At 35.7% G+C, this 72,089-nt stretch overlaps 3 protein-coding genes and 1 long non-coding RNA gene across 5 annotated transcripts; 3 read left to right on the forward strand and 1 right to left on the reverse strand.

Annotated features, from left to right (window-relative positions):
• Positions 1–1,369: 1,369 nt before the first annotated feature.
• Positions 1,370–3,499, reverse strand: LOC115973109. Its single transcript, XM_031093347.1, has 5 exons — positions 2,891–3,499; positions 2,690–2,837; positions 2,400–2,485; positions 2,118–2,309; positions 1,370–1,561 (listed from the first exon to the last, which is right to left on the reverse strand). Exons 1-5 carry the CDS (start codon positions 3,497–3,499, stop codon positions 1,370–1,372), a joined length of 1,227 nt encoding a protein of 408 aa, XP_030949207.1.
• Positions 3,500–12,539: 9,040 nt separating this feature from the next.
• Positions 12,540–13,254, forward strand: LOC115978416. Its single transcript, XR_004088707.1, has 2 exons — positions 12,540–12,853; positions 12,966–13,254. It is a non-coding gene; the product is annotated as an uncharacterized LOC115978416 (long non-coding RNA).
• A 9,094-nt stretch (positions 13,255–22,348) lies between these two features.
• On the forward strand, positions 22,349–36,909 carry LOC115976954 (casein kinase 1-like protein HD16). Of its 2 annotated transcripts, none has more exons than XM_031098529.1 (19): positions 22,349–22,584; positions 25,136–25,315; positions 25,369–25,608; positions 26,621–26,746; positions 26,840–26,913; positions 26,998–27,067; positions 27,165–27,220; positions 27,324–27,395; positions 27,483–27,577; positions 27,686–27,752; positions 28,112–28,241; positions 30,161–30,379; positions 30,463–30,593; positions 31,150–31,324; positions 31,527–31,617; positions 32,575–32,732; positions 32,813–33,001; positions 34,950–35,057; positions 36,480–36,909. In XM_031098529.1, exons 3-18 carry the CDS (start codon positions 25,429–25,431, stop codon positions 35,007–35,009), a joined length of 1,893 nt encoding a protein of 630 aa, XP_030954389.1. In that variant the 5' UTR covers positions 22,349–22,584; positions 25,136–25,315; positions 25,369–25,428; the 3' UTR covers positions 35,010–35,057; positions 36,480–36,909. The 2 variants fall into 2 exon arrangements, with proteins under 2 accessions (XP_030954389.1, XP_030954388.1); XM_031098528.1 differs by having other exon boundaries at positions 25,391–25,608.
• A 27,012-nt stretch (positions 36,910–63,921) lies between these two features.
• On the forward strand, positions 63,922–67,865 carry LOC115976955 (FRIGIDA-like protein 4a). Its single transcript, XM_031098530.1, has 3 exons — positions 63,922–64,930; positions 66,686–66,861; positions 66,949–67,865. The coding sequence occupies exons 1-3, from the start codon at positions 64,093–64,095 to the stop codon at positions 67,522–67,524; spliced, it is 1,590 nt and encodes a 529-aa protein (XP_030954390.1). The 5' UTR covers positions 63,922–64,092; the 3' UTR covers positions 67,525–67,865.
• Positions 67,866–72,089: the final 4,224 nt, after the last annotated feature.

Below are 72,089 nucleotides of genomic sequence, written 5' to 3' on the forward strand. Positions count from 1 at the left end.
TGACTATCACAGAACAAGAGGGTTGCTTGAGGGTGCTTTATTTGAAAATCATGAAGGACATATAAGAGCTAAATGATCTCATAGACTGCTACTGCCATTGATCTGTACTCAGACTTTGCTGAAGACCTTAAGACTGTTTGTTGCTTCTTTGACTTCCATGAAATCAAAGATTCACCAAGGAATATGCAAAAACCAGTGATAGATCTCCTAATGTTAGGGCATGAAGCCCAGTCTACATCAGCAAAAGCCTTCAAGTGTAGTTCTGATTTGCTTGAGAAAAACAACCCTTGGCCTGGTGAATTTTTTAGATATTGCAAGACCTTATGAGCTGCTTACAAATGAGGCTCTCTAGGATGTGCCATAAACTAGCTTTAGTCTATTCATAGCAAAGGTTATGTCAGGCCTAGTTATTGTCAAGTATAGCAACCTTCCTATCAATCTTTTGTAGGAGCTTGGATCTTGCAACTCCTTCCCCTCATACTTACTAAGCTTGAGATTTTGATCCATAGGCACTTTGGCTAGTTTACAACCTAACATGCTAGCATCACCCAACACCTCAAGTGTGTACTTTCTTTGGCATAAATTGATACCATCAGTAGTCCTTGCAACTTCAAGGCCTAAGAAAAACTTCAAATCACCCAAATCTTTTAGCTTGAACTGTTGATCCAATAAAATCTTCAACTCATCAACTGCTTGCTTGTTATCACTAGCAATCAATATATCATCAACATAAACCAATAGAGCAATAAAGGAAGTAGAGGTCTTCTTAATGAAAAGAGAGTAATCAGCCTTGGACTGTGTAAATCTGAGAAGAACCAATATAGTGGAAAACTTGGCAAATCACTACCTTGAAGCTTGTTTTAGTCCATACAAGGATTTAGTAAGCTTGCATACCAGTGACTTCTTCCTTCAATTCACCATGAAGGAAGGCATTATTTACATCATGTTGACAAAGATACCAGCCTTGCACATCAGCCACTGCAAAAAGACATTTAACAGTAACAAGCTTTGCAACAGGTGAGAAAGTTTCAATGTAATCAAGGCCTTCTTTCTGTATGAAGCCTTTAGCCACCAACCTGGCTTTATATCTTTCCACAGTGCCATCAGATTTGTACTTCACCCTATATACCCACTTACAACCAATTGTCTTTTTATGAAATGGAAGAGCTGTGGGAGTCCAAGTGTGATTAGCTTCAAGGGCAAAAATCTTAGCTGCCATAGCCTCTTTCCACTTGGGATCTTAAACTACTTGGTGATAGAATTTAGGCTCCTCAATTGAAGAAATGGCATTATAGAAATGCCAATATCTAGGAGACAATTTGTGGGAAGACAGGTAAGAGGATAAAGGGTAAGCAATACTAGGTTGAACTTAAGACACCTGATTGCACTTATAAGCTTGCAAATAAGCAGGCCTATGTGAAATCCTAGTTGATTTTCTAAGAGGTGGAATGGAAGCAGGAGGTGCAGCAGGAGGTGTAGTATGGACAGAAGGTGAGGAATGATCAAGGAAAACATTAGATTGATTAGGATGGACATTAGATTGATTAGGGGGAATAGCAGACTGATTAGAAACATCAGAATGACCCAAGTGAATAGGTAAGGAACCAATAAGAATAGAAGAAGAAGAAGAAGAAGAAGAAGAAGAAGAAGAGGAAGAAGTGTCTGAACAAGTATGGGAATGAGGAACATGCTCAATAATAGAAGTGGAGTCTGCAAGTGGAAGTGGAATAGAAATTGGACAAGAGGAAGAGTCAAAATTAGGAGTAGATGAATTAGATAAAGGAAAAGAGGTGACACCAGATAAGGAAGAAGAAGAATTTGAAAAAGGGAAGATAGACTCATGAAAGACAACATCTCTAGAGATAGTAATCTTTCTAGTATGAAGGTTAAGGACTTTGTAACCTTTTATATTAAAAGGGTAGCCTAAAAAGACCCATGGGGAAACTCTAGAATCAAGCTTCAACCTGTGGACAGAAGGGTTGAAACAAAACACAAGCAACCAAACACTCTAAGATGAGTAAAAGAAGGCTGTTTATGAAACAAAAGCTCAAATGGGGATTTATGACCTAACAATGGCATAGGCAACCTGTTAAGCAGATAAGTAGCTATCAAAATACATTCTCCCAATATGCTGAGGGCAGATTGGATTGAAACTGAAGAGATCTAGCAACATTCAAAAGATGTTGGTGTTTTCTCTTAACCACAGAATTTTGCTGAGGTGTATAAATACAACTCTTTTGATGCACAATGTCATGATCACTATAAAAGTTGGACAAAGAGAATTCAGGAGCATTATTTGATCTGATTGCCTTAATGCCAATGTTAAATTGAGTCAAAATCATATTATAAAATGAAATCAAAAGCTATTTAACATCAGACTTAGCTTTCATGAGATATACCCAAGTAGACCTAGTGGCATCATCAACAATGGTAAGAAAGAACCTAAAACCATCATAAGTGCAAACATAATAGGGACCCCAAACATCTACATGAATCAAAGCAAATGGCTCAATACTCATATTATTGTTTGAAGGAAATGGCAGCCTCTTCTGCTTAGCCAAAGGATAGATGGTACAAATGTCATTACATTTGGAAGAAAAAGAAGGCAAAACATCTTGCAAAGATGACATTTTATTAAAAGAAGGGTGTCCTAATCTAAAATGCCACAAAATGGATATATCTTTATTACAGACAGATGCTAAAAAAGCTGACTTGGGAAGCATGTTGGTGGAGAGGTAGTCTGACAGAAAAGGTGGAGTCCTAGAAGTGTTGTTCTGCAGCAAGTACAGACCATGTTGGACTTCACCCACTCCAATCGTCCTCCAACAAGAAAGGTCCTGAATGAAGCAAAATTGAGACAAAAAGGCAATCCTTAAGTGAGTTGACTGACAGACACAAGATTAAATGAAAAAGAAGGAACACAAAGAACATGTTCAAGGGTAAGTGAATTGGACAGTTTGACAATACCAATGTGAGTAACATGAGCAGATTCACCATTAGGTAATTCAACAACACAATGGGAAACAGCAATATAAGAGTGAAAAAGTGAAAGAGAACAAGCAATATGATCACTTGCACCTATGTCAAGAACCCAAGTACTACCACCAAAAACAAATCTATTCACAAGCTTAGCAGAGAAAATGGAATGCTTAAGATTACCAGCCAAAATAGTTGATTGAGAAGTAGAAGCTTGGTTGGAAGAAACACTGTTAGCCATAGCAATTGAACTATTATGAGAATCAGATCCTCCAATCATGGCAAGCAATTTCTGACATTGCTCCATTGTAAAAGGAAATTGCTGTGGAGTTGGTGTTGCAACAAACTCTTGAACAAAATCAAGAGAAGAGACCGGATTTGCCCTTGCCTTAGTCTTATATCCAGGAGGATATCCATGAATTTTGTAGCATTTCTCCACAGTATGACCAAGCAATCCACAATGGCTGCAAGTAGGCCCCTCCTTTCCTTTCTTGAAAGTCTTGGAACCAGAACCAAGATTCATTGTTTTGGCTGCAAGGGCTGTGGATTTAACAAAAGGACCATTGTTGCTATATCCAACTGACCTCTACCTTTCATCTTGAACCAACAATGAATGTACCTTATCAATAGAAGGAATGGGATCTATTAACATAATTTGGCCTCGAATGTAAGAGAATGAATCATTGAGACCCATTAGAAGCTGCATAATTGCTTCTCTGTGCTGAAGATTGGAAATCTTTTCATTCACATGACACACACACTTCTCACAAGAACAAAGAGGAAGTTTTTTTTTTTTGAGAATCAAGAACAAAGAGGAAGTGGTTCATAGTTTTGTATTTCATCCCATAAGATTGAGAGATTGGTAAAATAATCACTCACAGTGAGTCCCCCCTAAGAAATTATAGCAAGATCTTTCTGCAATTGGTAAACCCTAGGTCCATTGCCTTGAAAGAACATATTCGGAAGCTTCTTCCAAACTTCCTTGGCAGTCCTCTGATACACCATACTAGTTGCAATTTTAGGGGAAACACAATTGATGATCCAAGAAACCACAATTGCATTGCTTCGTGACCAACTTTGAATAAGAAGAGGAACTTTCTCCATGGCAGAAGTTAGAGAAGTAGAGCCATCAATTAACCAAAATTTATTCTTGATCCTAAGAGCTCTCTCCATAGATCATGCCCATGTAGGGTAGTTTTCTCTTCCAATCAATGGCTAAGATACAAGAATTGCACCACAGCTCTTGACGTGGTGAAGGAAGAAGGATGTGATTCATCAATGGTCATGCTTGTAGAAGCTTGATCAAAAGATGCCATTGATGAAGCTTTGAAAGGAAAACCCTAGCTTTTGAAAAAGAAGAAATTGAAACGAAGAAATTAGGCGGAAGCAAGAAATGATTGCTCCAACACCATATTGGAAAAACAGAGGAGAGTTCTGGAGAATTGAAACTCTATTTCATTGAACAATCAAAATGAATTGAATACACTAATACAATCAGATGCGTATATATATACATTAAATCCCTCCACAAGTAACTAACTAGCAGCTAATAGAAATAACAAAACTAATAGACGTGCCTGTCACATGCTGAGTTAAATACATATACATAACTAAAATTACATGTCGTTTCTATCTATTATGTGAGATGACTATTGTCGTTTACTGAACAAATTGATTCTCTGGAACTTTGCTTCTTATCTGTGCTCTTGATTCTGCTCCTCTTAGCTCCATTACTTCCTTTAGCATCTTGACAAGTCTTGTGCAAATCCTTTAGAAATTACATGTAGGTTGTAGCACCTAACAACATATCTTTACAGGCAAAAACTACAAGATCACCCTTTTCATTCTGGGGTGACGAATGGATTATACCATTTGAACTTTTTTTTTTTTCATGCTATTCTAGGAGGTCTAGAGAAATATAAAATTACAATCAATAGGTTTTGAAAAAGACTGCAACATAAAATTGAATATCTATTTGAAATTTATCAAATATATGTAAATTAAATGAACTCATAACTAACTATAAATCCATTAATTTTTGCAGGGTGTATATTTTTTGGAACCATTCAATACATCCGATTCTAATTTCTATATTTTAATATGACAAAAACACTTTCCAGCCCTTTCTAAATTTTAATTTTAGGGTTTATTATTATTATTATAAAAAATAAAAAAAATCAAACATTAAAAGCCCCACCACTTTGTCCACCACCCAGAGAGAGATGCATATTTTCTTTAGATCTATTACATTATTTTATTCCCCTAAGCTACAGTGACTCTCCACACCAAGGAAAAAAAAAAAGTCATTGTAGCTCTTCAAAAAAGTTTCTCTAATGTAAAGAGATTGTTGACCTTGATATTAGGAGTTTCCTCTCTAAAATAGAGATTATTTTGGGGTTACTTAGTTTGTTGGAGATGCTTAAGAAACCAAAAAATAGGTCTCCAATGGTCTCTCTAAATCACCTTTTTTTTTTGCTCATGAATGGTACTCTCTCCGTCCTAATTTGTTTGTCTTGTTTGAAAAGTCAAATTTTTAAGGGAATATCAGTTATTGTCTTATCTGCTTTATAAAAATGTATAAGTTTACAAAACTACCCTTAAATAAATTTATCAGGCTTTTTTAAAAAAAGAGTTATTCTTAATGAGACAACTAAAAAGATACCCCAATTAGATTGATTTTTTTAAATATTTATTAGTTTTCTTTTCAAATAGTTTTGAAAATAAAGTATGGCTATAATAGGAACATTAGTAAATTAATGATTTTTATTTTTAAAAATAGGACAATATTTTGGGACATCCCAAAATGGATTAGAGGACAAATAAATTGAGATGGAGGGAGTAGTTCAATAAGTCTAATGGGCTACTATTCATTAGCAATTGAATTTTTTTGATTAAAAAATTCCAGTAGGTAGTATTATATCAATTCTTACTCTTTCTTGTTGATTAAAAAAAGATGAAGAAATAATAAAGAAATAATGAAGAAATAATATTTAAATGAGATAAAGACAGTAGCGTAACTATCAAAGGATCGAAGGGCGAAGAGGGCCTCCCCCCCCCCCCAAACTTTTGAAAAAATTAAAAAGAAAAAAATTTTGAAAATTTCTTAAATAATCTTATCATTTTGGCCCCCCATACCAGATAATAAACATATATATTTAAAAAGTCTAGGGCTTATTTGTACATAGCAGTAAAAATTGAAAAGTCATAAACTTTGTTGATGTGCCGCACCACCAAATCTCTCACACAGTTACAAAATATTTTGCCTCACACAGCTCTCTCTCTCTCTCTCTCTCTCTCTCTCTCTCTCTCTCTCTCTCTCTCTCTCTCTCTCTCTCTCTCTCTCTCTCTCTCTCTCTCTCTCTCGTGCGAGTTTGCCACTTTGCCTCACCTTTCTTTTTTACACAGGTCACTGCCGTGGGCTTCTCACTGTGCAGAGTGTAGTAGCTCTATCTAAGCCTTATAGCTGATTGGTTTTAATCTTTATCTATACCTGATACCCATTGCTTTTAACTCTTTGACTCTTTCCAAGTACTATTTATTTTGTTTTGATTTTTTTGCTTTACTTTTCATTGCTTCTTTTTTTATTCTTTATGATATATTATTTATTATTATAATGATCAATATATTATATACAATATATACTACTATATTAAATTAAATTTAGTTGTTGTTTATTATATATATATATATATATTTTTTTTTTTTTTATGCATTGACATTTGAATGATTGTTTGTCTTTTATTTAGCAATCTTTGAAATATTAGTATTTTTTTAGTATATTTTTTTTAAATCTTAGTCATTTTATTTTAATGAGTGATAATTTAATTTAATAAATCTATGTTCATTGGCAAGTTTAGTAATATTCTCTCATTCTTCAAAAAAAAAAAAAATGAAGACTGTAATTCAAAAAATAGTACACTTTAGGATTCTAATGTTGAAGGGTCAATTTCCAATGAGTGTCCTTCCAAATCTCCAAGGATTGATCCCGAAAAACATCTTTCTAGACTGTCAGTGGTGGAAGTGGAACTTGAAGAAATTCATTTAAAATTTTCACTACTTAATTCCAATGAAGTTGATGTTAGAATTTTAAAATGAGATCCAGGATAACACACTGAAATGTGTAACTATCCAGCCAATATATGCGATGAAGTTAGATGTGCTTATTTAAAAGCTAAACCATATGAAATCTATCTTTCAAACTATCCATTTTCTAGAGAAAATCATCCTCGTCGCTTTCAAGCTTCTTGATTCACTCAATTTTCTTCTTGGCTGGAGTATTCACTTGCTAAAGATGCTGCATACTGTCTGCCATGTTATCTCTTTACCATGGAAAGAAGTAGACGCCCTGGCTGTGATGCTTTTACTTTCATAGGATTTAGAAATTGGAAAAAAGTCAATAATGGAAAGAATTGTGTCTTTTTGAATCATGTTGGGGAGGATCCTTGCTCACCCCCACAACAATGCTGTGAAATATTGTAATGATCTATTGAATGAATAAGTGCATATAGATAAAATAATGAATGTGCAAAGTTCTGAACAAATTCTAAATAATGACTACGGGTGAAAACTTCTATTGATATTGTTCGGTGGCTCACCTTTCAACGGTGTCCTTTTAGAGGTCATGATGAAACCCCTAAATCAAAAAATTGGGGAAATTTCCTTGAGATGATTAGAATTTTGGCATCTTATAATGATAAGGTTGAACAAGTTGTTTTGGAAAATGCTCCTAAATCTGCTAAGTACACTTCGCCTACAATTCAGAAGGAGATTCTGCATGTTATTGCAAGTAAAGTGTGGAGTAAGATTTGTGAAGACATTGGGGATTCCAAATTTTGTATTATTGTTGATGAGTCACGTGATGAGTCAAAGAGAGAGCAAATGGCTCTTGTTTTGAGATTTGCTGACAATGAGAGCTTTATACAAGAACTTTTTTTTTTCTCTCATGTTAAAGACACTACTGCATTGACTCTAAAGAACAAAATATATACTATTCTTTCACGTCACTGTCTTGACATTCAAAATATTCGTGGACAAGGATATGACGGTGCTAGCAACATGTGTGCATACTATGTGCACATAGTATGCATACAATGGAAAGAATTGCAAGCCTTAGTTCTTAATGATTGTCCTCATGCATACTATGTGCATTACTTTGCTCATCGGTTACAATTAGCATTAGTTTCTGCATCAAGAGAGGTAATCCCTATCCATGAATTATTCTTGAATTTAAATTTCATTATCACTACAGTTGGTTCTTCATGTAAATGTAATGATGAACTAAGAGCTGCTTAAGCTATAGAAATTGCTAGAATGTTAGCTATTGATGAACTTGAAATGGGAACAGAAGCAAACCAAATTGGGACTCTAAAACAGGCTGGTGATTCTCGTTGGGGATCTCATTTTAATTCTATTTGTAGCTTAATGAGGATGTTTGGTCCAACTTGTTTGGTGCTTGAAAATATAAAGGAAGACGGGTCCACCTACTTGCAACATGGAGATGCAAATGTAGCTCATGAAATGATTGATTCATTTGAGTTTATATTTAGTTTACATCTAACGAAGGAAATCATGGGTATTACTGATATTCTTTGTCAAGCTTTGCAGCAGAAATCTCTAGACATCTCAAATGCCCAAAATTTAGTTTCAGCAATAAAGGCACTCATCCAAAATTTAAGAGTAGATGGCTGGGATAATTTTCTTGAGAATGTCATAGGATTCTCCAAAATATTAGAAATGATATTCTAGATCTAAGTGCTTCATTTGCTAAAGGTAGAGGTCATAAGAAAAGGGATCATGTTACAATGAGCATCATTATCATTTTGATATATTTAATGCTACAATAGATGTTCAATTGCAAGAGCTTGACAATAGGTTTGGTGAACAATCAATAGAACTCTTGACACTTTGCTTAGCTTTGGATCCAAAGGATGCTTACAAATCCTTTAATGTGGATGACATATGTCGTCTTGTTGAGAAATATTATCCTCTTGATTTTTCTGAGCATGATAGGACTGGTTTGAAAATTCAATTGAAGTTATTTGAGCATGATGTGCAAAATCATTCGAAGTTTCAGAATTTGTCATCTATAGCAAAATTATGTCGAAGGTTAGTAGAGACAGAAAAGTCACAGGTATATCCTCTTATTGATCGATTAATCCGCCTTATTTTGACTCCTCCAATGTCCACAGTAACTAGCGAGTGAGCCTTTCTAGCTATGAAAATTGTTAAAACAAGACTGCGCAACAAAATGGAGGATGAGTTTCTCTCAGATAACTTAGTTGTCTACATTGAAAGGGAAATTGCTGAGAACTTCACTACTGACTCAATACTTTATGACTTTAGATTTCTTAAAGAGCGTAGGTTACAATTTTGAAAAAAATGTTTAACTTTTATGTTATTGTATGTTTTGCGACTTTGCCCATTTCATAGTTGATTAAAGATATTTAATTGTTTTGTCAATCTTGTCTCATGATTGTTTAATTTTAATTAAATAAATTTTTGTTTATAGCATATATTGAGTTATGAAGTATTGCACATTACTATTTTACATTTCATACAAACAAACAAAAAAATTATATATGGGCTCCCCAAAGATAAATTCCTAACTCCGCCACTAGATAGAGAAAGGATAGAGAGAGACCATTGGAGAATCTACTGTTTGTACTCTCCAAATAGTACAAAAATTTAGAGAATCTGCTGGAGATATGCTCTAAAAGCATCTCTAACAGCATATGTAAAAGCAAAATAATCTCTACAATAGATAATGAAACCCAAAAAAATGGTCTCCAATGGTTTCTTTGAATCACAAATTTTTGTTAGCTCATGAATAGTAGCTCATCAAGTCTAATGGGCTACTATACATTAGGAATTGGATTTTTTTTTATTAAAAAAGAATTACAGCAACTACTATTATCTCAATTCTTTCTATTTTTTCTTGATTTTTTTTCTCTCTCATACTATTATATCAACTAATATTTAAATGAGATAGAGAAAGAACAAAGAATCTGTTGAAAAATGTATTTGAAAAAGTAGGTAGGTAAATGGTAATTGTAACTGTTCACTCTTATGCAACAATGTTGTAGACAGAACAACTTTTATAATTTTTTCCATAACATCATAGGTGATAGATTGTAATTAGTGTTGTAATATCACTTTTATATGGAACTATTATTGACATCACTTTTATTATATACTAATCATAATCTATTACTCAACAGTGTTAAAAAAAATTATGGAATTTGTTATGTAGGTAGACATTAATGTAAAATGTGTAAAGTAACTATGAAAAAATTAGTCAAAACCAACTAGTAAAATATTAGAGCCTCTACCGTGTCGCTTTCTAACTACAAACATATTAGGAATAAAACAAATTTTGTAATACTAGATTACTTGCCTAATGGGCCTATGCAAGTAACTGGTCAATGCCCATGCCCATGTCTACTAGGAGTGACAATTCGTGTTCACGTGCTGAATTCGTGTCATGTCAACTCATGAGTATTCGACTATATAGGTCAACATTAACCTGACATGTTTATTAAACGGGTCAAGATTCCTCAATCCTAACACGGCCTATTTATTAAACGGGTCAAGCGTCTCGATCTGTTTATCAGATTTTATCAAAATAAAATAAAAATTTATGAAAAAACAAACAAATAAATATTTTTAATATAAAATTCAGAACTAACGAATAACTGCATCACAGATAATCATTCAAAACTAAAGCATATCTCAATATTACAAATAATCAATCACAATATGTCAAAGAAAATAAACCATAACAACTAATAAATTTATATACCTAGAGTTTGAATGATATATTGGTAAAATGTCATTTATTGGTAAATGTGTCAGATGTGTCAAACAGATTTCATGTGTTCAACACTAACCTAACCCGTTTATTAAACGGGTCTGCAATGTCAATCCGAATATAACACGAACCCGTTAGGCCTCAATCCATAATTTATAAATTTCGTGTCGTGTCGTGTCATGTCGAGTTCGCAGGCCGTGTTCAATTTTGCCATCTCTAATTTCTACTCTTCTAATTCTTGTTCCCTATTCCTAAAATACAATGATTTGTTCGGTAAAAGAATAATAATAATATTGCATCAAAATAATAATAAGTGCATCAATCAAAATCTTGGGGAGATCATAAATGATAAATGTTCCCCCAATAAGTAGGAAAGGAAAAATCAAACCCTATTTTACGAAACAATTTAAAATTGGATAACGCCATCAAGTGAGTGAGGGAGGAATAGACAGTGTTGGCTAAAATTACTGTTGTTGATTTTTTTTGGTTTTGCTGGGTAACCTAAAACTACTTCGTTCTTTATTAGATGTGGAAGTGGAACCGTACATGTACTTTTCTAAGTATTCTTGATCTCCCAGCGAAATTTGGCACATGACACTTTAATTTTAGTTAGGGGCTCTCCACTTTAGACCATTCTCTTTCTTTCTTATTTATTTATTTATTTTTGAAGAATAGACTATTCTAAAACATTACATAATCAAATACCTCAGTCTTTTTGACCTTCCAATTTGACTTTTACAGGATACCTGCTTTGACAAGGACCAACATGTTCACATCTTGCATTGCTACCTGCACTTTCCCGGGGTGGTTATGTGTAATTGTCAATTTGGATTGATTTATTTGCTAAAATTGAATAAATATATAGTTATATTTTGGGGGGAAAAAAAAAAAGAAATCATATATAAACAAATAAGATAAAAAAATTCAGAAAAAAAAAAAAAACATAATACACATCCCACTTAAAAGGTCATCGTCACTAATTTCTTTGGTAGTCCTAGTCCTAGAAAAACCCCCTGCAAAGCAATATCAAAAAGAAAATTAAAATCGTTATGTTGAGGTGAGTTTGGACTTTTTTTTAATTTTTTATGTGTACGATTTTTTCTTTTTGAGAAGATTTTATGTGTACAATTTTAGAGCTTCATTTTTTTTTTTAAAAAAAAGCAAAAAATATAACCGTATTTTTACCAACTTTTAATAATTAATTAAATAGAATTTCAATTCAGAAATAAATATGATAAAAAAAAAAAAAAACTAATATAAATTCTAAAGGAACACTTGAAATCATTGTTTATCTGATACATGAACCCCTTCTACGTACTTATCCAAGTTGTGGCTGTTGTTGGAAGATTCACACGGGACTTTCATTGTAAATGCCTGAATTAATCACTTTCCCAAAAAAAAACAAAATCAAAATGAACTGAACCGAAGATTTCACGCCTTTCAAATGACTCCAACCCCACGTGTTTTCACAAGCAAAGAATCTGAAAATTATAATGCCGTTGCCAACCCATTAAAATTTTAATAATAATAAATATACGAGAAAGAAAATGAAAATCATGAGCTGTCAAAGTGGTTCTAGAGAAAAGGAAAAGAAAATTCCCATCAGAAACGAAACTTAAACGCCACGGGGCAACATCCTAGTCATCCAAATGGAAAGTCGTGTTCGAGTCCGAGTCCATGAGCCGCCAACCGAGTCAAATCTCTCGCGTTTATCACGCGTTCCTTCACCCAACACTCACTCACACTCAAAATTCACCTTCTTAGAAGATGCACATGCTCCTAGGCCCTAGCTCCTAACTCTTCTTCTATTTCACCCCAAACCCACCCTATAAATATCACCCTATTGCCCACTTTTCCTCTCAAAATAAAAAGTCTTTGAATTCCTCCCAATTACTCCAAAAAAGTCTTTATTCATCTCCCATTTATTCTTCTCCAATTCCCAATTGAAAATGAATTCCATGAGATTGTACGCCCTCCCAGTCATTGGCTTCATGTTCTTGGCACTTTTGCGACTCAGCCATGCGCAGTCCTTGGCTCCTTCTCCTGCACCCCAGGGCCCAACCAGCGATGGTAATTGCTAACTCTACAAATCTTTATTTTTGGGAAACAAATTTCTATGCTTGATTTTTGGGGTTTACCAGATTGGTGATAATTAATTCTTTTTTGTTCTTGTTTGATGCAGGCGCAGCAATAGATCAAGGGATTGCTTACTTCCTTCTACTCCTGGCCCTTGCAATCACATACCTCTTCCATTGATTTTATTTATTTATTTATTTAAATTTTGTGTCGTTAATTAGGATAATTAATAGAAATTCTTTATGTACTTTCTCCTAGTATTCAATATAGAGATCTTGTGTATCAAAAAAAAAAAAAAAAAGGAGATCTTGGAGCAATTTTACACTGCTTTGATTCTTGTGTAATATAAAGTAATAAAGAAATGAATTAATATTAATTATTTGTCCATTTTGCAATTTTCTAATTTGATAATGTCAAAATTTTAGTTGGGCTTAGACACCGACTAATCTAATATGTATTTTCATGTCTCGAGAGGAATGTAATATGTGGAACTTGTATAGCAATGTGCATCTGAAATTGTGATGCATTTCTAGTTGGTTCGAAAAATGTAATTTGACTAGTCCATTGAATTTTATTCCATTCGGAAAAGTCGTGCGAAAATTTTCTTTGACCTTTACGTTTTTTTTGGACCTTTACGTGTTTGATTTTCGTCTTATTCAAAAAGGTGCACCAGCATTTTTTTTTTTTTTTTTTGAGAAGAAAAAGAATGAAAATAATCATTATTCTATTTTCATTAACGATAATAACTCAATTCAAGATGCAATTTTTTTTCTTAAAAAAAAAATCAATTCAAGATGGATTTGAAGGGTGAATCAAGTAGTACGTTAGCACCATAAAAGAAGAGATTTAAGAGGCATTTTTTTTAGTAAAACCGTCAGACGTTTGCCAATTTCGCTAAGAAACTTTAAGATAGTCTTTGAAACTTGAAGTCCTAAAAACAGTTTAATAGTTAAAGTTGGAATTTGGAGTCATTAGGAAAAAAAAAACCTCTATAATTTATTGTTCATATTTTAGAAACCCATATTTTTAAAGCATTACTCACTGACATTCACTGTATTTGTCAATTACTCGTAATCTCAAAGAATTTTTCAATTAGAGTGTGTTTGGTAGAGTGGATTTTGAGAGGAAAAACTTTTTGAAGGATGTTTAGTTGGGAGGGGGGGAGAGGGAGAGGGGAAAATGATGGTGTAGTGCCCAAGTGTTTTCTCTCCATATGCTTCTTTTTTTGTTGGGATAGTGCATCTTTTTTTTCTTTTTCTTTTTTTCCTTTTTTCTTTTGATTTCCTGGGCTGTGGTGTGGTGCTTTGTTTTGTTTTTGTTTTTTTTTTTTTTTTTTAACTAGACATGATTTTTTTTTTTTAATAAATTTGGGTGATTGCTTTTTTTTTTTTTTGGGTTGCTTGTCACTTTTTTTGTTTTAATTGGGTATCATTTTTTAATACTGGTATATGAGTAAATTTATATAAAATCACTTTTTCCATTCCTCAACTTTTTCACTCCCAACCAAACAAAAATGAGGGAAATTAAAATATTTTTTATTCTCTCACTTTTCTATCTTCTCACCATTTTCTATTGTTCTACCATTTTATATCGTAAAAGCTTTAGAGATAATTACAGTAAACTCACCTGTAGTTTGGCCTATTTACACTTTGCTTACCCGTGGTTTAAAACTTAAAATTTTGTCCACCTGTACTTCATTCCGTTTGCTCTCTGTTACCCACCTCACCTTTTGACGTTAAAAAAACACATTTTTATTTGAAATTATAACATAAAACGAATCAAAACTTCTTCACAATTGTTAAGATCTCAATTTTTTATAGATCAAATAAAAAAAATGCTAAGTCTACAACATTTTAACATTAATTTCTACAGTGCCTAAAGTTTTTTTTTTTTTTTCCTTTTAAATATTTATGTAAGTTGACATATCTATTAACTATATAAAAGGAGCCAAAGGCTCATGAATAGTATTTTATTGGTTTATTCAATTAGTGAGGTGCACTTTTTGTTTTTCTTTTTTCCTTTTTTTTTCAAGTATGCCAATTGGTTTGAGCTTTGTTTTTATTTTTGTTTTTTGTTTTTTTAAGATCTTTATATGTTTACTTTGTACTTGCAATGCAAGTTTACATTGTAAATACACAAAAATGGTTAATATTATACACATTTGCACAAAAAATGGTAAATATTATACAAATTTTGTAAATGTGTACAAAATTTGACAATTTTTTTGTGTCTATAATATAAAATTACATTGTAATTAAGTACAATGTATACATAGAGATATTGTGAAAATGTTGTGACGCATGTATCAATTCCTTATGAGTCAAAATAAATTAAAATAAAATAATAAAATACCATACCGAGATCTAGCACAACTAAAAATGTTGTAACATATTGTTGTTATTACAATATATTCATAACTAATGAGGTGTAAGTTATAGGTAAAAATAAAATAATAAAATATTGAAATGGGATCCGTCACGGTCTAATTCGAATGAGATTAGCTTTTTATGACATAATTATCAAAATTCTTAAAATTAATGTCTCTTTTGATTAATGTAAATCTTTATGTATTTTAAAAATCAAATGATTTATATTTTTATTTTGTAATACAAATAAAATTTAGAATGGATCCTAATCACCACTTTTTTTTCTATGGTTAACACGTGTCTTGCACGTGCTGCCCTAACTATATATATATATATATATAAGCGCGAATGCACTAAATCACTGTAGCTACAGTGCTTTGGTTTCGTGAGCCACTTTTTTTTTTTTTTCCTTTTTCCAAGTTTTGAACAGTAACTACAGTGCCAAGTGACACTGTAGCTACAATAGCTACAGTTTTGTTTTTGTTTTTTGTTTTTTGTTTTTTTCAGTAATCGGTTTGTGTTTTTTTTTTCTTTTAAATATTTATGTAAGCTGATATATATATATATATATTGTTATACTAACACAATAATTTTCACAATATTTTCACAATTATTGACTTGCGCGAATACGCTAAAGCACTTTAGCTACAGTGATTTGGTTCCGTGAGCCACTTTTTTTTTTTTTTTTTTTTCAAGTTTTGAACAATAACTACAATGCCAAGTGGCACTGTAGCTACAAGTTTTTTTTTTTTCTTTTAAATATTTATGTAAGCTGATATATATATTGTTATACTGACACAACAAATTTCACAATATTTCACAATTATTGACATGTCAATTTCTTACAAATTGAAATAAAATAATAAAATATGAGACTGTGACCAACTACAACTAAAAATAAATGTTTTGAGAAAATGTTACAACACTTATTGTGCAGTGCTTTTGATTTATTCAATTGGCACGGTAGCTACAGTGCCTAAAGTTTATTTATTTATTAATTTCTTTTTCAGTAATCGGTTTGTGTTTTTTTTTCTTTTAAATATTTATGTAAGTTGGTATATATATTGTTATACTGACATAACAAATTTCACAATCATTAACGTGTCAATTTCTTACAAACCAAAATAAAATAATAAAATATGAGACTGGGACCAACCACAACTAAAAATAAATATTTTGAAAAAATGTTACAACACTTATTGTTGTCACAATATTTTCACAATTGTTGAGATCTCAATTTCTTATAGATCAAATAAAAAATGCTAAGTCCACAACATTTTAACATTAAATTCTATAGTGCCTAAAGTTTTTTTTCCCCCTCTAGTTATCTATTTGTGTGTGTGTGTGTGTGTGTGTGTTTTTTTTAATATTTATGTAAGCTGGCATATCTATTAACTATATAAAAAGAGCCAAAGGCTCATGAATAGTGTTTTTTTGGTTTATTCAATTAGTGAGGTGCATTTTTTATTTTCTTTTATTTTCTTTTTTTCCCCTTCAAGTATGCCAATTGGTTTGAGTTTTGTTTTTGTTTTGTTTTTTTTTATTTTTTTTTATTTTTAAGATCTTTATATGTTTACTTTGTACTTGCAATGCAAGTTTACATTGTAAATACACAAAAGTGGTTAATATTATACACATTTGCACAAAAAATGGTAAATATTGTACAAATTTTGTAAATATGTACAAAATTTGCCAATTTTTTTGTGTCTACAATATAAATTTACATTGTAATTAAGTACAATGTATACATAGAGATATTATGAAAATGTTGTGACGCATGTGTCAAATCCTTATGGGTCGAAATAAAATAATAAAATATTATACCAAGATCTAGCACAACTAAAAAATGTCGTGACATTTTGTTGTTATTATAATATATTCACAACTATTGAGGTGTAAGTTATAGGTCAAAATAAAATAATAAAATATTGGACTGGGATTTGTCACGATCTTATACGAATGAGATTAACTTTTTATGATACAATTATCAAAATTCTTAAAATTAATGTCTCTTTTGATTAATGTAAATCTCTATGTATTTTAAAAATCAAATGATTTATATCTTTATTTTATGATACAAATAAAATCTAAAATTGATCCTGTAGGGTTAAGGGCCTAGAATCATGCATTGGGCCTTGGGCTTTGTCCAAGGATGTTGGATGATCCGAGGAGGAACAAATAGTTATTAGAAATTCCAATTTAAAGTCTCATGCGTAAGAAACGAATAGAAGGTGGTCCGAGGAGGAACTCCTCCTCGGATATGATGAATGTAGTTCAAGTATGTACCCCAGCAATTAGAGTGACCCTATAAGAAGCTCCAACGATAGGGACATGCCTCATGAACATACGAGAATGAAAGAAACTCAAAAATATTTAAGGGAAAGCTGCCACCACCGTATTAAATGCACTGCAGCTACTTTTTTTATCGCATTTATGTGGAGAAGACCTCTGAAGAGCACTGCCTTGGCTACCACAACTCACAGAAAACCAAAGAGGGTGTCTGATGGGACAAGTACTTAAAGGCTTAGATGATCAACAAGTGTAGGATGAAGATGGTCAAAAGGGAGATATATAATGTGAAAGACCCTCTATGAGGAAAGGATTGGAAAAGAAAGAGAGAGAACACTGTATCCATCTAAATTGTTCTTGTATTCAATTGTAACCAATTTATATAAGTTTGATCTCCTCGAACGGTGAAGTCGTTCAACTTTACCTTCTTTGTTCTTGCTTAATCATCTTCCAAATTCATACTAGCCATTGTCAAATTTATTAGGGTCTAGTTCTTCGACCCACTCTCTCCAAATTTATTGCATTAGGCTCATTGGGACAAGATCCCACACATTTTGGGCTTGGGCTGTAAACCGTGTTCCTACAATTGGCGCTGTCTGTGGGAAGAACTTGTGTAATAGTGAAAACAATGGTCAACTATGGTAGGTTCAGGTTCACACCAAGCAGAATCCATAACATCTCAATGTGAAAATCCTTTCGCTAACTTTAAGCATAGGAGAGATCAAGAGGACATCGTGCATACTACGCATACAAGCAAAAGCCACTTTCGAGTTGGGAGTCACGTCTCTCAAGAGCAGCATAATAAAGCCATGCAAAGGGAAATCGACCATCTAAAGAAGAAGTTATGCCATGCACAATGAAAATGAACTCCCACACCGTCTGATTCCTCTTCCAACGATGAGAAGGATAGCGGTTATCGACGTAGATCAATGACTCCTCTTAGTGAATCATTCCCATATGAAGAGGAGCACCACTGTGAACACAGATGCAAGAGCCCAACTCACAGAGGGCTGGGAAATGATGCGATGAGCAAAGCCTTGAACCATATTTCTAAGTCGCCCTTCACGCATAAGATTGAAAGGGCAACTATTCCTCGACGTTTCCATCAGCCAACATTCACCATCTACAATGGGCGAACGGACCCAGTAGAATATGTGAGCCATTTCAGTCAGAGAATGGCTGTCTATTCTAAGGACGAAACCTTGATGTGCAAGGTGTTCCCATCCAGTTTGGGACCCGTGGCGATGAGATGATTCGACAACCTGAGGACAGATTCCATAGGTTCCTTGAAGGAGCTTACTCGGGCATTTGACTCTCGTTTTATTACATGTACCAGGGTCTTTCGGCTCTTGGACTCCTTACTATCTTTGTCCATGCAAGAAGGGGAGATCCTGAAAGCATATTTGGACAGGTATTGGGAGACATATAATGAGATAGATGGTGAATTTGATGACGTCGCCATCAGTACTTTCAAGAGTGGCCTCCCAACCGAGCATGGTTTAAGGAAGTCCTTAATAGGAAAGCCTGTCACCAGCCTGCGTCAACTCATGGACCAGATTGACAAGTATAAAAGGGTTAAGGAAGACTAACAACTAGGTAAAGGAAAGGCTAAGGTTATCTCTCAAGAGAAGAGGGATTTCAGGTCGGACCAATTCAATAACAACCGACCTTGGAGAGATTTTGCTGGATAATCGGGGTCTACCAACACCCAGACCGTTAATGCAGTATTCTGAGAACTGACGCATTAGGTTCTAGCGAAGATTAAGAATGAGTCGTTCTTCAAATGGCCGAACAAGATGGCTTGAAACCTCATGAGACGCAACTAGAGCCTTTATTGCCAATATCATCAGGACTAGAGGCACACTACAAAAAACTGCAGGAATTTGTGGGACCATCTGGACCAGTTGGTCCTAGAAGGGAAGTTGAAGCAGCTACTGCACCATTCTAGTGGCCAAGTGGGGTAGACAGGTTCGGATCCCTGGAGAGATACTTCTTCAAGACCTCTTCTAGGAATGATCAATGTCATCTTCGCTGCCCTTGGTAGGATCGGTTCTTGTCTCTCCAGAGTAATGTCTGTGGCTTGGCTATCCACCGAAGACAGCAATTCAGAGCCAAAAAGAGTCAGAATAGAGGCCCCGCTGGTTCTGGGCTTCCCGACCGACGATAAGATCGGAACTATCTAACCCCATAATGATACTTTGGTGGTCACACTCAGGATAGGGAGGTATGATGTTAAGAGAGTGTTGGTAGACCAGGGAAGTGCTGTGGAGATAATGTACCCCGACTTATACAAGGGGCTGAATTTGAAACCCAAGAACCTAACGGCATATGATTCTCTTCTAGTAAGTTTCAAGGGGAAGGCTGTTACTTTAAGAGGTCAGATTAGACTGTCCATACAGACCGGTTCGGACGTGGTGGAAGTGGACTTCATTGTGGTGGATGCTTATTCACCTTACTCGGCTATTGTGGCTAGACCTTGGCTTTATGCCTTAGAAGCCGTCTTTTCTACCCTGCACCAGAAGGTGAAGTATCTGTCTGATGGCCAGGTTAAAGAGATTGTGGGGAATCAGTCCATGGCTAGGCAGTGCATGGTGGCTGCCATCTTACATAGGCCTAATGCTGAGTCCTCGGCCTCTACTGAAAGGGACTTATAGCAATCAAAAACTTCGGTATTGTCCAATAATGGATTAACCAAGGAAGTGAAGTGCGAAGATTTAGAAAATGTCATTGTTGGCGATGATCTGGAGAAGTTCTTCCAGGTCAACTCCCAGCTACCTCCCCAAGATAGAGAAGAGCTAATTGAATTCCTTAGAAAAAATGTGGATGTATTCACGAGGAGTGCTTATGAAGCTCCGGGGGTGGACCCAAACTTCATTTGCCACCATTTGAATGTCAATCCATCTATTACCCCCAAAAAACAACCTCCTCGGCGCTCATCTAGAGATCATTTTGATGCTGTCAAAGATGAGGTGACAAAGCTTAAGCATACAGAGGCTATTAATGAAGTTTTCTATCCTGAATAGTTGGCCAATATTGTGGTAGTGAAGAAAAAGAATGAGAAATGACGAGTATGTGTGGATTTTATGGATTTAAACAAGGCTTGCCCAAAAGATCTCTTCCCTATGCCTCGAATAGACCAGCTGGTGGATGCCATTGTTGGTCATCCTCGAATGAGTTTCTTAGATGCCTTTCAAGGATACCATCAAATACCACTAGTCTTGGATGATCAGAAGAAGACAACCTTTGTCACTCCCACTAGAAACTACTATTACAAAGTAATGCCTTTTGGCTTGAAAAATGCGGGATCTACCTATCAAAGGATGATGACTAAGATGTTTGAGCCGCAGTTGGGCAAAAGTATTGAGGTCTATATAGACGACATGGTGGTGAAGAGCAAGGCGGTGTCTGAGCATGTGGGAGACCTCGGAAACATTTTTGAAATTTTGAGGAAACACAAGCTACGCCTTAACGCTTCCAAGTGCTCTTTTGGTGTGGGATTAGACAAGTTTCTAGGCTATATGGTGACTCACTGGGGGATCGAGGTTAATCCCGACCAGATTAAGGCAATAAACAATCTATAACCACCTCGGAATCTAAAGGAAGTTCAGAAACTAATCGAAATGACTGCTGCCTTGAACCGGTTTATCTCCTGGTCTGCGGATAGATGCAGACCCTTCTTCCTGTTGATGAATAAATGGAAGAGATTTGAGTAGACCGAGGAATGCGCTTTAGCCTTCGAACAACTTAAGGAATATCTTTCTCATCCACCTATCATGTCCAACCCTGAGGTTGATAAAATTCTATTTGCTTACATTGCTATGGCCCCTCATGCCGTGAGTTTAGTGTTAATACGAGTTGACAGTGGCATACAACGGCCAGTTTACTATGTGAGCAAGTCACTACATGAGGCCGAGGTTCGTTACCTACCACTAGAGAAAGCCATCCTGGCAATAGTGCATGGTACGCGAAAGTTTCCTCATTACTTCCAAGCACATACAATTGTCATCCTAACTCAGCTTTCACTCAAGGCCATACTTAGAAGTGCTGATTACACGGGGAGGATTGCTAAATAGAGCACAATTCTGGGGGCTTTTGACATCAAATACATGACCTCGTACATTTGTCAAGGGCCAGGTCCTTGCGGACTTGGTGGCCGATTTCGTTGAACCCCCATCAGAAGTAGCAGAAGCGACATAGAACATGGATGAAAAATCAGTTGGCACAATCTCCCTACAAGAACCTTTGTGAGACCCATGATTTTTTGGATTTGAAAACAAAAAATTGTTTTCAAATCAAGGAACCAAACAAATTCTTAATCTTCCATTGGCCACATTTGAAATTCTGTCCATGTTTTGTTTTTGTTGATAATTTGATGGTTGAGATAGGAGAATTTGAATTCTGGATGTCTCTGTTGGAAATACTAAAAGGTGCTAATTGAGTTATAAAACATTTTGTTCCGTACTTGCTTTAAAGGCAAAGAAAACGTTGGATTCTAACAATAAGAGGAGTATTAAATTAACACAGCTATGTAGAACCACCAAATTGAAGCCAACCCTAATATGGGAACACAATTTATTTTAGCAAATAAAAAAAGAAAATCCAAAGGACCAGAACAGTGCTGGGTGTTTATGAGTTGGGATATTTTTTAAGGGTAAAGTTGGGTATTAGGACCCACTCCGACCGTAGGAACTCCGAACTTGTCATAACATTTCTCGGACTCATTGACACCAATTCCTAAATAATTAAGGCTAGATTGTTCTACACCAATGCTCATTAAAATAACCTACACCTCCTCTACACACACTACACGTAACCCACATCGCTATCGTGTGTATCAGGTTTCACGTGCACCGCCTTTCCCATCGTTGCTTCTCTTTCTCTCTCTAACACAAACCCACACACGCACACCCACCCCACCCAAGTCACGACCATCAATTCTTTTATAGCCATCGTCTTCCTTCCATTCACAGCCTCCATACGTTCAAAGTTTCAATCTTGTTCAACTTTTGTGCACGGCCTTTGTGATCATTCGTCTCCTAACACAAATTTAAGTTCATCTAACAAGCCAAGGTACGTGTTTTGTAAAGTTTTTTTAGTTTCTCAATCATCAAAATTTTTTTTTTTTTTTTTGGGTGATTTAGCAGTTGTAGCAAATTACAACCTACCCATTATTTCATATTTTGTCAATGATGATAAATAATAATAATATAAAATTTTGTATATTTTTGTACTGAAGGTGCATTGGTATGTGTGAATCTGTATGTGGGTGTTGATGTTTTTGGGGCTTTTGTGGGTGTATGAGTGTGTGTGTGATGTGTTTGTTTCGATTTTTTGGATGATCGGCTGATTGGTGGGTGATCAAATTGAGGTGGGCTTCGATTATATTGGTATCATTTTGGATTTTTTTATTTTATTTTTTTATGGTTTATGGATTAGGCTTCTAGACTTTAGAGCTTAATTCCTTTTTGTATGATTGAGATTTTTGCATTAGAAACTGATGAGTTAATCTTTTGCATTTGAGTTTTTGGCTAACTGATGAAGATCAAAGAAGTTATAGCTTATAAAAAATAAAGGGTCTTCTGGATAGAATTTATAGTTTTAACTTGAATCTAGCTATGTTTGATGTATATTTGCTATGTGGATATAGCTTGCAAATTGCAATATAGCGCCAGTGAACCGGATTCTGTCTTAACTGTTTTTGTTAAGAGAAAAAGAATGAAATGACGAAATAGGAAACAACTGCAAATGCAAAAAGCGACAAAATTGAAAAAGGAAAGATGAGGAGGAGCACTCAGCCGAAGTCAACCATCAATCCATGTGAATGTGTTGTGTAAAATGAGCAGTGCTTCATCCCTACCTGCTATTGTTGCTTCCAAATCTATCATGTCGGCCACAAGCAACTTGATGACAGAGTTTGGCCTGACTATGAATTTATGAAAGTAATAGAAATTTTCAGGTTGAAGAAATTACTGAGATTTCCTTTGAAGAGGCATGGGGGAGGATAGGAAAATACATTTGGTGGATTGGAAGCTGTTGTATTCTCTGCTGTGTGATGGGCCTTGGGTATTGGAAGTTGAGTTCTTTCAAATATGTTTTGTTAGGAAATGGTTATGGTGGTTTAGTCTTGAGACCGATAATCTGTGGAAATGGTTGGTGGAGGTGAAATATGGGGAGAAGGAAGGAGAAAACGGGCTCTAAACTATGTTTGTTACTTACATAGGGTTGGAATTTGGAAGGGGATTAGGGAAATTTGGGAAAATTTTTCTAGATACATTACGTTCATAACTGGGGATGGAAGAAAAGTGCAGTTCTGGTTTGATGGGTTGTGCATGGACAAGGCATTAATAGATATATTTAAAGAGTTGTTTCAAATAGCAGTACACACAATGTCAATGGTATATGATTATATGGAGATTAGCTGCCCCTGTGGAGGGGAGGGAATGCTAAAAATTGGAATTCCACTTTTGTGAGACCAGTGTGGGATTGGATTTGTAATCTGTCAATTCTCTTTTCAACTTGCTATATTTTGTTAAGATAAGAGTGGTGTGGAGGATAGGGTATGTTGGAAGCTGAGCAGGCAGGTAGGTAATTTTACAACCAGATCTTATCATGAGGTTTTGAGAGGGAATAATGGTTCAGCTATTTGGAGACTAGAGACACTACCACGGGTGGCTTTGTTAGCATGGACAACAGCTTTGGGGAAAATTCTCACAGTTGACAATCATGTTAAATGTGGGATGACAGTGCAGTGCTGGTGTATTATGTGCAAATGAAGTAAGACTATAGATCATTAGTTTTACCATGTTAAATGTGGGATGACTGTGCAGTGCTGGTGTATTATGTGCAAATGAAGTAAGACTATAGATCATTAGTTTTACCTTTCTCATTTGCTAGGGAGCTTTGTACCTTCATATTTGTGCTGTTTGGAGTTGATTGGGTGATGCCTAGTTTAAGGATCTGCTGCATTGCTGGAGAAGGATGCTTAAGTTTTTTACAGAAAAAGTTAAGACTAAATATTTAAAGTGCATGCCATTTTATCTTATGTGGGCATCATATTTTCAGTTTGAAGTCTTAATTTCAAAGATTATGCTTCTATGCAATCAAATTTAAGTTCACATCTCCTCTGAAAACTAGTAGCCCATTTGACTTTTTTGAATAAAATAGAGCTCCTGGGCTGTTCACCATGATTTTAAACAATACTATGGGACTGCTTTCTCAAACTAGCTCTTAAGTTTGGCTGAATATGAGTTATCTTTTTTGGTCATTTATGTACTTTGTTTACCTTTATGGATGAAAAAATTGTGTTACAATGGATATTTACAATGGATTTAGCAATGTGTTATAATATTTAGATTATATTAAGGACATTGAATATTGAGAGGGAAAATCAAAGGTTTAAGTAAAAACAGATTGTTTTGGTTAAATATCTGAGTAATCACTGAAAGTGTAAAAGTGACCATTTTCTAAATTAAATGGTTACAAGTTACCGCAAGATAGTTTGTTCATTTTTATTTTTGCTTTTATCATATGATATATTATTAACTGTCCCAAAAGCTTAAGCTATTACGAAAGGGTGAATTTAATCACTTAACCATCTTTTTACTTCATATTTATTTTTCAGGTTAAATTTCAATTGTATTAAGTTCTTTGGGGTTGGGGAGGAAGGTAGAAAAAAATTTCCCTTTGCATGGGAAAAGAATGCCGGATTTGAGAAGTGGAGTTCGGCGATCAAAGAGGGTCAATAATGTCCAAGAGAATGCTGACGTTGTAGTTCCAGCTGTTTGTCCTGGTGCTGGAAAAGGTAAAACGAAGCTTCAGTTCTGAACTCAACTTTGTGATATCCAATTACCCCAGCGTTTCTTTTATTCCAATCCAGGTCCAGCTGGTAGAGGCAGAGGTAGAGGGTTTAGAACTATGAATCAAGGTAAGAATGCCAAGCCTCTTGGTACTGGAGCTGGTGGCCGGGGACGTGGGGCTTTGGATTTACCAGGGAGAGAGGTGGTTGCTATTCAGGATGAGCCGGTGGTTCAGAAAAGTGCGGAAAAATTAGCTGCTGCTGGAAAGGAGGGAAGCACAAGTCCACTTCCTGAAAGAGTACTATTTTTAAAGCCCTTCTGCTTTCGTATACATAAAATTGTGTTTGCTATTTTTCTCTAGCTTCTCCAGTTCATCCTTTCATTAAATTTGTACTTATCAATGATTGTATGTACATGTCAACTTACTTATATCCCCCATAGTTGTTTTTACTTTTTAATATCTGCATTGTGTATTATTTTTAAGTTTACCCAGATTAGCATTAGCACCTTCAAAATGAATTGCAAAATAATCTAGGTAACTTTATTAAGTGTCCTGGCCTAGCAACAAATTTTGCCCCATTTACCTAGTTTTTTTAAGCTCACCAACTTTGAGGGAAGACTCTTGGAGGTGCTAAGTGGGGTATCTTTGCTTCAAAGAGGCCTTCTTGCTTTGAGACACTGGTAAATTGACTTCTACAAAATTATGCTGCTGAATTTTTTTATGCTTTCTTTAAAGGATAAAGTTTTCCTTTAAACCAGGACCAGGTTGAAGGAATCTCTTCGAACCTATTATGCAGTGGTTCATAAGACCATCTTTGTGTATTTTAATCACATGATTCATTAAATCATTTAAACAAGCCATATGATTATTAAATAGATAATGTGATTAACAATACATGTGGATGCTCATTTGAGGTGCTATTTAGTGGGTGGAGGAACTTTCCTCCAAACTACTTTGAAGGAAAATGTTGTTAGACCTTTTTAACTTTCATTTCAAAGATGGTGTAACAGTTATTGTGGAAAAAATTAAAATGTCTTTCTTGAAAATTTTCAAGCAATTGAAGTGTACATGTTTTTCACTTATCATATCATATATTTTAAAATACATTCAATATGTACTTATTAATGGTATGCATCGTTTTACATAAAATGTACATTTTCTGATGCATGCTTGTACTTATTACATTAAGATATTAACAACTTTGTGTTACTTGTGTACATTGTCTCCGTGCCTTTCATGTTTTAAAACATGTCTTTTGAAGAAATAAACGATTTTTTTTTTCTTTTCTTTTTCGATTTGTCATTTTCAGGTTCAGGTTGGTAAGTCCCCTGTGTACAAGTTAGATAGAAAGCTAGGCAAAGGGGGTTTTGGGCAAGTATATGTTGGAAGAAGAGTGACCGGTGGCGCAGGGCGCTCTGGGTCTGATGCCTCTGAGGTTTATTCTCTCGTGCATCCTTAGTATACCTGTGTAAATTTCTGAAGGTAGTTGGTTCTTCTGCTAATGGCTATTTCCTGTACCTTTTTGTAGGTTGCTTTGAAATTTGAGCATCGAAAAAGTAAAGGATGCAATTGTGCCCCTCCTTATGAGTGGCAAGTATATAGGTAAGTTAAATTCTTACTATGATACTATTTTTTGAACTCTGACATGTATGATGTGACTAATCTTTCTTTTCAATTACCATAAAGCACTCTTAATGGGTGCTATGGACTACCCTTGGTCTATTACAAAGGTCAACAAGGAGACTACTATATCCTAGTGAGTACTTTGCTAGCACCATTTATTTTTGAATGTCTATGTATGTTGAACCTGCTAACTGTCATTGATACATGATCATTCCTGATTGCAAATGTAGGTGATGGACATGCTAGGCCCTAGTTTATGGGATGTCTGGAACTCTAGCAACCAGTCGTAAGTAAAGTTTAATGCTTCTTGAAATTGTTTTCTTCCCAATTATGAAGTTCTACTGTTCAATACTTTGTTTTATCTCTTATCATCCTTACTCCCCACACAGGTTGTCCGTAGAGATGGTTGCTTGTATAGCAGTGGAGGCAATATCAATTCTAGAGCAGCTTCATTATAAAGGGTACCTTGCAACTTTTTTGTCTTTTCTTTTCTCTGTATCTTCTTTGGGGCTAATAATATATTCATAATTATTGGGTTTCTACTCCAGTTTTGTACATGGAGATGTTAAGCCAGAGAACTTTTTGCTTGGTCAGCCTGGAACACCTAATGAAAAGAAGTTGTATCTTGTTGATCTTGGTTTGGGTATGTCTTTTCTGTTAGAAAATGTAACAACCCTTAATAGACATCTGGATATGCATCTATACTTTTGGTATTCTGGTTGTAATTGTAATTGGTCTATTTCTTGTTCAGCTTCAAGATGGAAGGATGCTTCTTCTGGTCGTCATGTTGATTATGACCAGAAGCCTGATGTTTTCAGGTGACTACATGCCTCCCTAAGGGTGTCTTTCTTTCAGTGGAGGATCAGATTGTGAATATGGTTCTAGAAACTCCTTAATCTTGCTTTCAAATACCCAAGGAAACAAACCTTGCTTGAGAACAATTCTGTAATATTTCAAAACAAAGGAAAAAAGCCTTCTTATTTTTCTAGAAATCCTTATTTCAGTGATAAGCTGGCTTAAGTGGTTCAAAATCTTATTTTTCTTATGTTAAGCCTTTTATTCTATTTTATTTATATTATATTTGTGCCTCTTCTAACTCAAAATATATATTTTTCAGATCAAGTGCACATATAAGCTTTATATTAACACAACTCGATTTGTCTTATGTTTTTGACAGGGGAACTGTTCGTTATGCAAGTGTACATGCTCATTTGGGTAGGACAGGGAGCCGAAGGGATGACCTTGAGTCATTAGCATACACCCTAATATTTCTCCTTAGAGGGAAACTTCCCTGGCAAGGTTATATTGTAAGTTCACTCCACCCTTCCACCTTGTATTAATTGGCATTGGAAAAATTGGGGAATTTGTCTACATGTGCTTGTGGTGGGTTTAGGGGTAGGAAAATTTGTGGATCTAGGGTTTAGAATTATTGAAGAAAGGGTTATGAGGTTGTGTTAGGAATTAAAAGATAGTTTGATGAGTTATTTGATTACTATTTGGTAGAAGAAAGAATGTGGAGTCTTAGGGTTTTAATTTAATAGGTAAAAGGGCTTGAATTGGGGTAGTAAGGAAGAAGAAAAATTGAGAATTTCATGGTGTTTTAGGGGCTATGTGAAGAGTACCTGTGAGTAAAACCCCAAGAAAGAGAAGAAGAAAAGGGAGAAGAGAAAGAGAGAAAAGAACACTCAAAGGCTAACATGCCTCAATGCTCAAAACACAATATTTTTATTATCATTTTTTGACAAGTAAAATATTGCATTAATTAAATGAAAAAAGGGTGTCGGTCACATACACAGTATGTATACACCAGGTACACCAACATCAAACACTAAAAGTACAACTGTCAAGCATCTTAAGTAAAATAGTAAAAGAAAACAAACTTGAGGCATTTATCCAAATCACAAAACTAGTACATCAGGTCAGAGTCAGATTTTTTTCATCCTTCAAAAGTCCTAGCGTTCTTCTCCCACTAAGTGGCCCACATGAGACAATGGGGGACCACTCTCCAAATCACAAAACTAGTACATCTGCCAAATTTTCCTTTCCAATGTGCTAAAAGCTCCACATCACCCTTTGGCATAACACAATGAACCTCAAAAAGAGAAAATACCATGATCCAAAGCTCTTACACAATAAAACAATGGAGGAGAAGATGATTGATGGTCTCCCCATCCCTCTTATTCAGGCAACACCATTCTATAATAATTAGTCATTGCTTTCTGAAGTTATCAGCAGTTAGGATTTTTCCCCTAATTGATGTCCAAAGGAAAAGACTGTCCGTTGTTGGAACTATAGGCTTCCACAGACTCCTCTTAAGGAAAAGATGAATGGGCTGTGAAATGTAACATTTTAGAATAGGATTCAACTTAAAAGACAGTCCATGAAGAAGGATTCAGCAAAGAGTATCCACTCCACCTTGCCTTATCACCCCAGAATAAATTGTGTCCATAAAAGAGGCAACAGACTCCAGCCCCCAATCTTGGACTGGTCGAATAAAGCTGACATCCTAGTGGTTATTATCCCCAAAAAAAGTCCAAAGATCTGCCACCAAAGCATCCTTATCTTGTGTGATACTAAATAGTTCCTAGAACCTCTATTGCAACGGTAGCCTGCCACACCAGGAGTCAGGCTAAAACTTTATAGAAGAGCCATCGCCTACCTTGAAGCTGATGAACCAGTTAAAACCCTCCCAGTCATCTCCCTTTGAACACATTGAGCACATATTTATAGGATTCTTTCTTGTACTAGGAATCTTAGGCCTCCTAGTTTGACTGGTAAACTAAAAACCTAATAAAATGCTTACTTGGACCCTAATAAAATGCTTACTTGGACCCAAATAAAATAAAACCTAAAACACTTAGTATCTTCTAGAAAATTCTGGACTCAACTGAAGTACCCAAAATACCCTTAATTTGCTTCATTTGCAGTATATACAGATTTGCTGAATGCAAAATTGACCATAACTCCGGCTGGTGCATGGTTGTTTTATTACCAAAAAACTTATCAAAAAAAGAATTGACCATAACTCATAAAATAAAAACCCAATTAAAAAACTGTTTTAACCCTAAAATAGACATATCTATAACTTTAAAGCCATACAATAGTCACTTCATCGCTATATCATTAACAATTGCAATTTCTTAGCTTAGATTACCTAGCATTTTGTTCCCATTCTATTTTCCCTGTCCCTATGTTTCTACAATGTTTAATAGTCTCTTGGCTGTAGGGAGAAAACAAAGGATTTCTTGTTTGTAAGAAGAAGATGGCAACTTCTCCTGAGATACTATGTTGCTTGTGTCCTCCTCCTTTTCAACAATTTTTTGAGATGGTGACCAATATGAAGTTTGATGAAGAACCAAATTACTCAAAGCTAGTTTCCCTTTTTGACAACAATATGTGTTCCAATGCAACATTGCGACCTATCAGAACTGATGGAGCTATAAAGGTGGTTTGGTGTTTTAAACTTATTGATCTTCTTTCATGGATTATCTCTTAAATATTTGTTGTTGACTCTTGCATGCATTATAGGTGGGTCAAAAAAGGGCGAGATCACTTGTTGAGTTAGAAGATGGTGGGCAGCTTAATAAGAAAGTTCGACTAGGAACTCCTGCCACCCAATGGATCTCAGTCTATAATTCCCGATCAGCAATGAAGCAGAGGTGAATGACGCTCAAATATTGTTGGACTTAGAGGCCACTCCCCCTTCTTCTATATTAGTAATAGTACCTAGAGATTTCTATAAAAATATATATTGTTTCTGTCTGATAATTTTTTGGTTGATGTGTAGCTTTGATAATAACTCAAAGTCATGTTCTTTGTTTTGTATGGTTAAAAAAATTAACATTGGAGTCTTATCATTAAATCATTTGAAGCACAATTTAAGGTCACTGTGGGAATTAGTTATAGATATTTACATCATATCTTGGTGTTTAGCTAGGCTACTTGATCTCTTTCTGAAAGGAGAATGCATATTAAAGTTATAGATATTATACTGGAATCAGCTGTTATACCTGCTTTTCGTTGGTAGTCTTATTCGAATCTTTACAGAGGGAAAGAGCCTTTTGAGATTGAATCCATGATCACCTTTGATTGCGTTGGCTAAAACTTTTACTTAATGACGGCCAATTATAATTGTTAATGTAAAATTATCTGTTTTCACTTGTTGGTTTTAGATTCTTTATCTTATTTACAAGTAATGGCATGCCTTAACTGCAGGTATCACTACAATGTTATGGATTCAAGACTAAACCAGCATGCAGATAAAGGAAGAGAAGATGGTTTGTACATTAGCTGTGTATCTTCATCATTGAATTTGTGGGCCATCGTTATGGATGCAGGGACAGGTTTCACATCCCAGGTTTATGAACTATCACCCATGTTCTTGCATAAGGTGGGTATTACCATAACTTGTCATCATCACTGACAGCATGTCAAAATCATGCTCTGAAAACTTATCCAAATTTCTACCTAATTCATGCCTTTCTCTTTACCTGTATAAAAAAGGAAAACTATAACTTGACATCTTTTTTTGAACTTCATATTCAATAACATGGTGGTTTAGCTACTTCATTTCTTCTAATTTTATTTGTCAGGAGTGGATAATGGAACAGTGGGACAAGAATTACTACATCACTTCAGTGGCTGGTGCATGCAATGGCAGTGCCTTGGTGGTAATGTCCCAAGGTAAGTGACAGCGATTTAATCTTTCCTTTATTTCTGCAACCTTCACTCTGTTTATCTAATTCTTAAGAGTGGCATTTGAGATGCTTAGGTTTGGTGACCACAATTTGTTTCTCAAAAAGAAAAAGAAAAAAAGAGTACATTTTGACATCCTTGTACGACTGGATGCGTGCTCATGGTGTCATTCTATGTCTTTTGTTGGTTTCTCAATTTCCCTCTCTTTATGGTTTGTAATCTTTGCTCTTGGGATTGTTCACACCCTTTGTGACAGTTTCATTTCTTTTTCAAATGAAACTTTTACTTATATATAAAAAAAAACCACAACTTGTTTCATGAGTTAGCAAACATTAGCTTAATTATGGGAAACCAGCTTCTGAAAGCTGGTATTATTTGGGCATGATAACTGAATTTCCTGGGTTAATGCTTCTGTTACTTTTATTTTTATCTGATTGACATATCTCTTCCTTGATGTATTCTGGAAAGAGTATATACTATGATATTATAGGATTCTTTGAAGTAGTGATTATTAAATTTGAACATAATTTTCTTCACTAGATCCTACATTCCTTTTCTTGTCACTTTTCACCTTTATTTGGGTGGATTTAATTTATTTCTAGAGTATGTTGTCTTACTTGTCAAAAAAGAAATCTGTTTAGCAATTATTTCTTTTATGGCACTTGGACAGTTTTGGTTGGGAGTTTCTTCCAAAAGCTGGAAAGTCCCTTTGAAACCAACTGAGCCAAACTTTGCACAGCCCTAGTTCTGATGAAAGTTATTGATTCTAAATTTGTTGGTTATCAGATTGCATCAGAAATTGCAAGTTTTTTTTTTTTTTTGAAAAATAGTTCTAAAGTAGGCTTCATAGTAATGATCAGGTCTTCATTATCTTTCCCCTGCAAGTTTTCTGGAGCTATTTTTTTGGGTAATATAATGCCAATATTGCTTTTCTTGCTATTGAAGGGGTGCCTTACACTCAGCAGTCCTACAAAGTCAGTGATGTTTTTCCTTTCAAATGGATCAATAAGAAGTGGAAAGAAGGCTTTTCAGTCACCTCCATGACCACTGCAGGTAGCAAATGGGGTATTGTCATGTCCCGAAATGCAGGTTATTCTAATCAGGTAGTTCAATTTCTTATTGCAATATTCCTTTCAAGATGAAATACTGGAAAAAGCACTTACGCCATGTACTGTATTCTTAGGTTGTTGAACTTGATTTCCTCTATCCAAGTGAAGGGATTCATAGAAGATGGGAGGGTGGATATAGGATCACCTCTACTGCTGCTACTGCAGATCAAGCTGCATTTATACTTAGTGCACCCAAGAGGAAATCACTAGATGTGGCACAAGAAACTCTGAGGACATCAGCTTTTCCTTCTAACCATGTTAAGGTACTTTTCCCGATTTATTAGCGAGTGTTTACATAATGCTATAGAATGATTATTTATATCTACGTTAAATCTTGTTTTGTGGAATATAGAAAGTTATTGTTGTTATTTTTGAAAGAAGTTTTTTTTTGACTCCTCCCCTCCCTTCCCCCTCAAAAAAAAACTGGGTTTAGTGATTCCATTCTAATAGATTGCATTACAAATGCTATATATGTGTGTACCTATTTGCTTTATAAAAAAAAAAAATACAAACCTATTTGCTGGACCGTCCCAAATATCAGCAGAAGTGGAAAGTCTTGAAGCTCCCCTGCCCCACCCTTCATTTTATAGTTGAAATTTTGGAATTGAACTTAATTACTAAAGAGTGACAGCTTTCGATAATTTGGATCAATAATTCATAAAGATGGAGAAATTGAAGGGATCATAGGATAAGAGTAGGGTTGATGAAGTGGAGAAGCGCATTAAGAGTGTTTTACGATCGTAGAATACCCATTAAGCTAAAGAGAAAATTTTATAAGACTGCTATGTGACCAGTTATGCTTTATGACACCAAATGTGGGGTTGTTAAGAAGTATCATATTCATAAAATGAGAGTAGCTGAAATGAGAATTTTAAGATATGGATAAGTGGAAATACATAGAAAGATAGGAATTGAAATGAAGAAATTCGCCTAAAGATAGGGGTAGTCCCTATTGATGAAAAGATGAGGGAGAGTCGTATTGTTCATAGGAAGGCGACTGATGCACCAGTAAGAAAGAGTGAGTTTATCCAAGTTGAAGGAACGAAAAAAAGGTAGAGGAAGACCTAAAATCATATTAGTAGAAGTAATTAAAAATGACATGTCAATAAGGGAGTAACAAAAAGTATGACTTTAGATAGAGTAGAATGGAGGAAAATAATACATATGGTTGACCCTAACTAATTCGTCAAGGATCTATAGCTGAACCCAAAATTTTAGGATTAAGGCTTTGTTGTTGTACTTTTAACTACCAAGTATTTTACAGAAAACTGATATGTTTTTGCCTTCAGCTGAAGTTTGAACTAGAGTAAATTATATTCCTCCCCAGGGTGTCACTCTTAATTTAGAGTTGTCTTATTTATACATAAACCATCATTTTATGTGATTAATTGGGATAAAGGATGTTAAATGGTCCAACTTTACATAATATACTTCCAAAAATAAATTTTTTTTGGGCTGTACTGAAACTATGGAATTAGGTGTATTTTATTGGATCCCAAGTTCCAACTAAGTAAACTGGAGGCTAAGTTTTATCATTGGGAGGCACTGTAAAGAAGTCTATGGTGTCAGCCATACCTTATGGAAAACATACCTAATGTGTAATTTACAGAAAGCAGAGCACAACTAGGCCTATGCAAATGTGTTCATTTATGCTAAAAGACATGTTCTACTCTTCTCACGAGGAAATAAAATTTCAGGATTTTATGAATGTGTGACATATTTGGGGGAGATAAGATTATGGAAATAGTTTTAGCTCTCAATGACCTAATGGAAGATTGTCTGCAAAATCCTTCTAGTGAAACAAACTTGCTTGGAATGTAGTGCTATAGAATTGGAATCATATGTTATTTTGATTACTTTTACATGTGTATATTTGTTTCAACAATTACTTAATGGTTTGATGGATTTCTCACTCAAGTACTTGCATTTTGTTATATAAATGGATGGGCCAATGAGCTCTTGCTCAAATGGCACCTCCTCCTTTTGTAAGAGCAAGTTAGAGGGTGAGGTCATGGTTCGAGACCCATTTTGATCTATTAGAAATATTTGCTATATAAAATATTTGATCTTTAAATGTTTGCCATATAAATGGATGATTTTGATCTAGTGGAAATATTTGCTATATAAAATATTTGATCTTTAAATATTTGCTATATAAATGGATGATTTTGATCTAGTAGAAATTGATCTTTGTTTTTGGCTATATGGCAGGAGAAATGGTCAAAGAATTTATATATCTCATCTATCTGTTATGGGAGAACAGTGTCTTGAAGTTTCAGACTTGGATAGAAGAAGAAATTGCACTTGCATTGTTAGCAGGTACAATATTTATACATCTCATTTTCATCTTCAATGTTGGATTCCCTTGTTAAAAAAAGGCCTTCAATGTTGGATTCAATGATGAGTTTCTATTGTTTCAGATCTCAACAATTACTGCCTTTTCTTCTAGCTTTATGCTTGACAGTAATTGGTCTCATTGTTATTTTTCCTTATTGGCCTGTATTCAAATGAGGAGCATATACCCTGCAAATTTATTGCTGCACTCCCTGGATACTAAGGACTGAAGAAACATTTCTTTTTAATATTGCGCTCACTCAAACTTGTAGTTCTATTACAATTAAAGACACAAGTCCTAGAATTTACCTACCAGTACAAAAAAGGGTGTTTAATGTCAGAAAAGCAATTACTTGATTACAAGGATTTTATATTTTCATTCCTTCTTATAGCTAGAGTCGCACTATCAAGAATTTGATGCCAGATTGGATATGTATATATTTTTATGCTGGCAGAAAACTTTCGTAAGATCACATCTTCTTGTCATTCTGGATTTTCTAATCCTATATGGACATTGCCCCTTGCATCTATTTGAGTAACATTACCCCCCACAAACTTTTGGAAGGCAAAATAGATTTCTTGTGAATCTTATGAGCTTAGACTGTTTTGTTTCTAAATGAGGACCTCCAAAAATTTTGGAATATGCACAAGTTGTGGAGTGCACATATATAAAAGCTGACATTATTTCTGCAAAGCTTGTCTCCCATTAGAACAGAATATTAAAAAAGGTTTGGCTTTATTTCTGTAGATGCAATCGTTCAAAAGATTAGGTTGTGCCCTAGAAGTGCCTTACACAATTAAAACCTTTGGTCCACCGTCTGCCTCTCTCTCTCTCTCTCTCATATCCTAGAGAGACGCTAAGAGTCTCCCATACTAGGGAATCACCAGTCCCCAAACCAGACCTTGCGAAATTGTGTGGTCCCTATGGTAGTAGGGTTAGTAGTTCAATCAAAATATTACTTGTTCATCCTAAAAAAGGGTATGACTTGAACCTGCCTAATGAGCCCTAGTTCACATGGCATTTTCTCCCTCAATAAAGAATGGTGTAGAGGGTGAGGTTAATTCAAGATCCATTGAATAAGTTGTGGAGTGAGAACTAACAACTAAGTGACCTTAGTTGTGTGGAGGTTATCATTTCAAACTCCTTGAGCATTACTCCAGTTGGGTTGGCACATTGCATGGGTTATGGGGGGTGATTGGTTCCATCCCTTGTAAAAATTAAAAAGACAGTAGTGTAAGCATATGGTCTTTATAGGCTTGCGTTTTACTCCTGGGACTCATTGACCTCAATCCTTTTGATTATTGTTTATAAAATTAAGTCCTGTACTTTTGTACTAATAACTCTTAATTAATTTATATATATCTACTTGAATAGGTCTTAACTTTCATATTATCACTTCTATACAGGCTGGCGATTGCATGGCACCACCTGTTATTGGTCCTATTGCTGGGGCTTTTGAGTGGCTCGGAATGTTTTGGAGTAAGCATAAAGTTGCTTTCATTCATGTAGTCTTGCCTGCGAAGAAAAGCGTACAGAAAGAAGCTTGAATTATGCCGGCATCATTCTTTTTGGTCATGTCTGGCAGAGGCTGTTCAATTCTGTACAGTTCCCTGTGGATGGGGTTTATCCTATGTTTTCTGTAATAGTTTGATACGAATAGGATCAGCAATTTGAAAACCTTTAATAGGCCGTTAAAGTTTGAAAAAGGATCAGAGATGTTCGACAGCTCTGTTGGTGCTGCAACAGTGGTTTACCTCAAAATATGTCATGTCATTGTTATGATCATAAAGGCTTGTATCATTATCAATGGATGTATGTTGTAACAATATTACATAATTTTTTTTTTTTTTTATGAATTATAATGAGTTTCATTAGAAAAAGCGTAAAGAGTTCAACTCTAGTAAGTACAGATGGCCATGGGTAGGGTATGGATCGGGTATATCCATACCCGATCCGAAAAATTTACCCATGGATACCCGATTATCAATACTCGATAATATTCATACCCGAATCTTACCCAAACATATTATTCATGGATATCCATACCCTACCCGAAACTCATTCAAATTTTTTTTTTTTATTCAAAACATTATAACATAAAAACTAACCAAATTAGAAGTTTGTAAAAATTATTGTAATATAGTTTGTAACTCTAGCATTTTTCTTATAATTATACAGGGAATATGCAAAAAAATGAGTAAGATACGCATATGACAAGGACTTTATACCTTCGGCTATACATAGAAATTCAAACACACAGACCCCACACACATACTGACATGATTATAAGCTAGAATATGTAAGAAAGTCCGGCAATAAAAAGGAACTTGGGCACAATGTACACCAATTTATAAATATTAATAGATTCCGGTCAATATAATATGTTCTCCCTCCAATACACAGAAACAAACTCAGGCTTACAACAGTTGAAAGAAACACTTTATCTACCTTAAATGGCTATAAAAACTCACAACCACTTAAGCTGAGGCCAACTGATGAGCCTTCATGGTAGAAATCTAGATATTAGCATGTATGTACACATTAATTTAAGCTCCCATTAAAGCCCTGTAGTATCTCAGAAAATCCTGCCGAACACATCTTATTCATGATCTTAAAACTTTGATTCAACCTACTGATACAACCCCAGGTACCACCAGTTCACAAAAGTGGAAGAAAAACAAAAGCTTCAGCCCAATGTAGATAAACAAGAGAAGCCATCTCCATTTTGTACAATCTTCATCAGTCCATCCAAAAGTGGACTAGTCACTGACGGTGAGAGGTTTTTTTTTTTTTTTTTTTTTTTTTTTTTTTTTTTTTTTTTTTTTTTTTTTTTAGGGCCGGGTATGGATATTATCTATACCCTACCTGAAAAATTCGGGTAATATCCATACCCTACCCGGTTGAGCTCTACCCATTAAGAACCAGGTATTACCCGAAACATTTGGATCGGGTAAGATTGGATATCCATTACCCAATGGGTATGACCATCCCTACTAGTACGACGGGAAGGTATTTATTGCTGTATATAATTGTAGAAGACAATTCCATAATTCCCTCAGAATAAGACACGCACGCATACCATTAAACACATGGTTTAAACACCATTTAAACAAAATGGTGTGCCATTTGATTTTAAACTGTTTTACTATAAAGAAAACACAAACAAAACAACAATAGGAAAAACTATGTCAGATTGAAGGGCAGAAGAAAAAAGAAAAAGAAAAAGAAGAAGACAGATTCCATATTACTTGAGACCCCAGAGAGATACCATATCACCACTGGCCTACCGCCACCGTCGAATGACTGAAACCACTAGACAGAGGGCCACTATTGGCAAAGTTTTCTCTTTTTTCTTTCGCTATAGGTTTGGGTATTTTGGTTGATTATTTTTATTTTTATTTTTATTTTTTTTTATTTTTTTATTTTTTTATTTTTTTTTCAGGTTGGATTGTTTTTAATTTAGGATTCATGTTAGATTTTGGATTATATTATGGTATTTGGGTTAGAATTGGTTTCGTTTTGGTTTTTCCGGTTTCTAAATATAATTTACAATAGGTCTTCTCAATTTGTTATATTTTTATGGATTAGAGAAATTACAAAATGTATTTGATTATTCACCGCAAAGAAACGGAGTTCAAAACAGTTGTATGTAACTAATCTTTTGGATTAAATTAGTCTTCTTTCTAATTTTCTCATGCTTTTTTTTGGTTTTGTAATGGACTCTGTGTCGAGGCTTCTATAACAAGTGGCATTGGCAAGTGTTGTATTTAAAAAAAACATGTTTTCTTAAATAATTTAGAATGTTTAATTTGTTCATTAAAATTTGTTGAAGATAATTTATTTTCCCTAAAAATTAAACAATTTTTAAAATTACTTTTCATATTTCTATCTCTATCAATATTTCATTTTATTATTTTATAGTGTGTTATGTTTGATTGAAATTATTTTATAGTGTGCTATGTTTTTCCAATTTTTTTTTCTCTACAGCTAAACTTTTTAAGTTTCAAATAAATTATTCAAATTCTTCATTCTTTTAAATGAGATTATTATGATAATAAAAAATCATAACAAAATTACTTTTTAATATTACTCAAATAATTGATAGACACATTTAAATGCATAGCCAATGTTGTGTTTTGATAAATTCAAATTCTCACTTCCAAAATAGCTAAGTATGAACTCAAACAAAAATCAAACCAAAGTTGAGAGAGAGAGAGAGAGAGAGAACTTGAGTTGGGGAACTCAAAAATACAACACCAAAATGCATTAACCTAAAATAGAGTTATAAAAAAACACAATGTTTCATCATCCTAAAGCTGAGTTGCAAGAAATAATAAAAAAATCTATAGAGAGAGAGAATAATAATAATTTTTTCAAGAGAGAATGTGAGAGACAATAACAAATTTATAGAAAATTGGATGAGAAGAAAAAGAGTTAAAAGATATAGTAATAAATACAAAATTATCATAGTCATGCTATGTAATAGAATATCACTATATTCTTATATACTATCTTTTTAATGCAATAGGATAGCATCTATGAAATTAAATAAAAGAAAAAGATAACAACTTAAAAACATAAAACTAAATCACATCAACTCAAACTAGAGTTCTAAAGAACACAAAAGTTAGTCAACCTAAAATGGAGATGCAAGATAAAAAAATCCACCAAAAAATGAAAAAAAAAAAAATTGAGAGAGAGAGAGAGAGATAACCTTTTTGTGTGGGAAATGGGAAAGTTATGCATAAAATGTGAGAGAATTGCAAATTTATAGTAAAATAATGAAAATAAGAAGAGGTAAAAATAAATGAAGATAAAAAGATAGATGAAGAATAATATTAAGGTAGATAATAATAGGGAGATAAAAATGTAAAATGGAGGGAAAATGTTGGAAAAAGTGTAACAATAATTTGGGGATTAATAAGAAGAAAAAGAGTTAAAAATAAGAGAGAGAGAGAGAGAGAGAGTGAGAGAGATAGAAATAGGTGGATAATGGAACTGCTGATGTGGCTCAATAGAAACATATATAGATGGTATATCTCTCACAAAAGGCACTGTTTTCAGTGACATCTAGGTTCCATAAAGAGAATGGAGGTAGAATTGTAAAAGTGGTGAAAGCAGAGTTAGTGTTCCCAACCCGCCTTTGTTTCAACTTTCAAGCAAATCCAAAGGCAGGCATTAGAAACATTCATTCAGGCCAAGAATTAGAAGAATTACCCTCCTGAAGAACCCACCTGTAAGTTCTGGGAATTAAAAAAAAAAAAAGGGAAAACTTTTCTTTTATTGACTTTCTTTCATTTTCGGAAAAGCATATATATATATATATATATATAAATATATATATTAATTACTAGAAGGAATGACGAACAGTAAAACAGTGGCTTTAATGCTTTATATTATATTAAATAACTCAGGAGTTATATTAAATGCTTTTATTTGATTGTGGAATTTGTCTACGGTTTCAAGGGATTAAATTTTCTATTTCTGCCGATGTAGTTTAGGCTGTGTTTGGTTGCTGTAAAACGTTAAGGAAAATGTTTCCATATGTTTGGTTGCATTTCAAAAAATTTTCCGGAAAATATTTTCTGGTGTTTGAAAAAGAAGAAGGAAAACACAAATCCAGAAAACACAAGCCACAACCCAGGAAAAAATCATCAACGATCGCGATCCAAGATCGCGATCTCGCTGGCGCGATCTCGCGAAGGTGAGATCGCGATCAATGTCGCGATCTCGCAACGGTGTGATCTCACGTTCGCGAGATCGCAATCGACGCTTCGCGAGATCGCGCCGTCGATCGCGATCTCGATCTGGCGCGATCTTGCAAATGCGAGATCGCAATCAACGGCGCGATCTCGCGTTCGCGAGATCGCGCCGTTGATCGTGATCTTGATCCGGCGCGATCTCGCGAAGGCAAGATCGCGATCTCGCGAAGCGTCGATCGCGGTAGTCGGATTGGAGCTCATGAGATCGGCGCGGACTGGAGCTCGGAGTATGCCGGCGATCGTTGGACTGACGCTCGGTCTTCTCCTCTCTCGCGCGCACGCTCTCTCTCTTTCTCTCTCTCTCTCTTTTTCCGGAAATACTTTGAAGTGAAAATGAGGGGAGAAAATCATTTCCGGGTCAAAGGTGAAAATATTGGTCAACCGGAAGTCATTTTCCGGAAAATATCATTTTCCGTGACAGCCAAACAAGTGGTTTTTACGGAAAATGATTTCTGGAAACGGTTTTCACCCAATTCAAACACAACCTTAGAAGAAAAAAAAGAAAAAAGAAAAAAGAATGGATGGAAATAGAAATAGTCCACTACTTTTACTTCAAGTAAGCAAACGGGATTTCTAACTCTTGCTACAATGTTGTTTTGATTTTTTTAATATATTTTTAGTATGTAATGAACAGTAGAAGTTTTAATATCGTGGCTTTTATCTATGTGTTGATGCTAAGAATCTTGATTAAAATGTTGATTTAAAAAAAAGAAAAGAAATTACCTGACCTATACGTCACATTTTTTTTGATGATTTTTATTTTTTGATGAATGACCTATATGTCACACCACTCATATCATTTTTTTACTTACTAGTAACCACTTATTACATAAGTAATTTATAAAAAACTTGCAGTTCTAGCATTTTCCTCATTTTAGTGACCATAAAAAAAAAATATAAATCTAAAATCTAAAACAGAATATACAAACCCAAAAAAAATAAAAAACTCAACAACAAAAATTACAGTAAAACTAAAAACAAAATTAAGTTCAATTAATTAATTTTATCCAAAATAAATAACCCTGCCATTAAAAAATTCTAAACAAAAATAATTTTGTTCTTACCTACACAAAAAAAAAAAAAAAAATTTCGACTACTAAGTAGCAGAATTAAAGATATAAATCACTGCACACAACTAACAGTTAAACCACCCTTTTAACTCAAAGTTCTGACTGCGTCCGTGCATGGGGTCTTGCATTTAAGACCATTTATGAAAGAGTAAGACAGTTTGCCAAATAATTTTTCGGTTAATTTGTGACTATAGCATTTAAAAAAGAAAAGAAAAAGGTGAGTAGAACAGTGAAAAGTGAAAACATCATCAGCAGCGTGAATTGCGGTTGCACCACAAATCTGATGGACCCAATCACTATAGTTGCAGAGTCCTTGATTACAGTAACTCAAACGTGTTGGCCCTATCATTGCTTGTTGAGTAATGCCGTGGTTTGTTCAATTTTATAATTAATGCATGAAAATCTCAATTTAAAGCGAAGGGGTTGATTCTGAATCCTGATCAACCCTACATCATGGGATTATTTTTATTGATTCAGTATTGAAATCTTGATTGGCTGGCTTACGTCAATAATAGAATTTTTTTGTCCTGCAAAAACTGAAAGTAGCCGAAAGGCTTTTTTTGAGCCCTCCACAGTCACATGGGAGTGTGACTCAGTGACATGCAGCCTGCAGGGAAGTGATCACGTGCTCACGTTCTTGTATCAGAACTGTCAATTGGATCCACATTACCCGGATATAATGTTTATAAATCAAGATTTCGTTGGTATTTAAAAAAATTTGGCACACTTTTTTTTTTTTTTAAGTAAAATTTTTAATATTTAATAAAGGAATGCCACATAAACAAAACTTTTTAAAATCTTTTTCACAATTAGAGTCGTGATAAGTTATCACCGCACATCCTTGGTGCAATGGTCACTCCATAAGTATTAATACTTGTAAGGTGTGAGGGGCAAGAGACATGATTCAAGTTTCCAGTAGGGAGCTTCACGTGCTCACGTTCTTATATCAAAACTGTCAATTGGATCCACATTACCCGGATATAATGTTTATAAATCAAGATTTCGTTGGTATTTAAAAAAATTTGGCACACTTTTTTTTTTTTTAAAAGTAAAATTTTTAATATTTAATAAAGGAATGCCACATAAACAAAACTTTTTAAAATCTTTTTCACAATTAGAGTCGTGATAAGTTATCACCGCACATCCTTGGTGCAATGGTCACTCCATAAGTATTAATGCTTGTAAGGTGTGAGGAGCAAGAGACAGGATTCAAGTTTCCAGTAGGGAGCTTCACACACATATACACTTAGATTAGGTTAGAGTAAACTTCTATCTTGTATATAGAAAAAAAAAAGAGTCGTGACAAGTTGTAATTGAAACATTGCTTTTACATGACTCCTAGCCTCCTAGTTGAACTACAATATTGGGGGTGAATGAATTTTTCATTATGGACGTCTCGGTTGGAAACATAAAAAAATGTTGATTTAACTATAAAGCTCCTTTCTAAAATAAAAAAAAAAAAAGAAAAAGAAAAAAAAAAAAGCTCTTGATCCCCGTACTTATTGTATTTAATATGACACTTGGTCTTGCACTTTTCAACAACATGTTGCGTATTTATTATTTATGGGTCGTGTTAACGGATACCGCATGGCGTCCGTTAAGCATATCTTTTTCTGAAAAAAATTGTGTTTTCTTTTTCAATTTATGTTACTTTTTCAATTTACAGATACTATTTTAAAATATTTTTTACTTTTTTCTGACAAATATTTTTTGTTTTTTTTCTGTCCTTAACCAGTACCAAGCGGTGCTGGTTAACATTCTCCATTATTAATTACCTTATCAAACTGAGCTGAGCCGATTGGAAACTCTCAGCATTTCTATAAGCTAGCCAACTTGGACCATTCTATAGATAGCCAAACCAACTACTCTCAGACAGGACCTTACTATACCACATTACCATGTGCTGCTATCCACTTATACTATTCTTAACTTGAAATTTTAGCTCTCTGGGAACTGGGAAGCAAGCACTGGGCTTCCAAGTTTCACTGGTAGAAACCTTACTTTTGTGCTGAAATGGACCTCAAAAACTTGTGCTGTTCTGGCAGCAAAACTATCCAATTGGGTGAGTGTTACCAAGAGGTTGAGTCTGCAAACCTACCATCTACCAGATCAAACAATAAGTTGAAGTGGAGAGTGTTGTGGTTGAAATTGAAGAAAGAAAGGAGGAAGATTTTTGAGTCTCCAGCTCCAACTCATATCCCCTATGATGCATACACTTACTCTCAGAATTTTGACCAAGGACCTGCATTGGATGAGCCTGATAGTCTCTCTCGATCTTTCTCCATTCGGTTTGCTGATCCTTCCAGGATCTTTCGAGAGGAAGAGGTTGTGTAAGCTAAGTTAAAAGCTATTTGGTATAGTATTTATGCATCAATATTTAATCATTGAATGCTATGTACTAGTATGAAGCTCTCTATGTGTGTGCGCGAGCGTGCCAATATGTATATATGTGTGTGCCTGGTGGGATATTCTTAGCAAACATACCAGTCTTTGCCTTGTATCATCTTCTTCCTTGGTATGGTCTTTTTAATTAGGAACCAGAAAGAGAAGTGGCAAAAAAAAAAAAAAAAAAAAAATCATTTTTCTTAAGTTTATAAGGGTCTAATTATTGTTATTGTCCTGCAATTTTATTTGTTTTGTTAAAAGTATAGAAAGTAATGGGTGACAACTGAAAAGAATGAAAGTTTTGGTTAGTAACTATATATTCAAATACAGCACATCGCAAGATAGAAACCAAGTTGAAGATTTTGGTTTAGCAAGTACTAAAAGGGAATATAAGAGAGAATTGATCAATTGTTCTTGGTTCCTTGAACTTTATTCAGCACCAAGCTGAGATGCTTTATTTTAGAAGAACTTTGTGCTTTCAGCATCTTAACTTTATATATTCTTGTTTGAGGCAATCCATTAATATCAAAAGGAATCTTGCAACAATATTTCTTCATGACTGAAAGTTCGGTTATAATTTCTAAAAAGAAAATGAAAAGAAAAAAAATATCCACCTTGTATTAAATGGATCACGGACAAAGGAAACATTGGGGAAATTATTATATATTTTTAGAGAAACATAAATGTATATTTTTTCATCTCACATGAATAATAGGTCTCACTAATTATATTTATTGTGGAACCTATCATTTATATAAAATGAAAAATTATGCATTTATGATTACCCCAGTGTAACTAATAATTTTTGGAAACAGAGAATCGACAAACAAACTTTTCTGAAATTGTAGGGCAGATGAGCATCTGGAAATTACTGTTGTGTTGGTTGAATTTGTTGTTGAAAATTCCCAATTAATGATTACATTTAGTTTGACCAGAAGTATAGCCGAATTGGTTTATGGCTGGCTACACAAGCTAAAGTGATGGAAAATGTTAGAATTGAAGTCATTTTCATTGAAATGTTCCAATCTTTGAAAAAGCTACACAAATCTCAATGCAATTGTAGCAAGTAGCTTCCGTGTGTAACAAAAAGTGGAAGATCGCTTCTTAACTTTTTAAGATCAATAAATTCATCATTACTCAATGTATCATAAGACAAGGCTAATTTAAGGAGAATTTTTAAAGATTTAGTTCACATCTGTGACAATGCTCAAAAAGAATATGCTGAATGGTTCTGCATCAGTAATCAAATGCTAAGCAATACAGCTGGGAGGATTTTTCAAGAAACAACTCTACATTTACATGTACGCTATTTGCTTCCTTGGTAAGCATGACAAAAAGTCGATGATGACCCTCAAGAAAGGAATTCATGTCAGGTCGACTTCTAGTCTTCCTCTTACATAAATGCAATACGATTTTTCCTTCTTCTTTTTTTTGCTGAATAAATAATCTACCAAACAAATGCAATTCAAACTGATTGAATAATTGAGCTGCATGGATGAAGACCAATGGTTTGAGCACTATCGGGCGTACGAAAAATAACAAGCTCGAATAGCTAATTCTATGGTAAGACTATAAAATCAGTTCAACGCTGATGTTATCAGCTTGAAACAAGCAAGCCTCATTTTTCTTTAATCTGATTATCAAAGCCCAAGCAAGCGTAATGATCCAGGACTCCCAAGTCTTTTTATTATTTTGCTGCGTCTTATCTTAGGCAGGTACATGGAATTGAAAGAGTTTTAGAGAAACTTCTATCCTATTCAGCTTCTTGTCATATGCCAAACCATTGCAAAGGGCAATAAGGGCCAAAATTTTAGCAATTTTTTGGCTGGCTGGCTGGCTGGCTGGAAGCTTTATATGCAATTTATGCGTGAGCTTAGTGAGGACTTTATGGTTTGCTTGTCATATAAGCTAAAACTTCAAAATGCATTTAAAAGGCCCCCTAAGCACATGCACCCGGTCCCAGTGACACAAAAATACAAGCAAAAACATGCATTGAAAATTAAGACGTAGAAGATACTAGTATCTGTAATTACACAATAAGTTTGTGTCCTAGCAGATACTATTATATTACAATAACTTCATATTGTAATTTTTTTGTATGCAAATTACGTTGCATAATTTCTTGTTTAAAGATAAAAGACGTACCATCAGGTGACATAATCCTCAGAATCTTAAGCTTCAATCTACACCAATATTTTAAGTTATGCCTCCAGTTTGTAATGATTTATATAATAATCTAGACAGGATAAAACCTTTACTAAAAAATTTAATTATTTAACAAACCTTCTTCGATACTTCATCACCATTCTGAATGAGATTTCTTTGTCAATGATATGGGTCATATAGTCAAAGCCAAATACATCAATTTTATTTATTTATTTTATATTGAAAGAAAAGCCAAATACATCATTATAATATATCATTATCATTACCAACAATAAAAAAAAAAGGGAAGATTTTAGAGTTTAGACAGTTCAAGTTTCTATTGTTTACCATTTATCTATACACTTTTTCTGAAAGCAGCATTGTACCTTGACCGCTCCCAACTTTTCCCACTTTTAGTGTTGGAAGCATAATGCCTGACGGAAAAGCATGGCTACATTGATTTTATCATATTACTTTTGGTTATGGCCTTATCCATTACTATAGCATAGCTTACAAAATTGCAGAGGATGTGTCTCTTCCAATTGAACTGTAATCTATATCTATTTATATATTTAAAAGTTAAAGTGTAACATTTATTGTTGTTACGCTTCTATTAAGTTACATCAACAGACATGTCATTATTTTCTTTTCACTAATAAACAAAATTATTTTATTTTCGTTCTTTTTCTATTAATGTTTTAACGATTCCACAACTTTCACTTAGGCTTCCATAACAACCCTAACTCTCTCTCCATTGTTTTCAACTTCCCATGTTTGCTCTTTAATGCCTCAAACTCTTCCTCTCCTCATTGAACCCAACCAGTTTATACCTGTTCAGTTGTCACCACCACCAATATAAAATCAAAGAAATAATATATAAACCATTAAACGCCTGGTCTTTCTTAACTAGAAGATGAATGGTTTTGGATTTAGCTCCTGCCAAAACAGAGCTCATTTCACAGCAAGAATCCTATATTCTTGAGTGGAGATATCTCTCTATTACTTAAAACCATATGGTATGTCAAGCTTGTTTTATATATTGGAGTATTACCAGGGACGGACCCACTAAGGGGTAGGGGGGCCGTTGCCCCCCCCCACGCGCCCCCCCCCCCCCCCCCCCCACACACACACCATTTCTTTGAAAAATTTAAGTAACTCATATTTTAGAGTTTATAATTGGCTTCCTCAAATTTTTAGATTGGTCCAAATAGTGCAAAAGAAACTAATCACTTAACCCTTTCTTTGGGCCCGTGGCCCCTCCATAGTCCAAATACAACACAACAAAAAATTCACAAATCACCAATATCATAATTCAATAATTCATAACCAAAAAAATCTCATAGAAATAAAATTCCCTTACGGGGGTGACAATAATTTATATGAATTTTTAATTGATTTATAAACTATGGGAAAGTCAATTGCAATATTTAAATTTTTTTCAAAAGATAAAATGCAAAATTATTTTAGAAGCCAATATTGATGATGTGGCATTGCCAATTCTTAATATGAATATCCCAATTTTTAAAAATCCTTAAACAAAGTTTTGAAAACTTCATTGGTGTGATTTTCAGTTGCATTCAAAAGTATGGGTTTATCATATTGGTGAGTTGGTCAACGTGATAAAATTCACATATTAATTCCAATTACCCAAAATCTAGAGATTTGAAGTCCTCTTTTTTTTTATTCCTCTTCTTCGAAAATGTTAGAATATCATATTGTAACTTTCAACTTCTTTGGTTCATATTATTTCCTTCTTGACTTAAATATTTATGGTAATAAAGTGCAATTGTTTTGTCTACCATGTTTTTTTTTTTTTAATAAACCATGTCACTTGAAATTTTTTTGGTTCATGCTTTGGCCCCCCCTAGGTTCACATCCTGGTTCCGTCCCTGAGTATTACAAGTTTTTATTTTTATGTATCTTTTACAATAAATTGTAGCGAGGCAAAAAGGTTTGATCTCTGTTGGGCCAGAGAATTTGTAACCCCAGCCCATTTCATGTTAAGGCCCAAGGCCTGCGCCGAGGAGATGCAGGACCGAGGACGCACCATGAGAGTCGGGGATGGCCTAAAGAAAAGGCCGAGGACGAGCTCCTGCTCAGCATGCCATAAATGCCCCCAAAGGGAAGAGTGATCACGGTGCGGAAACAACACAATTAAAAGGCTGCCAAAACTGCAATAAAGCATTCTGCACCTGACAGAGCCATGCTCTTAAACTTTTACAACCACTCCCAACCACTCTGGGTATGGGCTGATGGGACAAGTATTAGTCTTGGAAAAGTCGATCCTAAACGTGGACGAAGGATAAGGAATACATGCTAATATAAAAAGAGGAACAAGCGATCCGGAAAAAGGGGCTGGGAAAAATAGCCAAAAACCAGAGCCTCTCAGTCCGCCTCTAGGAGAAAGACTCCTCGAGTGAACATGATTTAATTCTATATGAACACCACAACAAACCACCGTTTGGTGACCAATGCCTAGCCTTTCAAACCCACACTCTACAAATGATATTGTTTGGGCCTTTTTTACGTGCAAACCCAATATCATATTGGGTCGTTACAAATTGAGTCCTTACAATCTCTATTTCAATACTAAAGGTAATCTCAATATTTGCAATTCTTTGTTTCCATGTATTTAATAAAATGACTATAAGAAGTGTGGGGGAGATTTTTCACCCGCCGCACAAGCTATTTGTCCGCTTTGGGGAGTCAAGCCCGCATGGTTTTGTTCTCAAGGATGAGTATGGGAAGACTCTAGATGCAGTCCCACATCAGCAAGAGAAGTGCCCCACTCATGCCTTATAAGCGCTTGACACAAGTATGAGTGTACCACTACCACACATGAACAAAATCCTCCCCCACAAGAAGAATTAAAAAAAAAAAAAAAAATCAAAGATAGTAATATTCATGTAGAAGAACATATAGGAAGAACAAATGTTGAAGATATTATATTATGTTAGTAAACTTCATTCATAAATAAGTTTTCAACACTATGAAAAATTTCTAAGGTGTGTTTTATTAGATTTATTATAGCAATGAAGATAGTAAAAAGAATATTAGACATCAATAATTTTGATACATTATGCTCTTCTCCGTTAACATGTTCTAACAGTTGTAGATTTTTTTTCCCTTTTACCACCGGGATTTCAGAAGTTGAAATAAAGAACAAAGTTTTGCATAACGTATACTTCATATTGGGATACATCGCACCAAAAAATGATAAGACATACAATAATTTTGATACATTATCCTCTTCTCTATTAACATGTTCTAGCAGTTGTAGATTTTCCCCCACTTTACCACCTAGATTTCAGAAGTTGAAATAAAGAATAAAGATTTGCATAACGTATACTTCATATTGGGATGCATTGCACCAAAAAATGATAAGACATATAATATACTTATATTAAAAATAATATTTTTTTTCATTATCCACATCATCTTTTCCAAAATAGAATAAACTATCTAAAAATTTTGTGACTCTAATAATAATAATCAAAGTCCTATCTGAAATGGTTCATTGAATATAGAAATCATCAAACATTATAAGAATGACTCTTTGTTTGCCTAGGTAATACAAACGTATGACTATATGAGTATATTCTATATTATTTTGATTACTTTAAATTACAATCAATTGTCACCTCCTCCATTATATTAAAAAAAAGTTTAGGTTTTTAATTATTTTTTTATTACTTAATATCAATAAGTCACAATAATTGGTTTAAAAAAAAAAGTCACAATAATCATTCAAATAATAGTTACATTTTTACTCTCTCTCTCACACACACACACACAGATCAACAAACCATAACATGGAGTCCACAAGTATGAGAGTAATATTCAATCGCACAAAAATTTACATGAACATTTATCTTCTTTTTATTTTTCTACTCCTTTCTTTATTCTTGTTCTTATTATGTCAATTTAAATTCATTGTTTTTGTAAAACCATGTTTACTTTACATTTGATGGTTGATTTGAATGAGTTCTTGACAAAATTTTGTTTGAATAATTTAATAAGTTATGTTATATATATTTGGTTATTTGTTTTAGCAATTGTAGTTTATTAACTTATGTGGTAAGAATTTTTTTTGCACAATTCACAAAATGATTCTAATGAGTTATTATTATAAATTTTTTACTTTAAAATAAGTATCATAAAATAATCATTAATAATATTCTCACACATTGAGTGGGTCTACGGCTAGTTGTAAATATTTGTAATATCATATTGATTTATACACTCCACATTAAAATAAAATAAAAATGTCTCAACCAATAGAGCTAATAAAACTAAATGCTAGATAGCAAATCTTCAATTCTATATATAAGGAGTAATATCTCAGTTTTTAACTAGATTAGTCTACTCTTTGTCCATTCAAACTCTGGAAATCTCATAAATCGATAGTGTGGTGTATGAAACTTAGGACTTCAAGACTTCAAGTATGTCTTTCAAGTCCCTTGAACCTACTACACGTGTGTCCTTGAAGGGAAATAATATTTTTATTGATTAATTTGTCATTATCATAAAAAGTAGTAATGATGAATCTTGTCTAAGATATATATTAAAAAAAACACAAAATATTATATTAAAATCTTTAGCATAGATCAAAAAATCTCCAATGAAAAAAGAGTTAAAATATTATTTATACACTCTAAGTTGAGGAACTTCTAAATTGATCATTTTATTTTGAAAACTTAAAATTTATATTCAAGTATCACAACAATTGATGAAGCTAAAGTCATTAGTCATTCAGGTCGTCCAGATAGCCTCGATGCAACCTTCAAGAACACAAGAGAAGATAACAACAATAGGTCACCGGTGTGGTGCCTGTTGGCGAGCCTCCGATGATAAAGTCAGAATGAGAGGGAGAGCAAGTTTGAATGTATTTTGCTTATAAGAATAACTTAGTTTTTTTTGTCCCGTTAACATTTGGTGGAGTATGGTATTTATAGGTCCTTCTCCTTCTAGCTGTTGGAACCATCATTAATGGTGGTTTAATTTTGGGTAACGTTTTAAGTATTCAATGTGGGGGAAGGGGAATCTCTTGATATTTAATGTATGAGTGTAGGTGCCTCTGAGCTGTCCCCTTGCTTCGTTCGAACCATAAAGATTCTAGCAATAATGTCAACATTTATTGTTATACCCTCGTCCTTAGCTATGCTTGGACGAACGATTTCATCGGGCTTATCAATTGCCCCCCCATTCTTGGGTCGTCAAGCTTCTTGAAGAACCTGGGAATCTGAAGAGTCGCCCAACGTTTCGTGTTCCCCCAATGATTCTGTTTCCATCACATTTATGGTGATGTGACGGCATGGCACGCTTGGTGGCCACGTGTCACACTTTGGTTGGCTGGATGTGGGCGTGTTCCTTAACGAGACCTTTGGGTTTCCTACGTCTCCGTTTTTTGGGGAGGTTTTTAAAGCCTTTTTCCTTTCTTCTTTCTCTTCTTCACTTTGATTTCTTCTCTTACCTCTATATCACCTCCATTTTATGCGATTTTTTTTTTGAGATTCCTCCTTTCACCGATCTTCGGCCACTTTGTCTTTTCTTTTTCGAGCTCCGGCCATTCTGCTCTTCCTTCTTCAGGTACGGTACTCTTCCTTTCCTGATTCCGCTTCACTTTGCTTCGACTAGGAGCCTTTTTCCCTTTAATTTCTTTCTTTTCTTTTTAATGTATGAGTATTCTGAGGTTAGGCGCCACTACCCTTCTATTTCTTTTCTTTTTGCTTGTATAGGGGCACTTCTTGGGTCTGGTAGCGGCTGTTCGAAGGTTGGGTCTTTTGCTTTTGAAAGTAGTGCTCTAGGTTTGATCTTGGCTGACCTTAGTCCTTTGTTGCGTCAATCCTTGGATTGGTTTAAGTATGTGAGGGCAATGTCAGCAGAAGTAAGGTCAAGTGAGTTGGATACAGGTTTGTCATCTAGCGACAAAGTCGTAGAAGTTGACATCGCCATTTCGACATCCCCATCTTTAAACCCTTTGTCTTCCTCCCCTACTGTGTTGAGGGCTTTCCATGCCCTTAAAGAAGTGTGTTCTCTGGACAAGGATACACTCTTCAGATTTAAGGATAGTTTCCAAATCCCTGATGAGACCAGGATCCGTCTCCCTCGTTCAGGTGAGAAGGCTTATGCTTTCAATCCTGGGGATGTGTATATTTATGAGGCTGCCCTTCTGAGCAGCCTTAAATTCCCTGTCCATCCTTTCATCATGGAGCTCCTCCACCACCTAGGTATAGCACCGGGGCAACTTATGCCAAATTCTTGGAGGATCGTCCTTAGTTGCTTGGAGATATGGATGATTGTGACAGAAGGAGATATGATTAGGGTGGACGAATTCTTAGATCTCTACCATCTGAAAGAGTCAAAGGAGTTTGGGTACTACGAGCTGGTGCCCTAGGATAGGAAGGCTCGCCTTATCATGAGTCTACGCTCGTTATTTCGCTACTGGAAGTCTAGGTATTTCTTCATCTTTGGAGATGGTTGGGAAACCCTCTTGGACGACCTTTGGGGAGACGTACCTAGGTTGCTGCGTAGGTGGAGGACACCCAAGCTTGGTGCATCTTCCTTCATTTTTTTTTTTTTTTTTTTTTGTAAGTATTTACCTTTGGTTCATCTGACTCTAACGCCTCGTATTTGTTTGCTTCTTGCAGCCAAGACTCATCCAAAGTTGAAGAGCAAGTACAAGAACCATGTCAAGAGTGCCATGGAGTATGTGAGTACTATTGACGACTATGACGAATTGATTGACCCCAGGATGTTAGCTTGTCATTTCTTTGGTCCTGAACCTTCCCCCTACGTCTTGCGTGCAGTAGCCAGAGAAGAGAAAAGTAAGTGCTCGTTGTTTAGCACCCTCATCCTTCTCTTTCCAGTTTCGTTATTAACATCCTTCTTGTGGTGGTCTTTTGCAGAAATGGCGACCAAATTCAACCAGGAATTATATGCTAAGTTGAGGACCAAGAAGAATGAACCCTTATCCAGCCTTGCTCAAAAATGTCCTCGGGCGGCGAAGGAGGTTGTGGAGACCACTGCATCCACTCTTGTCGCTTCTAACCCCAAGGCTACTTCTCCTGCTGCCTCCGTCAAGGAGATCACTCCTTGTCCAAAAAGAGGGGTAGCGACAAGGGGAAAAGCAAGGTTGATTCCAGCGTTTGGGATGATGATGCTACTGCCATGGAGAGGGCTCACAACGTCGTCACTTCTGAGGAGCTGAAGGGCTTGAACTCTGTTCCTTCCCACGAGCTTGTGAGTCGTCATATCCATAAGCTCGTCTAGGTACACTCTTGAAATTTATCCTTGTCACTAAAATTTCCTTTCTTGAGATGATTTTTTTTTTTGTCCCTTATTGTAGTCATATTTTTGTTTAAGGTCTTGGGAGAAGCCATCCATCTTACCACTAAGTACCTGAGCAGTGAGAAGAAGGTCATCATGGCCAACTTCAAAGTTGATGCCCTAAAAGCTGAAGGTTCCACTCTAAGGAAGGAGCTGATAGTGGCGATGGATGGTGGGAACTAGATGAAGGAAAAGATCAAGGTCCTGATAGACGAGTTGAAGGTCGAGAAGCTACTGACGAAGCAAAAGGACAAATAGCTAGAGGAAGCTAAACGCGAGGTTTCCAGGGTTGGGGACGAGGCGGTGCAGGCCTTCTAGCAAACCGATGAGTACAACGGCGTCCTCCTTGGCCGGTACTTCAAGGGCTTTAAGCTGCAGAGGAGGTATCTGGCCAAGCATAACCCTATGATGGACCTGGACAATCTGGACCTCGAGGCCGTCGAAAAAGAGATGGAAGCTGAGGAAGCTATTGCTGGAGACGCTAGTGATGAGGGGGCTGGTGATGGTGGTGACGACCAAGCTACTTGAGCTTTTCTAGGAAAAAGTTTTACTCTATCCTTTTTTTTTTTTTTGGTTGCTCCATCTGTTTTGGGGCCTTTTACATCTATTGTTGAACACTTTAAGGTTTTGGATGCCCTATTGTTTTTGGGCTTTTACATTATGCTTTTGAACACTGCATTCTATCTAATTCAAATAATTTCATCTTCGCTTGGCCTTGCAAATTCTGTTTTTCTTTCTGTAGAGATTTTTCTCTGTTGTACTAACCTCAATGTTGTGATTTTCTCTGAGGGGTTCTCGATTCTAAATTTGTCATTGGACATAAATCCTTCGAGGGACTTATGTTATTGACTGTGTCTTTGGCCTCGTCAGTAGACTCATATCATTTAGAGGATTTATGTCTTTGGCCTCGTTAGTAGACTTATATCCTTTGAAGAATTTATGTTTTTAGCCTCGTCAGTAGACTTATATCCTTTGAAGGATTTATGTCTTTTGTGAGCTGTTAGTACTTTTGGAGGAGACTTTATGGATTGAATAACTTCTAAATAATTCCTTTATTGCATTCCTTAAAAACAAAAAATTTAATCAATGATTACAAGTGATTATTCTTCTACTAGTGATACCTCTTCAAGTGTTCGACGTTCCAAGGATGAAGTAACTTGTTGCCGTACAAAGATTCCAAGTGGTAGCTTCCTTGTCTTGAATAGTGGGTAACTTTGTAAGGGCCTTCCTAGGTAGGGCCGAGTTTTCCATGAGCCGGGTTCTTCGTTGCAAGCATAACTTTCCCTTATGTTGAATCTCTTGAGCTTTACTCTCTAGTTGTAGTATCCTAACATCTTCTGTTGGTACCTTGCTATTCTTTTGGACACGTCATCTCTTATCTCTTATCTCGTCTAGGCAATCCAGGTTTGTCCTCAGCTATTCGTTATTGGTTTCTTCGTCAAAGAATTCTCTCCTTATGCTGGCAACCCCCACTTCAACGGGGATTACAACTTCCGTCCTGTATGTAAGGTTGAACGGTGTCTCTCTCATCGGGGTTCTGGTCATGGTTCTATAGGCCCAAAGGACGCTTGGCAGTTTTTCAGGTTATGTAGCCTTTGCCCCCTCCAATCAAACTTTGATGGCCTTCAGCAAGGTTCGATTGGTTACTTCCGTTTGTCTATTGGCTTGTGGGTGTCCTGGTGATGAGAAATGGTTTTTGATCCCGAGTCCTAAGCCGAAAGATTTGAACGCCTGGTTGTCAAATTGCCTGCCATTGTCTGATATGATCGTCCTCGATATGCTGAACCTGCAAATAATGTTCTTCCACACAAAGCTTTGTACTTTTGCTCCATGATTGTCGCCAAAGCCTCTGCTTCTACCCATTTTGTAAAATAATCAATTGCTACAAGTAAAAATTTTACCTACTTTTTACCTTAGGGCAAGGGGCCCACTATGTCAATCCCCCATTGCGCGAATGGAAATGGAGAGGTTATGATCATCATCTTCTCTCCTGGGGTTCTGTGGATGTTCCCATACTTTTGACACTTGTCACACTTCTTGACGAAGTCCTTTGCTTCCTTCCGCATTGTTGGCCAGAACTAGCCCATTTTGGTAATCTTGGATATCAAAGATCTTGGACCCACGTGATCTTCACAAATGCCTTCGTGAACTTCTTCCAGGATGTATCTTGCTTTATCATCTTCGACACACTTTAAGTAGGGGATAGAAAACCCCCTTTTGTAGAGTGCATCATTTAGGAATGTGAATCTGGTAGCTCGTTTCTTTAGCTTCCTTGCCTCGTCTAGATTTGATGGTAGGTGGCCATCCTTCAGGTAGGAGATGATGGGTGTTGTCTAGCTCGTGCTCCCTTGTATCGTAAATGTATGGAAGTCTTCTATGTTGGGGAATTTTTGTACTTCCATCCTGATCCCCAATGGGTCGTCCATAGCTTCTGACAATGCTTGTCTCTTCACTTCATCTACTTCCATGTTCAAACTACGTGGAAATTGCATAAACTCTACTTGTTCCAGATCTCTGGCAAGCTGGTTCGTCAGCTCCAAGTACTCCTGCATCCTCTGCTCTTTTGCTTCATAATCCCCTTTAATCTGCCCAATCACTAACATGGAATCACTTTTTAGGATTACTTTTTTAGCTTCCATGGACTTAGCTAGTCTCAGCCCGGTCAGTATTGCTTCGTATTTAGCCTCATTGTTGGTGGCTGGAAACTAGAGCTAGAACCTATACTTCAAGGCGTCCCCTTTAGGTGAGGTTATGATGACTCTGACTCTGCCTTTATCTTTGGCTGACGATCCATCAATTTGGACCATCCAAGATTCTGTTACGTCTGTCGGGTTGTCTTCAAGCATTGTGAATTCGACGATGAAGTCTGCTAGTACTTGGGCCTTTATTGTTGTTCATGGTCTGTATTTAATGTCGAATTGGCTTAGCTCGACTGCCCATTATACCATTCGCCTTGTGGCATCTAGTTTGTTCATTACCTTCTTAATCGGCTGGTCCATCATGACGAGGATGGGGTTTGCTGGGAAGTATGGACGAAGTTTCTGAGATGCAACGATCAAAGCAAAAGGGATCTTCTTGATGCGTGGGTACTTTGCCTCTGCTCCTTGAAAGGTCTGGCTTACATAGTATATGGGGCATTGGATCCTTGATTCTTCTCGAATAAGGGCTACACTTACTGTCGTGGTAGAGATAGCTAGATAGAGGAACAGGTCTTCGCCCTTTTTTGATGGGCTTAGCAATGGTGGGTTGCTCAAATAGTGTTTTAGCACCTAGAACGCCGCTTTGCATTTGTTGGTCCACGTGAAGGCCTGTTTGAGGGTCTTGAAGAACAAAAGGAATTTATCCGTCGCCCTTGAGACGGAGCAGTTCAATGCTGCTACTCTTCCTGTCAACCTTTGTACCTTTTTGACGTTCCTTGGTGAGGTCATCTCTAGTATAGCTTTCACTTACTCCGGATTAGCTTTTCTGCCTCGTTGTGACACCATAATGCCGAGGAACTTCCCCGAGGAAACTCTAAATGCACACTTCGCTAGGTTCAACTTCATCTGGTACCGTCTCAAAGTTTCGAAGGTTTCCTCCAGGTCGTCCAAATGGCTTTCTACTTCTTTGCTCTTGATGAGCATATCATCCACATACACTTCCATATTTCTCCCGATTTGTTCACTGAAAGTCTGGTTTACTAACCATTAGTAAGTAGCTCCTGCATTCTTCAACTCAAATGGCATGACCCTGTAACAATATAGTCCCTGATTGGTGATGAAGGCTGTCTTTTCTTGATTTTTTTCTGACATTTGGATTTGGTTGTACCCCAAGAACGCGTCCATAAATGTTAATAACTTGTGCCTTGCTATGGAATCAACGAGCTAGTCAATTCATGGCAAAGGGAAGCTGTCTTTTGGGCAGGCCTGATTTAGATCTGTGAAACCAATGCACATCCTCCATATCCCTTTCGCTTTCTTCACCATAACGACGTTAGCCAACCACTTCGGGTAGTAATTTTCACGGATGAACTTAGCGGCTAGGAGCTTGTTTATTTTGTCCATAATGGCCTTGTTCCTCTCGGGTGCAAAGACTCTTCCTCTCTGTTGGACGGGCTTTTTCCCTGGATCCACGTTCAACCGGTGTTGGATGACATTCTCTAAGATGCTGAACTCATGGCTCCACACAAATACATCCAGGTTTCTCTTTAGGAACTCCATTATCCCTTTCTTCATACCTAGACTAAGATTTGTCCCAATATTTGTTACCTTTGTAGGCTCTCCTTCTACCAGTTCTACCGTATATAGTGCTTCTATTGTCTTGGGGCTCTTTTCTTTGATGATCCATGTGTGGTTTTTTTTTTTTTTTAATTTTTTTTTATTTTATAAATTTATTTATATTTTATTATTTTTTTTACGCCAATACTGTCTGATAACACTCACGGGCCAAAACCCGGTCCCCCTTGATTACTCTCACTCCATTTCCTATAAGGAATTTTACCTTTAAACTGTACGTCGAGGTCGTAGCTTTCCAACGGTTAAGTGTGGGTTGTCTAATGATGACATTATAGGACGAAGGATAGTCCACCACTAGGAAATTAAGTTGCTTCGTTATTTGCTAGGGGTATGTGTTTGCTGTTACCGTTAAGGTCACTATCCCTTTTGGGTACACCTTATCCCTGCTAAAACTGATGAGGGGGGATTCAGATGGACAAAGCCTACTCGGGTCCACTTTCAATTGTTGGAAGGCGGAGAGGTAAATGATGTCGGTGGAGCTCCCATTGTCTACTAGAATTCTTCTGGTGTTGAACCCTTCTATCATTAGCATGACAACCAAGGGGTCATCATGTGGCTGCTTTACTCCTCTGGCATCTTCCTCCGAGAAAACCATGTCTGTAGCTTCTCTTCTCTAGTGTTTTGTTGGTGGTATCATATGGATGTTGTTGACCTGCCTTTGTTGCGACTTCTTGAGGGATTTGAAGGAGCCCCCCGTTGTTGGACCACCGTTGATCATCCTTATCTTGCCTATTGCATCCTTTGGCCCTTCTCATGGTTTGCCATCGTCCCTCGACTTTTCTCTTGACCTGGTTTGGTCTTCTTGCTTTGGTCGTCCATACGTGTTTTTCTTGACGAACTTCTGCAGTTTCCCTTTTTGGATCAGCTCCTTTATTTGCTTCTTGAGGTCCCTACATTTTTCAGTGTAGTGCCCGTGGTCTTGGTGGAAGTAGCAGTACTTTTTCTTATTCTGAGCACTGGGTGAATCACTTAACAGCTATAGCTATTTCAACTGGTGATTGTCCTTAATCTGCATTAAGATCTGGTCAATGGGCATTACCAGGGGTGTGAAATTTACCATTTTACGAGCCTTGTCGTCTTTCTACTTGCCTTTGTCATTGCTAGAAGGATGATCTCTCCTTTCCCTTTTTTGCCCTTTCTGGTTGTCTCGGGGGCCCGTCTTTGATGTTTGAGGTCCGCTTACCTCTATTGCTACTAAAGCGTCCTCCACGTTCATGTATTTTTGAGCCTTCATGAGCAAATCTGTCATTGACGCTGGGGGACTCTTAGCGAGTGCCATTACGAATTCCTTAGACCTCAATCCTACTTTAAACGTCATTAGCTACACTTGATCCTCTGCCTTATCCACTTCCAGCACTTCCCTGTTAAATCGCTTCACGTAGGATCTTAAGGACTCTCCTTCTCCTTGTCTGATCGTCAGTAAATGATCTATTGGTCTTTTCTGACGTTGTTCTCCAACGAAGTGTCGTACAAACAGGTTGCTATGCTGGTCAGAATCATTAATGGAAGACTACGCCAACTTACTGAACCACACTTAGGTTGCTCCTTTGAGGGTGGTCGGGAAGGATCGACACACTATTTCATCCGAGGTCTGCTGCAAGCTAAAGGTCATCTTAAAGGTGGTGATTTGATCCAGCGGGTCTTTCAAGCTGTTATACGACTTTAGTTGCGAAAGCTGGAATTTCGACGGGAGTAGGTGATCGAGTACCCGTTGTGTGAACAGAGAGTTTGTCATTCTCACCATCCCGTCTAAGTGCTTGACTATTTTTCCTTTCATTGCATTCTTGAGTTCGTCCATCTCTTTGCTCATACTCCTCAAGAGGTCGTTGCTGGCCTTATCGGGCCACTTCGTCCTCCTTAAGCCATCTCTCCCTTGGCTCCCTTCTAGATCTTGCACTTCGTCTTCATTCCTGTTGTTTTCAACCCTTCTCGATGAACGATTTTCTTCCTGTTGCAGTCGCTGCCTCATTTCTTGGTTTTGCTTTGTTAGCTCTTCCACACTGGTCATGAGAGCTTGGACTTGCAATGCTAGGGCAACTGATTCTGGATGTGCACTAGACTCCATCTGGATGACAGTAAGGGTAGAGCAACGTTTTTGTCCTTAGGATTAGGAGAAAGAAAGCTCTTTCCCATAGACGTCGCCAAACTGATGAAGCTAAAGTCGTCAGTTGTTCAAGTCATCTAGATAGCCAAGGTGCAACCTGCAAGAACACAAGAGAAGATAACAAAAATGGGTCATCGGTGTGGTGCCTGCCAGCGAGCCTTCGATGATAAAGTTAGAATGAGAGGGAGAGCAAGTTTGAATGTATTTTGTTGGTAAGAATAACTTAGTTTTTTTTCGTTCCCTTTACCTTTGGTGGAGTGTGGTATTTATAGGTCCTTTTCCTTCTAGCTGTTGGAACCATCATTAATGGTGGTTTAATTCTGGGTTTTTTAGTATTCAATGTGGGGGAAGGGGAATCTCTTGATATTTAATGTGTGAGTGTAGGTGCCTCTGAGCTGTCGCCTTGCTTCGTCCGAATCGTAACGGTTTTGGCAATAATGTCAGCATTTATTGTTATACCATCGTCCTTAGCTGTGCCTGGACGAATGATTTCATCGGGCTTATCAACAATGTTAATGCTAATGTGAGTCTCCTATCAACAAGTGTTAGAACCTTGTCATTAACCCAGCCAAAAATAATGTTTTGTACCAAAAAAGAAAACAAAAACAAAAACGTTTTTGGACGGATTGACGACAAACATGTGATGGTCCATAATAACTAGTTGATGCCATTGTAATACCCAAGGGTATAAATTATATTGTTGGTAATCAAAATTTCCTTAATTTCTAAGAGCATGACAAGTGGTGCAATATGAAGCTTATTGTAAATACACCATTTTGCAATTAGACACTCACTCAAGGGTGAAATTTTGAAAACACTCCAGAGGTAAGAATGTCATTTAGATTGTTCAAAGGACATGAATTCAATTCCAAAATACATTTGAGTTCGTGGTGATTAAAACGACAAGCTAAATGAGAAATTAAATCATCCGACCAAAAGATCAAGCCACATCAAATATCAACGATTGATATGCTTCCTTATATATTAAGGATAAAACCATATGATTATGATTAGTTAATTTTGATTGATCCTTAATTGGATTAATTAAAATTAATTATATGTCAAAATCTCATTGATTTAATTTTTAAGGCAAGAATGTATTAAATTATATATAAAAAAATCCTACACGATAAATCTTATAATTTTTTATTCTAGTTTTGCCTCCTTGTGAAAAAGTGGAAAATTTTGAAATTAAGAATTAAAAATCATTAGGATGATATTCAGATCATTAAGTGGCTAAAAATAGCTTTTAAACTCGTAATTATCCTTAAATAAATTAGAAAATTGAGTAGAGGTTGCACAAAATTCAAAATTAGAGCAAAAACCACCAAGGAGCAAGGACACATGTATCAATCAACACTTGGTCACAAAAGCACAATTGTTGATCAACACTTATGTCCAGTATCTCACTAAATTCGAACTTTGGCACCTCTTATTAGCTCTAACCTAAATTTAAATGTGCATGAGGATAAAAAAAAAAAGTTCAAAAACTCCTAGAGGAATGGAGATGAGGGATATTTTAACCCTCTAATCCACTCCCTTGTATAAATAGTACCTCCCTTCATCAAATTGAGGAACTTTTCCTTCAGATTTTGAAGACTTTTGATAAAAACAAAGTGAAACAAAAATTTCTATAGAAAACCTAGGAGAGACATTTGGTTACTTTATGAAACATCACTCTTCTTTGGCCACAAAATCCCAAAAACCCTAGTCTACGTCTATTCATCACCCCCACAATCAACAATCTCTACAATCACCTTCTCAAATCATATTGAAGTTGAGAATTATTTTTTGTGAAGAAATCACATTCTTTGACTTATTAACTGCCTGAAAGAGCTACTAGTTATGAAAGCATTTTGAGAGAAAAGAGCTAAATGAAAAAAATGCTTCATATGGGACTTGTGGGGATCAAGATTCCAAGAAAGCTTTCAAAACTTTGATTGCCACAATTATTTTGTTATATATGGGTTTGAAGTTTATAATGGATTGCTAAAAAAGGTAATCAAAACATTGAAACTTGATAAAAACAGGAAGTGGAAATTTGAAGAACGATTTACCAACATTGTATATGGGAGAACAAATACAATCTCTCTCTCTCTCTCTCTCTCTCTCAATTTCTAGATCCTCCTATTTGATGGGTAAGGTCCTATTTATACTAGTTGATCCTCCCTTTAGTAGTGGGTTATCATAGTGGAGGTCAGAAGATACTTGTGAACCCCACCATGATGAATAGATTATTGGTTGTGTAGCACTATTCAGGTCGGTCATTCAATAATAAATGCAACCCCTATTAAGTAGGAACATCTAATTAATGCGGAGGTGATGGTTGTGGGATTTAGGGTTTATCCTTTATGGTTCATCAGCCATATCCCCTCACACCAATATTACTTCCTCAGGCAGTGGATGAACATGATAAGCCGAGGTGATGCCTCATCAGTTTGGTCAACCCAGGATAATGAGCCTAGATGGGTTGGGCCCTTAGGTTTTCAAGAAAAAAGGGATATTTTCTTATAATGCCTTCCTCAGCACTACCCATCATTGCTTCGAGATGGACCTGCCCTCTTGACATTCCTTATTTTTCCTACGGGCCTAAGACTCGGGGCCTATGGCATGCTAGGATAAACCATTCATCCACAGGACTTATAATCAAGATACTAAGTGAGCATTTGGATCACGTCCACGTTTGGATGTTTTGCATTTCAGCTCTTTTTTTTTTTGGACCAGTGCCTGGTGCACTGTTCATGGGACATGAATAGTGCATCAAGGCATATAAACAATAATCAGAATTTTTATTTATTTATTGTTTTCAGTTTTTAGCAAAATAAGTATGCAAACGCACCCTAATTATGAGATTGATCCAGCAGAGTCTGTAGGCCCAAAACCTTTTACTTGTGAAACACTAAGCAAAAAGAATGCGGAAGCACAAGAATATAACTAGCCAACAGCTCCGGCACGTTAGAACATATTCCTTTGATCTTAATTCTTAAAAGGACATATGATATATTTGATTTGGTGTTAGAACCAAAGCAAATTAAACTCATATGCAAACATAAAATACCCTCGAATGAGGAAATATGAGGGAGAACTTTCTTTAATCAAATGACATAATTCAATTGCTCATGCCACTAACAAGTGCATAATCTTTAGGACTATTATCCATGATGAGATTGATAGAAATATTTTAAAATTTCCTAATGAAAATATGGAAGTGGATGAAAATTCTTTCCCATTAGAGTTTTATTAGATATAAGTTCAATTATGGCTAACACTAGTTACCGTGATAAAGTGAAAATAGATTTATTATACCAAATGTTTTGTGTACGGGAAAACATATCACAATTAATCCAAAATTCCAAAGCATAGACATCTAGAACAACAAACAAGCTGCCATTAAAATTAAACAAAGGAATTTCAGGTTCGTTTGATTGAAGAACCATATCGAAAACTTGACCTAAAGCATTGATCCATCTATAATCACATTGAGCAACCTAATCTAAGATCTAAATATAAATGTGTGTGAAACTCCCTTTTGGAGACTTGAATTTCGACTTTTACCCTTCACACCTCACAAGTACTTATACTTGTGGAGTGACCATCACAATAATGAGTTTGTTATTTGCTAAGGATAAGTAGTGTATCAAATTAAAATAAGTTTATTCATTAAAAAATAAATAAATAAAAATAATAAAAGAAGTTTAGGGGGCAGAGAGATAATATATACTAGTTAAAGGACCTTCCTGTAATTTAACCAGTAATAAGGAGCGTCTTTTACTCTGAAAATCAAAATAAAAAAATTACATACGGAAAATTGATTTCAGTCTTTCAGCTTCAGAAAATATCAGAATACCACACAGCATTCTTCTCTATCATCTTCTTCTTCGCTATTAGGGTTTAGGGTTCTAAATCAGATAACCTCCAAGAAACGTCACCGTTAGCTCAATCTCCCAGCCATGGCGACCGAGTTGGTAATCAACTCAGACAGAGTTCAGAAATTGTTCGACGACCTGGAAGCCCAAAAGACCATTCTATCCTCATGTACCCAGCTATTCTCAACCCTATCCAACCGCTTCATTTCCCTCCAAGATTCTCTCTCCCAGAAATCCCAGTCCCTTGAATCCAAAATCCAAGCCCTGGAATCCAATTCCCGTGAAACCCTAGAGTCTCTCTCCCAGCGCGAGGACTCGATTCCCGAGCGCGAGTCCGCCGCAGCAGCACGCATCGAGGAGCAGAGAGAAGCCGCCTTGGCCGATTTTGGGAAACCCGCTTCCGCGTCTGCCGAATTGTCGGAAACCCTAAAATCGCTTTCCCGGAGAATGGATTCCTCCGGGCTGGTGAGGTACATTGTTTCGAAGCGGAAAGAGTCGGTTTCGTTGCGTGCAGAGATCTCGAAGGCGATAGCGGAGGCGGTGGACCCGCCGAGGCTGGTGTTGGATGCAATGGAGGAGTTCTTGAAGCGCAAATCGGCTGATAAGCGGTGGGCGTGTGGAATGCTGATCCAGGCGCTGTTTCCAGAGATGAATTCGAAGAAGAATAAGGGACCGGAGTTCGCGAGGAGTGTGGTGGAGAGGGCGGCGGAGATGGTGTTGCTCTGGAAAGGGCAGATGGACGAGGAAGGCAGTGCGGTATATGGGCCGGCTGAGGCCGTGATGCTCTTGCAAATGGTGCTTGGGTTCGGGTTGCGGTCGAGGTTTGATGAGGAGTACTTGAGGAAGTTGGTGGTGGAGTTTGCGGCCAGGAGGGATATGGCGAAGCTTGCGGCTGCCTTGGGATTCGGAGAGAAAATTGGAGGTTGGTATTGGCTTCTAGCTTAATTGCTTATATTTGTTTGTGTTATATGTTGCATTGGAGTGTATGTTTGTATTACAGTTTAGACTTTTTGGTATGTTTAATTATGGTAATCTGTATTGCAACTGTTTAATGCAGAATTTGGTGTTCTAAATGCGGAACATGGTGCATTTGAACATTTGTATTTTAATAGCCTAATATGTATGGTGTGGTGATCAAAATGAGGCCACTACAGACATGGCATTCATGGATACAAGAGATTATGAAAATTAGAAACAATGACATATTGTGAATTTCTGAATCCTTTTATACATTGTTAAGGTTGATGACTCTTTTCCATCCTGAAAAACATGTATTAGATTATGGTTGTAGCTACAATCTTGTCCAAGTCAAGCTTCAGTAATTCTATATAAGTTATAATCAAACTATTAATACTTGTGCGATGACCAACATGTATATAAGTATACTTAGAATAGTTGATTGAAATAATGTCAAATGTCTGATTGTCAATAGATTAAGGATCATCACTGAACCCATCTATTGTATATTCACTTGATGTGCTTAGACCTAGTTGTTTTATGGATCCATGGTCAGAGTTTCCTCTATAGATGCATTCAGAAATTTATATTGATGCAAAAGGGTGGTTTATTTCGATGATAAAGTGTGTTGCCTTGATTAATGGTCAATGGGGCATAGAACTTATGAATTGACTGTGCATGGGGAGCTTTCGCCTATAGTTTTAGTCACAAACCAAACTCTTGTTGCCTTCCTGGTCGATAGTTTATTTTACTAGGAAAAGCTTAGAAATTTAAGTAAGTCTCTTAATAGCCATTAAATCAAATTAATGTGATAATCTAACTATGTTTAGTATATACTTATTAACATCCTGTTGTTGTGGAAAAGATGTATGAAGAGTGGTAGGTTGAGTTACAGTAGTCATTATTGCTTGAAAATATCAAGTTGATGTAAGAATCAATTACTTGTTAATAAATTTTGCAAATGTGTTGGAACCTTTACAGATAGATGTTCTTTTAAAGATACATTTAATGTCTTCCCTTGCTTCACAGTCTAAAAAAAATTGCTTTGGCATACATAGTTTTGAATCTTGTGATGTGTTAAGTATCTATTTTTCCTCTAGAATAATATCAAATTGGACATGTTGAAATTAGGCTAATTTTTTTTTAGTAAATAAGGACATAAAGAGTATGGGTTGATTTCCAATCATGTTCCACTTGTTTATGACATGTTCCACACCTTCATGCTTGGAAATTTCTCATTTTTTATGTGTTTCTTTTCAGCTGAACCTATCTTGACTACAGTACAGTGACTGATAATATAATTTAGCTAATGGTCCGTTTGGCTTATTTGACTTATTGTTGAAAGTAAGCAAATACTTTGAAAAAGTGAGTTTTCAAAAAGTTGTACATAAACAAATTAAGATAAAGGCTAAATGAAAAAGCTGATGGCAAGGGTTTGTTTGGGAATGGCTTATATAGCTTTTTGCAAAACATTTTTTGCTAAAAGTGCTATATATAAAAGGTAAAAGCTAAATAAAATAAGTAGAAGACTCACATGAGACTCACAAATAGTAGGGAAAAAAAAGGTTGGCTTATAGTTATAATCAAGATCCAATCACACACTAAGGATAAGAACAAAGTAAAATTGCTTCAGTTCCTTATTCACTTGTGTGGATGTCCAACTTTCTTTAATTCCATTTTGCCACATCATCGTCATTAAAGAATTTTCTCATTTGTACAGATATTATTGATGAACTGGTGAAGAGTGGTAAAGAGTTGGAGGCGGTGTATTTTGCTTCTGAGGCTGGTTTGACTGAAAGATTTCCTGCTGTCTCTCTGATTAAGTCGTATCTCAAGAACTCCAAAAAGAATGCTAGCACCATACTGAAGAATGGAAATAATAGCATGGCTGCAACAGTATGTGTAACATCTACAAATATAAGTTTTCTATCATCCGATTATTTTTATTCTGTGTGATTATTTATTTTAAATCAACGTTTTCAGGAGGAGTCAAGCACTCTGGAGTTGAATTCCATTAGAGCCATCATCAAATGTGTAGAAGACCACAAGCTCGAATCAGAGTTCTCCCTTGATAGTTTGAGGAAGAGGGCTACTCATCTGGAGAAAGCCAAGGCAGAAAGGAAAAAGAGTTCAGCAGGTGCCAGCAAGCCTCAAAACAAGCGAGCTTATGGTTCTGGTGGTGGCCGGAGCAGTGGACCACCTTCTTTCCGTCCATCCAAAGCGGCCAAATTTAGTAATGCCTTCCCTCCTTTCAGCCGGAGGAACCCGGCTCCTCCTGCACAGCATAGCCCTGCTGCAAGATATTCTGGGCCATACAACTATCCTAGCCAAAGTATGTATGATGGTCCCAATACAACTCCTTATGCTTCGAGCTATGGTGTTCCCCACAGTCAAAGTCCTGCTGCACTTCCTCAACAGCATTACTCACTCCCTGTGGACAACATGGGTGCCGCTGGTTATCGGGCCACTGTTTCTTATGGAGGCCAGACTAGTTATGGTGCTTATGATTATGGCAATGCTGCTCCACCCACGTACCAACCTTCATCATATACACAGTAATTTAGAAGCAGCAGTAGCTATAAAATTAGAGGATTTTTTTTTTCCTTCTTTTTCGTGTAATCTTGAAATGAGTTCCTGCTTCTTCATTCGGGAGTGCACCCTTTTATCTTAATTTTCTCTGTTTCTCCCTTCTTGGTGGTTGAAGTGGGAATAACTCAAGGTTCCCCATGAATTCTCTCTTTGTATGAGTGAAAGGTGGATTTGACTCACTGGAAATGTGCATCCTTTTGTTTTATCAGTGGATCAATTATAGGGCAATGGCGATGGATCGGCTTTTTCGATTCTGACCCAACCTGAACCAAATAGTAAAGATGTAGGATTTTCTCTTTTCTCTTTTTAAATTTTGTTTGAATAAGGGTTTAGGTTTACATTTTTTTTATTCTTTTAATTTCTTTTAAATTTCTGACCAAACCATCTCTCTTTTTCTTTTCTTTTTTCATGCCTAAACAGATGGTGTTTAAATTTTATTAAAATATCTCCATCATAATTTTTGTTACACAATTTTAGATTTTATAATAAAAGTGAGTGTGCAAAATTCTAGTACCATAAAGACACAAACTGATTTACGTGGCAGATTGTGAGTGGTGGCGAAAAATAGTAAATTCATGTGAAAGTAGCAGATAATCAATAACAGTCTTCTATGTAAGATGATTGTGGCAAAAGTTGTGACTTAATGTTTCATTTGTTTTACTAATAAAATGTTTTGCACATGTAAAATATTTTCAGGTGTTTGGTGTGTTATGTAAAATTTTTCAAGCAATTCACTAAAACCACAATCACTAAAGCTAAAGGTTCAATGACTGCCAACCGTCGGAAGATGTCTCTAATGATTGGGCTGTTAGCATCGATCATCAAAATGGACCGTTGGTGATTGCCACCACACCTATGACTTAGCCACTAGATGGGAAAGGGGAGCAATGATGTGTTTCTGGAAATGTTTTTCCTAATTTATAAAGGTAGAACATTTTCCAACCTTTTATAAATAATTTTATGGTCTATAGAAAATATTTTACAAGTTTGACCATATTTTACATACAAACAAATACCAAAAAATTGGAAAACGTTTTCTGGAAAATATTTTACTTTAACAAATGGAGCATTAAAATAAAATATTTTTAAAAAAATATTTTCCCATTTTTAGGTGTTTGTTTGCAGGTAAAATGTAGTCAAACTTACAAAATATTTTCTGTTGACTATAAATCATTTATACAAAGTTGTAAAATATTTTATCTTAAAAAATTTGTCAAAATTTTTTCCAAAAACACATACTGGCTTCTCCCCTGCCATCTGATGGCTAGGTTATTGGTTTGGGGACACCTCTCTGGTGATTGGTACCGGTGCTCTGATGGCTGGAGACTCTGCACTAGCTATTTATACCGGCACTCCGTTGGCTGGAGACGCCACACCGACCACCAATGTTGGTGGTCCCGTGGCTGAAGCATGATTTTGAAAAATGGAACGGTCAAATAACAGGAAAAGGGACCGATTCCTGGTTTTGGTCAATTTTCTCGATTCATGCTGACCTTGTTTCGAGTTCAAATTTGGCTCAACCAGTTAAACCAGAGGTTTAATCCTGTTTTTCAAACAATGGACCGGAGACACCGTTCCGACGGCAATCTTCGGCAGTCTGGTCGTCGGAGCCACCATTATGTCTTTCGATTCCAATAGTCTCTCTGGAGACTCCGCATTGGCGATCGGTGCCGACACTCGGTTGGCTGGAGATGCCACACCGACCACCAATGTTGGTGGTCCCGTAGCCAAAGCATAATTTTGAAAAATAGAACGGTCAAAGAACAGGAAAAGGGACCAGTTCCTAGTTTTGATCAATTTTCCCGATTCTTGCTAACCTTGTTTCGAGTTCAAATCTGGCTCAACCAGTTAAACCAAAAGGTTCAATCTGGTTTTTCAAACAGTGGACCGGAGACACCGTTCCGACGGCAATCGTTGGCAGTCTGGTCGTTGAAGCCACCGTAATGTCTTTCGATTCTAATGGTTTGGTTACTGAACCTCCGGCACTAGTGGCTGAGACACTGGTTTTGTTGGTTTGTTTCAAAAGTTTTCCTTGTCATATCAAATACTTGAAAATATTTTACTTCAAAACAAATGAAGCGCAAACAAAGTGTTAGTTCGTGGTATTCAAATTACTCGTGTGTGTGTGTAACTCTAAAAAAATTGTTCGTGGTAATCAAATTACTTGTGAGTGTGTAACTCTCTAAAAAACATTGTTTAAATTATCTTATATGATATATAATTGTTGAAGATGTTTGGCTATTAGTTGACCTAATATTTTGCCACATAAGTTTTGGTAGTCTCACAATTTTAAACACAATTTTTTTTTAAATATATTTATTATGACAAAATGAGAGTTTTAAATTGACTACTACTCAACAAACTGAAGAATTTTAAACCAACTACTACTTAGCAGCTTGGAGAGTTTTAAATTGACTATTACTCAACAATATGAAGAGTTTTAAACAAATTACTACTCAACAATATGGAGAGTTTTAAACCAAACCGAAGATGTTTGACTATTAGTTGACTTTATAATATTTTGTCACAAGCTTCGGTAATCCCACAATTTTTCACATCATTTATTTATTTATTATTTCAAAATGAGAGTTTAAACCAATATTACTCAACAAACTGAAGAGTTTTAAACCAACTACTACTCAGTAACGTGGAGAGTTTTAAACCAAATCGACCTACTACTATATATATATATATATATATAGAGCACCACACCAAAACCCTCTATGCGGTTTACCTTCTCTCAATGCTTTTTTATTTCTACAAACCCTTCGTACTCAAGCCTCTCAAGGTATCTTTTACATGAATTTCTCTTTAACAGTTACTTTTGTTATTCACATTTTTTCTTTAATATTCAGTGTTTGTGGATCTTTTTTCATATTTTTACTTCCATTGCCTTTGTGTTTGTGTAATATTTTATTAAGAACCAAACTTTTAGACACCATGTTTGATTCTAGAGTTTTTACAGATGGAGTAAATGTTAAAAGAAAGCTAGAGGAAATGGATGCCACCAAAGTGTCATGATTTATTTATTCTCATGTTCTATAGAATATTAATCTTTGGTAGAACTTAGAAAAATTTCTTTTGTCATTAAGTTGTATTTTGTTGTTCCATGTTTCATAAAAGTTTAAATATGCAGAAACATAAATAGTGTGTTTTGGTTTTATCTTTTAAAAAAAATACAATATGGTTATTTTGTCAAATTATGTATATTTTTGTTTCATATTATAAATATTGATTTTCATTCTTTTTTAACTAATTGTAGTGTTGAAGATATTTACAAATGGTTAACTATTTGATGCATCACACGAGTTAGCAACTAGTTATTCTACTAATGTTCAAATCACGGATGGACCTAGGATTTCAAGCTAGGGAGCTGAAGATAAGTGAAAAAAAAAAATCAAATAATCATTCATATAGTATTAACAAATTATCAACCAAGACAAAGACACAAATCATTGTTGGTAGATGCAATTATCTACCAACAAAGACAAAAGACACAAAATACTATTGTTTCTTAGTATATTATCTATGAAATGGGAACTTGATGCTTATTTAAATTTTCAAAATCATCTGTGATTGAATTCAAACTAAATGTCAAAGATATGTTCCTTTCAATGTATAACATCAAAGAGTCTAAAAATCATTTTCCATTTATCTAATTTAAAAATATTAGTTATAAAATTATGAGTTAACAATATGGGAAAGTCCCAATTTTATTTTGTTAAATTTGTGTGACATTATTATATTTTGTATTTTTTTTTTCTATCTCTATATCTCTCTACCTCTTTACCTTTGTTACATTGTTACTAGTAACCCCGCCACTATGAAATTATAATGCATTACTTTCCTAACTTTACCTTCTTATTTTTTTCACCTATTGCTTGTTCCCTATTGTTGCCACACTACCAACAAACAATCAAAGTCTTAAACACCAACAAAATTATATATTTTCCATAGACTCTCTCTTTATGTTATAACTTTATTGACAAATCACAACTCACTTTTCACTATTTCAGACACTCAACAGCTGCAAAAACAAATAATACAAAGACTCCCAAACACATAGATTCACATATTCAAATTTAATTCACAATCACCTGCAGCCAAAAAAAAAAAACCATAAACTACAATCACAGATGATAGATTCACAAACATTATAATTGTATGGAGTAGAGAGAAAAATCATATCAAAATCAATGTTAAGTTTTGAAGTTGAATGAGAGAAAAAAAAATACTTAAAGCATATCGGGATTCGAGATGGAGGCTGAAGGTTGCAACGGCCAGCATTGGAGGTGGGGTGGGCATGTCAAGCTGTCGGTAGTGGTGGCAACTAGAGGCATGCAAGAACTTTGGGTTAGTCATTGCCTCACTGGGTTGATTGGTTGGTCAATGGGTCAATGGCCGTGAGGTGAGCTCACATTGGTGGTTGTTGGTTGTGGCGGCGGCTTGGTTGGTGAAGTGAGTCGCTCACTGTCATCGTCACTCTCTTCTTTAGTCTCTTGGTCTCTCTCAACTCTCTATTTCTTCTTTTATTA

This window comes from Quercus lobata, chromosome 2 (assembly GCF_001633185.2).
Source record: "Quercus lobata isolate SW786 chromosome 2, ValleyOak3.0 Primary Assembly, whole genome shotgun sequence".
Classification (NCBI taxonomy): domain Eukaryota; kingdom Viridiplantae; phylum Streptophyta; class Magnoliopsida; order Fagales; family Fagaceae; genus Quercus; species Quercus lobata.

Excerpts from the sequence above, each read along its gene's own strand:
- LOC115976954 (XM_031098528.1), top strand. The coding sequence starts at position 25,213 with ATGCCGGATTTGAGAAGTGGAGTTCGGCGATCAAAGAGGGTCAATAAT. Across the intron at positions 30,594-31,149 it reads CGATCAGCAATGAAGCAGAG|GTATCACTACAATGTTATGG; the intron begins GTGAATGACGCT and ends CCTTAACTGCAG. Across the intron at positions 31,618-32,574 it reads CTTGGTGGTAATGTCCCAAG|GGGTGCCTTACACTCAGCAG; the intron begins GTAAGTGACAGC and ends TTGCTATTGAAG.
- LOC115973109 (XM_031093347.1), bottom strand. The coding sequence starts at position 3,499 with ATGAATCTTGGTTCTGGTTCCAAGACTTTCAAGAAAGGAAAGGAGGGG. Across the intron at positions 2,838-2,890 it reads TTTCATTTAATCTTGTGTCT|GACCTTTCTTGTTGGAGGAC; the intron begins GTCAGTCAACTC and ends TGCTTCATTCAG. Across the intron at positions 2,486-2,689 it reads AGCTTTTTTAGCATCTGTCT|ATGTTTGGGGTCCCTATTAT; the intron begins GTAATAAAGATA and ends TGATTCATGTAG.
- LOC115976955 (XM_031098530.1), top strand. The coding sequence starts at position 64,093 with ATGGCGACCGAGTTGGTAATCAACTCAGACAGAGTTCAGAAATTGTTC. Across the intron at positions 64,931-66,685 it reads ATTCGGAGAGAAAATTGGAG|ATATTATTGATGAACTGGTG; the intron begins GTTGGTATTGGC and ends TCATTTGTACAG. Across the intron at positions 66,862-66,948 it reads ATAATAGCATGGCTGCAACA|GAGGAGTCAAGCACTCTGGA; the intron begins GTATGTGTAACA and ends CAACGTTTTCAG.